This window comes from Actinia tenebrosa, unplaced genomic scaffold, assembly GCF_029948245.1.
Source record: "Actinia tenebrosa isolate PJP-AT-01 unplaced genomic scaffold, QUT_ActTen_1.0 PGA_scaffold4__44_contigs__length_22323623, whole genome shotgun sequence".
Lineage (NCBI taxonomy): Eukaryota > Metazoa > Cnidaria > Anthozoa > Actiniaria > Actiniidae > Actinia > Actinia tenebrosa.
Window position 1 is genome coordinate 15583820 of NW_028292581.1, and position 64002 is coordinate 15647821.

General features: G+C 37.0%; 6 protein-coding genes and 1 pseudogene across 6 annotated transcripts; all 7 read right to left on the bottom strand.

The window, feature by feature from the left end:
* Positions 1-7885: 7885 nt before the first annotated feature.
* Positions 7886-18499, bottom strand: LOC148907233 (uncharacterized). Its single transcript, XM_089036826.1, has 3 exons — positions 16330-18499; positions 13957-14281; positions 7886-11743 (listed from the first exon to the last, which is right to left on the bottom strand). Exons 1-3 carry the CDS (start codon positions 18468-18470, stop codon positions 9563-9565), a joined length of 4647 nt encoding a protein of 1548 aa, XP_088892952.1. The 5' UTR covers positions 18471-18499; the 3' UTR covers positions 7886-9562.
* Positions 18500-21745: 3246 nt separating this feature from the next.
* LOC116289024 (E3 ubiquitin-protein ligase TRIM45-like) lies at positions 21746-25034 on the bottom strand. Its single transcript, XM_089037074.1, has one exon. The coding sequence runs from the start codon at positions 24967-24969 to the stop codon at positions 22825-22827; it is 2145 nt and encodes a 714-aa protein (XP_088893200.1). The 5' UTR covers positions 24970-25034; the 3' UTR covers positions 21746-22824.
* A 3299-nt stretch (positions 25035-28333) lies between these two features.
* Positions 28334-31101, bottom strand: LOC148907234 (E3 ubiquitin-protein ligase TRIM45-like; annotated as a pseudogene).
* A 3507-nt stretch (positions 31102-34608) lies between these two features.
* LOC116298180 (tripartite motif-containing protein 3-like) lies at positions 34609-38795 on the bottom strand. The gene has a single exon (XM_031706559.2). The coding sequence runs from the start codon at positions 38731-38733 to the stop codon at positions 36589-36591; it is 2145 nt and encodes a 714-aa protein (XP_031562419.2). The 5' UTR covers positions 38734-38795; the 3' UTR covers positions 34609-36588.
* Positions 38796-42936: 4141 nt separating this feature from the next.
* On the bottom strand, positions 42937-46482 carry LOC148907235 (E3 ubiquitin-protein ligase TRIM45-like). Its single transcript, XM_089037076.1, has one exon. The coding sequence runs from the start codon at positions 46418-46420 to the stop codon at positions 44279-44281; it is 2142 nt and encodes a 713-aa protein (XP_088893202.1). The 5' UTR covers positions 46421-46482; the 3' UTR covers positions 42937-44278.
* Positions 46483-49991: 3509 nt separating this feature from the next.
* LOC148907236 (E3 ubiquitin-protein ligase TRIM45-like) lies at positions 49992-53259 on the bottom strand. Its single transcript, XM_089037075.1, has one exon. It carries the CDS (start codon positions 53196-53198, stop codon positions 51057-51059), a length of 2142 nt encoding a protein of 713 aa, XP_088893201.1. The 5' UTR covers positions 53199-53259; the 3' UTR covers positions 49992-51056.
* Positions 53260-56732: 3473 nt separating this feature from the next.
* LOC116296309 (E3 ubiquitin-protein ligase TRIM45-like) lies at positions 56733-60389 on the bottom strand. The gene has a single exon (XM_031704334.2). It carries the CDS (start codon positions 60329-60331, stop codon positions 58193-58195), a length of 2139 nt encoding a protein of 712 aa, XP_031560194.2. The 5' UTR covers positions 60332-60389; the 3' UTR covers positions 56733-58192.
* Between the last annotated feature and the right edge of the window lie 3613 nt (positions 60390-64002).

A 64002-nucleotide genomic window follows, 5' to 3' on the forward strand; every position in this document is an offset into this window, starting at 1 on the left:
TTCATCGGGAAACGGACCACTGAGCAGAAACACTCAGGAAAATACTAAATATTCTATTCACGTCGCAATCTTGTACCCAGAGCCTTTATGCATGCGCAGTAAGAGATAAAGGCTCTGGGTACCAGATTGTCCACGTCGCTGGAGCACATGTATTGAGCATGCATTACTCCCGGTCTGCGGTTTCACGTAAAACTCATTCTCAGTCTCCATTGATATACTATTAATAGTAATATTACCAAATTTATTATTTAGTAACATTATCAAATGTATTATAAATGAATGAAGAAATAGAGAACGCGCATGCGTGCTGTGTGTAGTTATAAAGAACGCGGGGGTTGGCAGAACACGAGAGAAGTGTTAGGAGAAGCACGACGCGTAGCGGACTACTTAACGACACTTCTCGAGTGTTCTGTCAATACCCAAGTCCTTTATAACTCCACACAGCACAGCAAGTTTATTATTTCTTTCATAAAATACAAATTACAATAACTGTTATTTAAGATAGGAGTGACGCAAATGAAAGTACGTGCACGTGCTGTGTGCTCTCATAAAGCATGAGCTCCCAACCAATCACAACACAAAATTTAGAGCAGTTATTTTCAAGTATGTTATAAGTCTTTACTAAACTTCAATAGCTATTCGTAAACTGGCTATCTATACACCTATCGATAAAAATTCGAAGCTCGACTCTTCTCTACGATAAAGCCGCTATTTCTTGTTTTTAAAATCTTTCAGAAAAAAAGATTAGGGAATAGAAATGGAAGATCTGATTATATATAATCTTTTGTATCCTTTCATTCTACCCTTTTTTGTTATTTATTTATTTATTTAGTTTCCTTTTCTTTTTTCTTTTCGTATTCGATATATGAATACAGTAAAAACCCGCGTATAAGAACCTGGGTTTTAAGAACCTGTTAGGCTAAAATGTTCATGTTAAGCCCCTTCCACATAAGAACCTATTACAGCTATTATAGTACACTCAACAAAATTACTCGACTCTGATTGGTCGAAAGGAGTACAATTATAGCGTTAATTGTACTACGTAGGAGAACCGAATTAAGTCGCTATGGCAACACGGCCAAAACAATTTCAAAACAATTATTTTCTATCATTTTGTACTTAAAAAACTTATAAACACAATTTTAAAGCCGTAAGAACTAATCTTTTTTATGCATTTCAGTTGCGCGATGGACTGAAAATCGGCCGCCAAATAGACAAAGATGAACGGCCTCGCTACGTATTTTTACTGAAATTTTGTTGAGTGAACTATTAACAAAAAGTCGCACGATCTTCTCGTACAATTTGGAATTAATAGACACTCGTAATGTTTTGAAATTTGTTTAATTGCACTCGCCTAAAGGCTCTTGCAATTACAAGAACTTTCAAAACATTACTCGTGTCTATTGATTTCCAAATTGTACTCAAGATTGTACGATTTCCTATACAAATTTCAAGTTAGGTTCTTATCAGTGGAGTGACTGGAAAAGTGTATGTGACATTGGTAGAGAAACTGAATTAAGATCATCATCTGATTATATTTAAACTAACTGTAACTATAACTTTACATGACATTTTTTTTTGCTTTCAAGCCAAAATACTGTGTTGATGTCTATTGTGTTAGCCATTCAAATAATGTACTACTAAGAGTACAGAGTACAAATATGAATATAAATTATTTATATTGTATTATGAGATTATACTTATAAAATATTTCAATGAAATTCATATGGAAATACGAAAACCTATTTTAAGAACCTTGTTAGCCTAAATTTGATTTAAGTACCATTTCTATAACAACGTTTTTACTGTATTCGATTAAGAAGCTAAACTGAAGAAAAGGAAAAAAAAAAAAAAAAAAAAAAAACCAAAGAAAACGAAAAGGACAAAACAGCAATAACAGAAAAGTGAAGCAGTGAAAGGAGACAAAAGAAACCAAACGGAAACAAAAGTAAAAAAGAATAAAAACCGATATCAAATGTATAAACTGTGAATGGTCATATTTTAGCACATGTCAAACTCAGGGATATCACTCAATATGTCATATCGATCAAATATTGAAAATTATTAGCCAATTCTACTTTATATACCAGACACCAGAACCCCACGTACTAACTAATAACTGACCATCCTTTAAAACAGTTATATATGTAGGGTTCTTGATTACATTACAAGTACTTCCTATAAAACGTCCATCTAATGTGAATTTTTGTACGCGGTTACTACCATTATCACACACCAGTAGATGATGGTCATTATCAATAGCCAGACCCCATGGTCTATTTAGCTGACCATCAGCACTGCCTTCAAAGCCAATCGTCGATATTCTAGTCGGTATGTTACCTTTCTTCTCAAATACGTAAATAACGTGATTATAATAATCACTGACGTAAAACAGTCCATCATGTTTTATCACATCAATTGGATCAAACTTGTCCTGTGTTGTCAAACCAAACTGATATTGATAGTCACCGTCTCTTGTAAAGACTTGAACACGATGATTATCACGATCACACACAATGATGTTACCATCGTCATCAACGTGTACTCCCCAAGGATGATAAAACTGTCCATCCCCGTTACCATGGTTACCAAAGGTTTTTACCAATGTCCCTGTTGTAGTGTTCACTATACATATTCTATTATTAACACAGTCTGCTATGACTAAATCTGTATCATTCAGAAATGCTAAACCTTGAGGACCATACAACTGTCCCTGTGCACTACCTTGACTACCATACGTGAATAAGAGATCTCCATCAGTGGTGAACACATGGACACAGTCAGAAGAATCATTTGAAACAGCGATCCTGCTGTTGTCTCTGTTTATTGCTATACCACTTAAATGACTAGATGCTATATTTACACCTTTCACATTAAACTGTCCTGTTGTTCTCATCTCTTGTGGCTTGACATTCACCACTAGTGGACTGTTAGATACATGATTCCCATTCAATTGAACCTCTGCTGTCAACTGACCAACTACTTTAGCCATGAATTCAACTTCTACTTTACCATCAGTTCTCACATATTTCTTTTCTATTTTCACATTTTCTTCAGGCTTGATTTGAACGTCCATAACATCCCTTGGATCATGATTGAGTTCTCCTGCCAAGGTTTTAGTCGTCACTATCAGCTTTTCTTTCTTTAAAGCTTCCATCCCAGATTTCACCTGAATAGTGCTCTTCGTGTGGTCTGTTTCTAAAGTGTGTATTTCTCCCAACCCTGAATTCACTTGTCGCATCAGCTATTTATTAGCAACGTATTTTATTCTAGAGTATGGTGGAATATGGTTGAAGATGAATTTCTGAGAGCATTGTGTCTGTTGGATGTTCATCATTTCACTTGCCAGTCCTCTTTCCATCACATTCGTGATGTATTCCTTGACGGCTGGAATATGATGAATTATATTCAAGTTGGTTGTGGCTGTGTTCAACTTCTCATCGATTTGTCGCAGCAATTCTCGTTCGTTGTCTTGCAGTATTTGAATGATCTTCTTGGTTGTGTCTTTGACTTCTTTTTTTGCCTTTTCACCTTGTTGTTTGATTGTGTCAGCAATCTTTTCTTGTTGTTGCTTTTCCTTGTCATCTAATCTCAACTGCTCTAGTACCTGCAGATGCTGTGACAATTCAGCTTTCTTGATCGAAGCAAACTTATCTAATAACATTGTCTTGTGATCCTTGTGATCTATCAAGCATGTTCTGCAAATCATTGCATCACAATCGTCGCAGAAGAACTCTAGCCTGTGATGAGGGTGACTCGTACAAGGATTTTCTCTTGATATTACGAACTCAATATCTTCTTTCTTCAAATCAGCCAAACGAACGACCTTGTGATCTTTAATGAAGAACGAATGGCTCTTCTCGCATTCTTGACACAGTGAATGATCACATTCAAAACAATACCAAGAAGCTGAAGAATGACTCTCAGAAGCAGAACAAGCCTTTTCTCCTTCTACCAAAGCCAGACCTTTCAACATTGTGGAATGTATTAGATTTGGCTGTAGATCTTCGACGCTGCTTAGTTCTGATAGAGAAGTCTGTGATTTGCATCGAGGGCAATTGAAGATGTTGATTTGGTGGACTTGCTCGGCGTGTCGTTTGACGCAAGGCTTACAAAACGTGTGGAAACAAGACAAGATCTTTGGTTCAGTGAAAGTATCATTACACAAGGAACATCGGAGTTCCTTCTTAAGATCTTCAACAAACGATTCCATGTCTTCAGGAGTTGAGACGAGATGAGGTAGTTGTCTGAATAATGTTGTTTGTCAGTCTTTGGTCAGGCGATTCTTGGAAATGAGCGTAACCTTACTTCCTTGAAATGATGTCACGCCATGAATGCATATTTTTTTCGGTTTCTTAATAGTTGAGCTATTGAGCGATTCTTGGAAATGAGCGTGACCTTAAGCTGATGTTACACGGGACGATTTTTTTTATACACAAGTCAACTACTCGCGCAACGTACGTATTAGAGCATTGAACTGCAATTTAGGGGTTGTGTGAAAAATTGTTGATGAAGCTCTTACACGAATCAACTTTCAAAGTGTTCGCTATTCTCTATGTGTTGCGATTTTTCGGAGCTGAACCAAGAACTTCCAACATGTTGCCGAATCTTTTGCGAGCATTCATAGAGATATTCGCTTGTTTAAGGTAGTACCGGATCTTCAAAATTCTTCTATGAATATTTTTTTTTAATTCTGTCATTCGAAGTTTATTGTTAGGGCATTCAAATAATAATAATAATAAAAAAGAAGGGGGTCCCCGTATTGGTTATCGAGATATAAGGCGTCAAAAAGGTGTGATTTTTCAGTTTTCCGCGCGTTTTTGCCGAAAATCTGTCCCCGCCAATGAATTCGAATTGCTCGATTGCATTTAATAAAGAAAAACAGAAAACTGTTTTAAACGATAGTTGTTGAATCTAGGAAACATACCTTGATAAAAAATCGATCAAATCTTTTGAAAGTGGCGTGAAAATTAAATTCTAAAAGCGAAATTGCTTGCAATTCGGCGCAGTCATATGCGTCTGTGGTTGTAAAAATGTTGAAAATTCATGACAATTTTAACTATTAATTTTTTTCTTTCTGCACTAAATCCAAAGAAAATAATACCTAGCTTTAAATAAAAAGAAAAAAATTGGAGGTCACCGTACTAATAGACGAGCTATGAGCGACTAAATCCAAGGTTTTTGATCAAAAAAACACAAATCCTGTCCGCGCGGGACTGGGTTCTAGTACATTAACCTGCTGAAACTTGTCAAATCCTCTTTGTAATCTCCAGAGAATCTAAGACGTATTTCGAATTGATTTTGAGAATAACATGTCAAATTCATTTTTTGTTACTTCATTTTTATAAAGTTATGAATTTGTTGTTTTGAATCAAGAGTGATCAAAGTCAGGCAATGAAAATCTAAGCATGTTTTGAAAACATTTCATTTTTGCCTCAAAAGTTCCATGAATTAGCAAAATAGTTTGATAAGTTATAGAAAAGGATTCAACTTCTGACATTATTTAAATCAATTTTCAAAACAGCGCAAATAAAGGGTAAAAAACGAGATGCGCGAAATGGATGCGCAGTAGCAAGGGTCCGGAACTACCTTGATAGCAAAGGAAAATTTTCTAGGATATAGAAATCTTTGTGGCGACATAACGAGCTCAGAGAATTTTCTAATTATCGAATTTCGAAAGTTTTCCGAAAGATTTCGTGTGCAAACGGTGGATGACAATGCAATCTACCATAAGTTGTCTCATCCATAAAACGGTCGTTTTTGTGCCATTGGGGTATTTTCTAAACCGGTGTTAGAAGATAAAGAAAGGAAAGCAAAGGGGCAGATAGTAAGCAAGAAAGGAAAAGAGACGAAAGGAAGGGAGACGAAGGGAAAAGAGAAAGAGGAAAACTTTGATCTTATGAAAATGTTTATTCTAAAAGTACCACAATACAAAAGAAAATACTGAAACACCAACATAACATGATATATATACAAGATGTACTGTATCTTTAGATTTTGTAAGGTAAGGAATTGTTTGTAAAGAAATCCTGGTTCGCTTAGACACAAGTGACTGAATTACTTTGGACTATAAAGGAGCCCTCTGGATAGCTTTTAATATCTTTAATTAGACTAATGTGACATATGGGTCAATTGTTTACAATCAATATTCTTACATTTGTTTGTGATATATCGCACAAACATGCATTAGGTATTTTATACATTATGACATCTCCTAGCTTCTAAGTTCTCAGTTAGAGCTGGGTATTAGATGTTAATCTTATATGACGGTGGGGATTTCCACGTGCCTAGAGAAAGAGATCAAACACGAGCCACGAAAAAATGTATTAAATAACTGAGACCTTGCTGATCATGCGCCAAAAGAACCCGATCGCACACTCCTGATATGACATCATAGTCGACATGTTGGATCGGAGGTAGCTTCCAACATGGCTGCCACGTCTCATTTCCTACTGTTTTGCAACCCAAGAACTTAACCAACACAAACCCTGCTATATTTTAAGAAATTATAGATCTTTGTATAGGGTCGCTAAGATGTAGATCTAGGAAGACGTTAAAGAGTGAGTGGTGGTCAGCTTTTGTGGCGTCGTATCTATCTTGACTCTCTTAGATCTATCTTGACCCTTCTTGGCTGTGGTTTTACCCGTTGTATGGTCACCTCCACGGCTAGATGGATTCTGCGCATAGCGAGTCACTGTGGAGACGCCATCAACGAACTTGGTCTTGAAGAGAACATTGGCATTGTTGAACATGCCGTCTTTGAGTGAGACTACGATGAACTGGGAATGTTTGAAGTGGGATTTCACCATTTGACCGATGTTTTGGGGGTGTGAGAGATCGAGGGCTGCTTCTACCTCGTCTAGGATGTACAGTGGTGCGGGTTCGTAAAGTAGAAGGGAGAGAATGAGAGAAAGAGCGACCAGTGATCTGAAAGAAAATGGAATTAAAAGAGTGAATAGTGGGAAGGTTATTCAGATTCAATAGACCCATTCATATTTGGGTTAATGTTTTTCCATTTCAGACCACTTGTCATTCTCTAGAGTATCATTTCTTTGTTTAACGATTGTAAAAATTCTATTCTGAAGAGAATGGCACGTGGTCTAAAATGGTAAAACCTTAGAACCGAAGCTTAAAAGGTTTATTGCTTAAAGCTTTTGCCATGCTCTGTTCAGTAATACCGCACGCAAAAGGTGATAAAAACGCGAAAGAATATACCTTTTTTTTACTGATACGGCGGCCATTTTGAATTATGGGATGCCGAGGGGCAAACACGTAGAAATTTATAAAATATAGAGTGACGTGTTTGTGTTTCCAAATAATTTGAAGTCTTAGCGTTTCGCATATTGTTGCAACTACCAGTAAATTCAATTGGTTTTTAGATGTTCTTCTCATTGAAAAGCGTAAAGTTATATGAAGACATCCTGACAGCTGTGCAGTCAAAACATTTTACAATAGTTGCCCCCTAAGGCATCCCATGTCTTAATCAAAACATTAGGATTCAAGATGGCCTGAGTACCGGTAAAAAGGTCTGTTGCAAAGAGATAAACGCCAGAACGCCCGACTTCGTGCGCAGGAATCATGTCAGCAACATGCACTGCCTTTAAAGGGTTGAGCACTTGGATGGAACTGCCCCAATTTTCGAAATTCCAAATGATTGAAGTATTTAAGGATAATATGACACAATTATGATCATGAAAACCATATTAGTGAAAATTTTAGCCTGGGCGCCACTTGCTGTTGAGAAATTTTGTTTTAAAAGCGAAAAGAACAATAGGGTTGAGTAAATGACGTCATTCACTTAGGTGTTGAATAAAATTGATAATTTTTATGCGTCACTCTCACTCTCAAAACTCATTTTCAGTCTTCATTGATATACAATTAATAGTAATATTATCAAATTTATTATTTAGTAACATTATCAAATGTATTATAAATGAATGAAGAAATAGAGAACGCGCATGCGTGTTGTGTGTAGTTATAAAGTACGCGGGGGTTGGCAGAACACGAGAGAAGTGTTAGGAGAAGCATGACACGTACCGGAGTGTTTCTCGACACTTCTCGAGTGTTCTGCCAATCACCAATTGCTTTGTAACTCCACACAGCGCAGCAAGTTTATTATTTCTTTCATAAAATACAAATTACAATAACTGTTATTTCAGATAGGAGTGACGCAAATGAAAGTGCGCGCACGTGCTGTGCTGTGTGCTCTAATGAAGCACGAGCTCCCAACCAATCAGAAAGCAACATTTAGAGCAGTTATTTTTATAATGTGTTATAACTATGAAAGTCTTTACTAAACTTCAATAGCTATTCGTAAAAAGGCTATTTATACATCTATCGATAAAAATTCGAAGCTCGACTCTTCTCTACGATAAAGCTGCCATTTCTTGATTTTAAAATCTTTCCAAAACAACATTAGCGGATAGAAATGGAAGATCTGAAATAATACGAGCCGCTTTATTGTGAAAGGTTATATATAATCTTTTTTCTCCTTTCACTCTACACTTTTTTGTTATTTATTTTTCCTTTTCTTTTTTCTTTTCGCATTCGACATATGAATACTTATTTCAATAAAGTTAGTCACCAAAAACCTAGAAAGCTGAGATCACTGAGCATCATGGGAAACTTTTCATATCAAAAAAACATATATATATAAAGCTTTTCTAATACAAACTGCAGCTCGATCATGCTAAGAAAAGGTGAGACTGTAACCGGTAAAAGTCCATGAACAGTTATCAAGCGGTTGAACGTGTAAAATGAATCTACCCATAATCCTTGTCGGCCTCAGCTTTATAGCTTTTCAGGTGACTAACTTTATTGAGATAAGTATATGTATACAGTAAAAACCCGCGCATAAGAACCTGGGTTTTAAGAACCTGTTAGGCTGAAATTTTCATTTTAATCTCCCTCCACATAAGAATCTATTACAGCTAAAATTTCAAGTTAGGTTCTTATCAGTGGAGTTACTGTAAAAGTGTATATGACATTGGTAGAGAAACTGAATTAAGATCATCATCTGATTATATTTAAACTAACTGTAACTAAAACTTTACATGACATTTTTTTTTTTTTGCTTTCAAGCCAAAATACTTTGTTGATGTCTATTGTGTTAGCCATTCAAATAATGTACTACTAAGAGTACAGAGTACAAATATGAATATAAATTACTTATATTGTATTATGAGATTGTATTTATAAAATATTTCAATGAAATTCATATGGAAATACGAAAACCTATTTTAAGAACCTTGTTAGCCTAAATTTGATTTAAGTACCATTTCTATAAGAACGTTTTTACTGTATTCGATAAGAAACTAAACTGAAGAAAAGGAAAAACAAAAACAAAAAAAAAACAAAGAAAACGAAAAGGACAAAACAGCAATAACAGAAAAGTGAAGCAGTGAAAGGAGACAAAAGAAACCAAACGGAAACAAAAGTAAAAAAGAATAAAAACCGATATCAAATGTATAAACTGTGAATGGTCATATTTTAGCACATGTCAAACTCAGGGATATCACTCAATATGTCATATCGATCAAATATTGAAAATTATTAGCCAATTCTACTTTATATACCAGACACCAGAACCCCACGTACTAACTAATAACTGACCATCCTTTAAAACAGTTATATATGTAGGGTTCTTGATTACGTCACAAGTCCTTCCTATAAAACAACCATCTAATGTGAATTTTTGTACGCGGTTTTTACCAAAATCACACACCAGTAAATGATGGTCATTATCAATAGCCAGGCCCCACGGTCCATTCAGCTGAACAGCAATACCTTTATCATCAATCGTCGATATTCTAGTCGGTACGTTACCTTTCTTCTCAAATACATGAATAACGCGATTATTAGTATCACTGACGTAAAACAGTCCATCATGCGTTATTACATCATATGGATCAAACTTGTCCTGTGTTGTCAAACCAAACTGATATTGATATTCACCGTCTCTTGTGAAGACTTGAAAACGACGATTATCACCATCACACACAATGATGTTACCATCGTCATCAACGTGTACCCCCCATGGATGACAAAACAGTCCATTACCGTTACCTTGGTTACCAAAGGTTTTTACCAATGTCCCTGTTGTAGTGTTCACTATACATATTCTATGATTACCACCGTCTGCTATGGCTAAATCTGTATCATTCAGAAATGCTAAACCTTGAGGACCATCCAATTGTCCTTGTGCTCTACCTCGAGTACCATACGTCAGTAAGAGATCTCCATCAGTGGTGAATACATGGACACAGTGAGAAGAAACATTTGAAACAGCGATCCTGCTATTCTCTCTGTTTACTGCCATACCTCCCACATAGCTAGAATATATATTTACACCTTTCATCTTAAACTGTCCTGTTGTTCTCATCTTTTGTGGCTTGACATTCACCACTAGTGGACTGTTAGATACATGATTCCCATTCACTTGAACCTCTGCTGTCAACAGACCAGCTACTTTAGCCACGAATTCAACTTCTACTTTACCATCAGTTCTCACATATTTCTTTTCTATTTTCACATTTTCTTCAGGCTTGATTTGAACGTCTATAACATCCCTTGGATCATGATTGAGTTCTCCTGCCAAGGTTTTAGTCGTCACTATCAGCTTTTCTTTCTTTAAAGCTTCCATCCCAGATTTCACCTGAATAGTGCTCTTCGTGTGGTCTGTTTCTAAAGTGTGTATTTCTCCCAGCCCTGAATTCACTTGTCGCATCAGCTCTTTATTAGCAACATATTTAATTCTAGAGTATGGTGAAATATGGTTGAAGATAAAGTTCTGAGAGCATTGTGTCTGTTGGATGTTCATCATTTCACTTGCCAGTCCTCTTTCCATCACATTCGTGATGTATTCCTTGACGGCTGGAATATGATGAATTATATTCAAGTTGGTTGTGGCTGTGTTCAACTTCTCATCGATTTGTCGCAGCAATTCTCGTTCGTTGTCTTGCAGTATTTGAATGATCTTCTTGGTTGTGTCTTTGACTTCTTTTTTTGCCTTTTCACCTTGTTGTTTGATTGTGTCAGCAATCTTTTCTTGTTGTTGCTTTTCCTTGTCATCTAATCTCAACTGCTCTAGTACCTGCAGATGCTGTGACAATTCAGCTTTCTTGATCGAAGCAAACTTATCTAATAACATTGTCTTGTGATCCTTGTGATCTATCAAGCATGTTCTGCAAATCATTGCATCACAATCGTCGCAGAAGAACTCTAGCCTGTGATGAGGGTGACTCGTACAAGGATTTTCTCTTGATATTACGAACTCAATATCTTCTTTCTTCAAATCAGCCAAACGAACGACCTTGTGATCTTTAATGAAGAACGAATGACTCTTCTCGCATTCTTGACACAGTGAATGATCACAATCAAAACAATACCAAGAAGCCGAGGAATGACTCTCAGAAAAAGAACAAGCCTTTTGTCCTTCTACCAACGCCAGACCCTTCACGATTCTTGAATGTAGTAGACTTGGCTGTAGATCTTCAACGCTGTTTAGTTCTGGTAGAGAAGTTTGTGATTTGCATCGAGGACATTTGAAGATGTTGATTTGGTGGACTTGCTCGGCGTGTCGTTTGACGCAAGGCTTACAAAATGTGTGGAAACAAGACAAGATCTTTGGTTCAGTGAAGGTATCATCACACAGGGAACATTGGAGTTCCTTCTTAAGATCTTCAACAAACGATTCCATGTCTTCGGTAGTTGCGACGGGTTGAGGTATTTGTCTGAATAATGTTGTTTGTCAGTCTATTGTTTCGCGATTCTTGGAAATGAGCGTGACTAAATTACTTCCTTGAAATGTTGTCACGCCATGAATGCATAATTTAGGAGGAGCATTTTTTATCAGTTTCTTTTGAGTTATTGTGCGATTCTTGGAAATGAGCGTGACCTTAAGCTGACGTTACACGGGACGATTCGCAGCGGTGATTTTTCACGATACGACTCGTCGATTTTTAATATGTGTTACATGAGTCAACTTTTCGCGCAACGTACGTTCGAAAATCAACATGTTACTGTGTAGGATTTTTAGCGATTTTAAAAGTAACAACATCGTCCTCAGTCCTCGCGTAGTCTCCTTCAAAGCCGCCATCTTATTTGTTGACATCGCCTCGCTTGTATTAGAGTATTGAACTGCAATTTGGGTATGTGTTGTGCGAATAATCGTTGATGAAGCTGTTACATGAATCAACTTGCAAAAAAATCGCCATTCTGCGTCGTGAGTTTTTGAGGCTGAATTAAAATCTTGCAACGTGTTGCCGAATCCTTTGTGGGCATATAATATCCCGTGTACAGACTGATATATTGTCTTGTGACAGTTGTTAATCAATGTCACTACTAAATTATCAAAGTGATTGGTTATATTAGGGGTGTGGCTGGGTATCACTTGTCGAAAATTAATGCTGTCTATGCATGCTCTTTCACCGTTAGTTGCTGACATTCAAGGCTCAACGCGGGATTAGGAATTAATCGGGTGGTATTAACAAGAAAGTTCAAGATGCCGCGAAAGATGTTTCTTTTATTAACGAGTTCGCCAAAAGCAGTTTGATTATTGACGAGTTTCCATATCACATCGCGAACGATCGCCCTAAAAATGTGTAATAAAATAATAGGGAGTTTTAGATAGGGGTTTTTTTACGAATGCCTCAAACTGCAAACCTCTAGAGACCACGTGACCAGACCTCAAGCTCGGGACACCCACATTTAATTTCTTTTCCCCCGGAAAAAATCCTGAAAATGGGTTAAATTCAACCACACAGAACGAAAGAAGTGCTAGTTCTCAATAATCAGGTAAAATTTCGAGGCTTTATTTCACTTTTCAATGATTTTATTGAATCTTTCGAAGAATCTTATACTTTTCCTTATAACATGACACCCCAGAAACCAAGCTTGAGCTACCTGTGATCTCAGTATCCCAAACGTCAATAAATCTAGGAAATATAGCAATCTTTGTAGAGACATAACGAGCTCAGAGAGTTTTATATTTATCGAATTTCGATACTGTTTATGTTTCGTGTGCAAATGGTGAATGACAATGCCATTCACCATCGTTGTCTTTATTCATAAAACGATCGTTTTTTGTGCCCTTTGATTTGGATTTTTTTTAAATCGTGTTAGAAGATAAAGAAAGGAAAGCAAAGGGGCAGAAAGTAAGCAAGAAAGGAAAAGAGACGAAAGGAAGGGAAACGAGGGGAAAAGAGAAAGAGGAAAACTTTGATCTTATGAAAATGTTTATTCTAAAAGTACCACAATACAAAAGAAAATACTGAAACACCAACATAACATGATATATATACAAGATGTACTGTATCTTTAGATTTTGTAAGGTAAGGAATTGTTTATAAAGAAATCCGGTTACGTTTAGACACAAGTGACTGAATTACTTTGGATTATCAAGGAGCCTATCTCTGGGTGGCTTTTAATATCTTTATCAGGCTAATATGACTTATCGGACAATTGTTTACAATCAATATTCTTACATATGTTTGTGATATATCGCACAAACATGCATTAGGTATTTTATACACTATGACATCTCCTAGCATCTAAGTTCTCAGTTACAGCAGTGTATTAGATGTTACTTTTATATGACGGTGAGGATTTCCACGTGCCTAGAGAAAGAGATTAAACACGAGCCACGAAAAAAATGTATTAAATAACTCAGACACTGCTAATCACGCGCCAAAAGAACTCGATCGCACACTCCTGATATGACATCATAGTCGCCATGTTGGATCTGAGGTATCTTCCAACATGGCTGCAACGTCTCATTTCCACCGGAAGCGTTTTACAACCCAAGAACTTAACCAACTCAAACCATGCTTAGCGGATTTGTTTACAATATATTTTAAGAAATTATAGATCTTTGTATACGGTCGCTAAGAAGTAGATCTAGGAAGACGTTAAAGACTGAGTGGTGGTCAGTGGTTGTGGCGTCGTATCTATCCTGACTCTCTTAGATCTATCTTGACCCTTCTTAGCTGTGGTTTTGCCCGTTGTATGGTCACCTCCACGACTTGATGGATTCTGCGCGTAGCGAGTCACTGTGGAGACGCCATCGACGAACTTGGTCTTGAAGAGAACATTGGCATTGTTGAACATGCCGTCTTTGAGGGAGACTACGATGAACTGGGAATGTTTGAAGTGGGATTTCACCATTTGACCGATGTTCTGGGTGTGTGAGAGATCGAGGGCTGCGTCTACCTCGTCTAGGATGTACAGTGGTGCGGGTTTGAAAAGTAGAAGAGAGAGAATGAGAGAAAGAGCGACCAGTGATCTGAAAGAAAATGGAATTGAAAGAGTGAATAGTGGGAAGGTTTTTCCGATCCAATACAACCATTTATATTTGGCTTAATGTTTTCCCATTTCACACCACTTCTCATTCCCTAGATTATCATTTCTTCGTTGAACGGTTGTATATGCGAAGACACATGAATATGGTTACGACTCAAACAAATAAACTTATTTTGAAGAGAATGGCACGTGGTCTAAAATGGTAAAACATTAAACCGAAGCTTTAGAGGTCTATTACCTACAGCTTTTGTCATGCTCTGTTCAGTAATACCGCACGCAAAAGGTGATGAAAGTGCGAAAGAATGTACCTTTTTACTGATACGGCGGCCATCTTGAATTATGGAATGCCGAGGGGACAAACACGTAGAACATTTATAAAATATAGAGTGACGTGGTTATGTTTTCAAATAATTTGAAGTCTTGGTGTTTCACAATATTGTTCCAACTACCACTAAATTTAATTGCTTTTTAGATGTGCTTATCATTGAAAACCTTACAGTTATATGAAGGCATAATGACAGCTGTGCAGTCTATACATTTCCCAAAGGTTGACCCCTCGGCATCCCATGTCTTAATTAAAACAATAGAATTCAAGATCGAACGGATGAAATAGTGATATCTAAAATATAGTTTAAATAAATTGATTAAAAAATTAGTAGCATTGTAAATTAGACGACCCTCTGTAAAGAAAAAAAAAGTGTATTGTTTTCAAGTAAGAATTATAAATGTTCTAAAACAAAAACAAAACAAAAACGATAAAACTTAAAAAAAAAAGGATTCAAGATGGCCGCCGTATCAATATAATGGTGTATTGCAAAGAGACAAACGCCAGAATGTCCGGCGGCATGGCCGAGAAAGATGTCAGCACCATACACCGTCTTTTAGGGACTGAGGGAGATCGTAGCAAGTGGTTAATTAATGAGGATTCGAGCCAGTCTAATTCAGAAAATTTTGCTTCAACCAAATAATTCACTACTCTCAAACTGTAGCCTTTCTCATGAGTTTATTGAAAAATTATTAATAATGGACAAGCAAGTTTCTTTCCATCACCAAAGGATCGGTCATTATTTATTGGCTGGAGGGTTGGAGGATATAAAGGGATCACATGTTTCTTAGCCAGGCAACTGGAGGGGGGATTATATGACAGGTATTAGCAGCCACTAGAAATGATAGATCACAAGAAAACTGAGATAACTAGTGCGTCTTGCTGGGGGTTAACATGCAGTTAATCTTCAAGATGTCGCAACGAACGAAAGTTCTCCGACACCTTCCCCACTCTCCTTCCCTCAGACCAAAAATAATGACCGGTCCCCAAACCTTTAGATTTTTAAAAATCCTTAATTTGTCTATTGTATCCTAGTGATGAAAATGCAATGAACAATTGAACGACTAAACCATATTTTGGCTTTAGACTTCGAAGTCCTTCTGATGGTAAATTTTCTATAACAAATATAGTATTTGGTAAAAGTTATTTTAACTGAGTAAAAGAGGATGCATTCCTTATGTAAACATCAAACTTATCCCAATCATTAGATACAAAATTATTTGTTGTTCAGAGACCCAAATTCAGTTTTTTTACTTTTCTTTCAAATATTGTCCTAGAACTATGAAAATCTTTACAAAACGTCAGTACCTATTCGTAAAAAGACTATCTATACAAAATAGCAGAAAGCTCGATTCTTCTCTAATTTCTTATTTGATCTTTTCAAAACATCTGTAGCGAATAACAATGCATAATATAGTAAAATAGTATATATAACCTTTTTGTCTCCTTTCACTGCTTCACTATTTTGTTATTTATTGATTTCTTCCTTTTCTTGTTTAGTTTGGTACTCGATACATGAATATTTGACTAAAAGTGAAGCTTTAAAAGGAGACCAAAAAAAACCAAACGGAAAGAAAAGTAAAAAAGAATAAAAACAAAAGTATAAACTGCGAATGGTCATATGTTAGCACATGTCAAACCCAAGGATATCACCAAAATGACATACCGATCAAATACGTTACAATAAAATAATAGCCAATTTCTACTTTACACACCAGACACCAGAACCATAAGTACTAACTAATAACTGACCATCCTTTAAAACAGTTATATATGTAGGGTTCTTGATTTCATCCCAAGTACTTCCTACAAAACGACCATCCAATGTGAATTTTTGTACGCGGTTATTACCAAAATCACACACCAGTAGATGATGGTCATTATCAATAGCCAGGCCCCATGGTCCATTCAGCTGACCATCAGCACCGCCTTCACCACCAATCGTCGATATTCTAGTCGGTACGTTACCTTTCTTCTCAAATACATGAATAACGTGATTATTAATATCACTGACGTAAAACAGTCCATGATGTATTATCACATCAGTAAAAGTGAACCTGTCCTGTGTTGCCAAACCAACCTGATATTGATAGTCACCGTCTCTTGTGAAGACTTGAACACGACGATTATCACGATCACACACAATGATGTTACCATCGTCATCAACGTGTACTCCCATTGGGTGTACAAACTCTCCATATCCGTCACCATAGTTATCAAAGGTTTTTACCAATGTCCCTGTTGTAGTGTTCACTATACATATTCTATGATTACCACCGTCTGCTATGACTAAATCTGTATCATTCAGAAATGCTAAACCTTGAGGATAAGAAAGTTGTCCCTGTGCACTACCTTTACTACCATACGTCAGAAAGAGATCTCCATCAGTGGTGAACACATGGACACAGTCAGAAGAATCATTTGAAACAGCGATCCTGCTGTTGTCTCTGTTTACTGCTATACCACTTAAATTACGAGATCCTATATTTACACCTTTCACATTAAACTGTCCTGTTATTCTCATCTCTTGTGGCTTGACATTCACCACTAGTGGACTGTTAGATACATGAATCTCATTCACTTGAACCTCTGCTGTCAACTGACCAGCTACTTTAGCCATGAATTCAACTTCTACTTTACCATCAGTTCTCACATATTTCTTTTCTACTTTCACATTTTCTTCAGGCTTGATTTGAACGTCTAAAACATCCCTTGGATCATGATTGAGTTCTCCTGCAGAGCTTTTAGTCGTTACTATCAGCTTTTCTTTATTCAAAGCTTCTGTCTCAGATTTCACCTGAATAGTGCTCTTAGTAGGGTCTGTTTTCAAACAAGTTTGAATTTCTCCCAGCCCTGAATTCACTTGTCGCATCAGCTCTTCATTAGCAACATATTGTATTCTATAGTCTGGTGGAATATGGTTGAAGATGAAGTTCTGAAAGCATTGTGTCCCTTGAATGTTCATCATTTCGCTTGCAAGTCCCCTTTCCATCACATTCTTGATGTTATATTTGACGGCTGGAATATAATGAATTATATTCAAGTTTGTTGTGGCTGTGTTCAACTTCTCATCGATTTGTCTCAGCAGTTCTCGTTCGTTGTCTTGTAGTATTTGGATGATTTTGTTGGTTTTGTCTTTGACTTCTTTTTTTGCCTTTTCTGCTTGCTGTTTAATTGTGTTAGCAATCTTTTCTTGTTGCTGATTTTCCTTGTCATCTAATCTCAACTGCTCTAATACCTGCAGATGCTTTGACAATTCAGCTTTCTTGATCGAAGCAAACTTATCTAATGACATTGTCTTATGATTCCTGTGATCATGTATCAAGCATGTCCTGCAAATCATTGCATCACAATCTTCACAGAAGAACTCTAGCCTGTGATGAGGGTGACTTGAACAAGGATTTTCTCTTGTTATTACGAACTCAATATCTTCTTTCTTCAAATCAGCCAAACGAACGACCTTGTGATCTTTAATGAAGAACGAATGGCTCTTCTCGCATTCTTGAAACAGTGAATGATCACAATCAAAACAATACCAAGAAGCTGACGAATGACTCTCAGAAGCAGAACAAGCCTTTTCTCCTTCTACCAACGCCAGACCCTTCAAGATTCTAGAATGTATTAGACTTGGCTTTAGATCTTCGACGCTGCTTAGTTCTGATAGAGAAGTCTGTGATTTGCATCGAGGACACTTGAAGATGTTGATTTGGTGGACTTGCTCGGCGTGTCGTTTGACGCAAGGCTTACAAAATGTGTGGAAACAAGACAAGATCTTTGGTTCAGTGAAAGTATCATTACACAGGGAACATTGTAATTCTTTCTTAAGATCTTCAATAAACGATTCCATGTCTTCGGGAGTTGAGACGAGACGAGATGAGGGAGTTGTCTGTATAATGTTGTTTGTCAGTCTAGTGTCAGGCGATTCTTGGAAACAAAATGAGCGTGACCTAATTACTTCCTTGAAATGTTGTGACGCCATGAATGAATAATTTAGTGGGAGCATTTTTTATCAGTTTCTTTTGAGTTGTTGTGCGATTCTTAGAAATGAGCGTGACCTTAAGCTGACGTTACACGGGACGATTCGCAACGGCGATTTTTCCGCGATGACTTGTCAATTTTTAATACACAGTCCTCGCATAGTCTCTTTCAAAGCCTCCAACTTATTTGTTGACATCGCCTCGCTTGTATTAGAGTATCGAACTGCAATTTGGGTATGCGTTGTGCGAATAATCGTTGATGAAGCTGTTGCATATATCAACTTGCAAAAAAATCGCCATTCTGCGTCGTGAGTTTTTGAACCTGAATGAAAATCCTGCAACATGTTGCCGAATCCTTTGTGAGCATATAATATCCCGTGTACAGTGTGATCTATTGCCTTGTGACAGTTGTCAATCAGTGTCACTACTAAATTATTAAAGTGATTGATTAGGGGCGTGGCACATTTCTTTTCTTTTCCCCCGGAAAAAATCCTGAAAATGGGTTAAATTCAACCACACAGAACGAAAGAAGTGCTAGTTCTCAATAATCAGGTAAAATTTCGAGGCTTTATTTCACTTTTCAATGATTTTATTGATCTTTTGAAGAATCTTATACTTTTCCTTATAACATGACACCCCAGAAACCAAGCTTGAGCTACCTGTGATCTCAGTATCCCAAACGTCAATAAATCTAGGAAATATAGCAATCTTTGTAGAGACATAACGAGCTCAGAGAGTTTTATATTTATCGAATTTCGATACTGTTTATGTTTCGTGTGCAAATGGTGAATGACAATGCAATTCACCATCGTTGTCTTTATTCATAAAACGATCGTTTTTTGTGCCCTTTGATTTGGATTTTTTTTAAAATAGTGTCAGAAGATAAAGAAAGGAAAGCAAAGGGGCAAAAAGTAAGCAAGAAAGGAAAAGAGACGAAACGAAGGGAAAAGAGAAAAAGGAAAAGTTTGAACTTATGAAAATGTTTATTCTAAAAGTACCACAATACAAAAGAAAATACTGAAACACCAACATAACATGATATATATACAAGTTGTACTGTATCTTTAGATTTTGTAAGGTAAGGAATTGTTTATAAAGAAATCCTAGCTCGTTCGGATACAAGTGACTGAATTAGTTTAGATTATCAAGGAGCCCATCTCTGGATAGCTTTTAATATCTTTATCAGACTAATATGACTTAACGGACAATTGTTTACAATCAATATTCTTACATTTGTTTGTGATATATCGCACAAACATGCATTAGGTATTTTATATATTATGACATCTCCTAGCCTCTAAGTTCTCAGTTACAGCAGGTTATTAGATGTTACTTTTATATGACGGTGAGGATTTCCACGTGCCTAGAGAAAGAGATCAAACACGAGCCACGAACAAAATGTATTAAATAACTGAGCCATTGTTGATCACGCGCCAAAAGAACTCGATCGCACACTCCTGATATGACATCATAGTCGACATATTCTTGATTGGAGGTATCTTCCAACATGGCTGTCACGTCTCATTTTGCAACCCAAGAACTTAACCAACTCAAACCATGCTTAGCGGATATTTTTACAATATATTTTAAGAAATTATAGATCTTTGTATAAGGTCGCAAAGAAGTAGGTCTAGGAAGACGTTAAAGACTGAGTGGTAGTCAGCGGTTGTGGCGTCGTATCTATCCTGACTCTCTTTGATCTATCTTGACCCTTCTTGGCTGTGGTTTTGCCCGTTGTATGGTCACCTCCACGGCTAGATGGATTCTGCGCAAAGCGAGTCACTGTGGAGATGCCATCAGCGAACTTGGTCTTGAAGAGAACGTTGGCATTGTTGAACATGCCGTCTTTGAGTGAGACTACGATGAACTGTGAATGTTTGAAGTGGGATTTCACCATTTGACCGATGTTCTGAGTGTGTGAGAGATCGAGGGCTGCGTCTACCTCGTCTAGGATTTACAGCGGTGCGGGTTTGAAAAGTAGAAGGGAGAGAATGAGAGAAAGGGCGACCAGTGATCTGAAAGAAAATAGAAATGAATGAGTGAAAAGCGGGAAGGTTTCTTCTATTCAATAGACATTCGGCTTGCGCGTAATTATTTTTTCAGACCACGTGTCATTCCTTAAAGTATCATTTCTTTTTTGACGGTTGTGCACGAGAAGACACGTGAATATGGTTACGACTGAAACAAAGAAACTTATTCTGAAGGGAATGGCATGTCGTCGGAAATTGGAAAACATTAAACCGAAGCTTTAAGAGTCTATTTCCTACAGCTTTTGCCATGCTCTGTGCAGTAATACCGCACGCAAAAGTTGATGAAAGTGCGAAAGAATGTACCTTTTTACTGATACGGCGGTCATCTTGAATTATGGAATGCCGAGGTGGCAAACACGTAGAACATTTATAAAATATAGAGTGACGTGGTTATGTTTTCAGATAATTTGAAGTCTTGGTGTTTCGCATATTGTTCCAACTACCAGTAAATTCAATTGGTTCTTAGATGTAACTTCTCATTGAAAAGCGTGAAGTCATATGAAGACACCTTGACAGCTGTGCACTCTATACATTACCCAATAGAAACCCCTTTTGTCTTAATTGCCCTATTTCACTATGGCGTCACTGCTTGTTTATGTGGGGATAGAATCGCCAAATCCAATAGAAAATTCAACAAAATTTGCTCCTAGTGAAAGAGTTTAATCTAAAATGGCCTGGTTGTCGGATCTAATATGTGTTAATATGTACTAAAAAATATTCTGAGCGTTTGCTGGCTATTCTACTTCTCTTCGTGGATTGATACGGGTTTTAGAATAATTTTAGGTGCATTTGCGTTGATTTGACCCCCTCCGACGACCATGATTCTTTGCGTTCGAACTATAGATTGTTTTGATGTGACGTCATAGTGAAATATAGGGCAATTAAAACAATAGAATTCAAGATGGCCGCCGTATTATTATAAAGTTGTATTGCAAAGAGACAAACGCTAGAATGTCCGGCGTCGTGTGCGAGAAAGATGTCAGCACCTTACATTGTCTTTTAGGGACTGCAGGAGATCGTATCAATGTCGTTAAATTGATGAATAATTAATGAGGATTCGAGCCAGTCCAATTTCAGAAAATATTGCTTCAACCCAATGATTCACTTATCTCAAACTGCCTTTCTCACTAGTTTATTGAAAAGTTATTAATAATCCACAAGGTCGACAAGCAAGTTTCTTTCCATTACCAAAAGATCGGTCATTCTTTATTTGCTGGAGGGTTGGAGGATATAAAGGGATCACATGTCTCTTAGCCAGGCAACTGGAGGGGGGATTATATGACAGGTATTAGCAGCCACTATAAATGAGAGATCACAAGAAAACTGAGATAACTAGTGCCTCTTGCTGGGGTTAACATGCAGTTAATCTTCAAGATGTCGCAACGAACGAAAGTTCTCCGACGCCTCCCCCACTCTCCTTCCCTCAGACCAAAAATAATGACCGGTCCCAAAACCTCTAGATTTTAAAAATCCTTCATTTGTCTATTGTATCCTAGTGATCAAATCCAATGAACAATTGAACGACTAAACCATATTTTGGCTTTAGACTTCAAAGTCCTTCTGATGGCAAATTTTCTATAACAAATATAGTATTTGGTAAAAGTATTTGATAAAAAAAAATTAACGATAAAAGTTATATTAACTGAGTAAAAGAGGATGCATTCCTTATGTAAACATCAAACTTATGCCAATCATCAGATACAAAACTATTTGTTGTTCAGAGACCCAAATTCAGTTTTTTTACTTTCTTTCAAATATTGTCATAGAACTATGAAAGTCTTTACCAAACGTCAATACCTATTCGTAAAAAGACTATCTGTACACCTATCAATAAAAATAGCAGAAAGCTCGATTCTTCTCTACGAAAAAGCTCTCATTTCTTATTTGATCTTTTCAAAACATCTGTAGCGAATAACAATGGATAATAAAGTAAAAGAGTATATATAACCTTTTGTCTCCTTTCACTGCTTCACTATTTTGTTATTTATTTATTTCTTCCTTTTCTTGTTTAGTTTCGTACTCGATATATGAATATTTGAATAAAAAGTGAAGCTTTGAAATGAGACCAAAGGAAACCAAACGAAAACAAGAGTATAAACTGCGAATGGTCATATTTTAGCACATTTCAAACTCAGGGATATCACCAAAATGACATACCGATGAAAATATGTTATTGTAAAATAATAGCCAAATTCTATTTTACACACCAGACACCAGAACCATACGTACTAACTAATAATTGACCATCCTTTAAAACAGTTATATATCTAGGATCCTCGATTACAACAGAGGTCTTTCCTACAAAACGACCATCCAATGTAAATTTTTGTACGCGGTTATTACCATAATCACACACCAGTAGATGATGGTCATTATCAATAGCCAGGCCACAAGGTGCATTTAGCTCACCATCAGCACTGCCTTCACCACCAATCGTCGATATTCTAGTCGGTACGTTACCTTTCTTCTCAAATACATGAATAACGTGATTATCATAATCACTGACGTAAAACAGTCCATCATGTTTTATCACATCAGTAGGAGTAAACCTGTCCTGTATTGTCAAACCAAACTGATATTGATAGTCACCGTCTCTTGTGAAGACTTGAACACGATGATTATAATGATCACACACAATGATGTTACCATCGTCATCGACGTGTACACCGCAAGGATATTGAAACTCTCCATCCCCGTTACCTTGGTTACCAAAGGTTTTTACCAGTGTCCCTGTTGTAGTGTTCACTATACATATTCTATCATTACCGCATTCTACTATGACTAAATCTGTATCATTCAGAAATGCTAAGCCTTCAGGACCATACAACAGTCCCTGTGCACTACCTCGACTACCATATGTCAGTAAGAGATCTCCATTTGTGGTGAATACATGGACACAGTCAGAAGAATCACTTGAAACAGCGATCCTGCTATTGTCTCTGTTTACTGCTATACCTCTTATTTCACTAGTTCCTATATTTACACCTTCCATGTTAAACTGTCCTGTTGTTCTCATCTCTTGTGGCTTGACATTCACCACTAGTGGACTGTTAGATACATGAATCTCATTCACTTGAACCTCTGCTGTCAACTGACCAGCTACTTTAGCCATGAATTCAACTTCTACTTTACCATCAGTTCTCACATATTTCTTTTCTATTTTCACATTTTCTTCAGGCTTGATTTGAACGTCTATAACATCCCTTGGATCATGATTGAGTTCTCCTACAGAGCTTTTAGTCGTTACTATCAGCTTTTCTTTCTTCAAAGCGTCTGTCTCAGATTTCACCTGAATAGTGCTCTTCGTGTGGTCTGTATTCAAGCAAGTTTGTATTTCTCCCAACCCTGAATTCACTTGTCGCATCAGCTCTGCATTAGCAACATATTGTATTCTAGAGTATGGTGGAATATGGTTGAAGATGAAGTTCTGAGAGCATTGTGTCTCTTGAATGTTCATCATTTCACTTGCCAGCCCTCTCTCCATCACATTCTTGATGTATTCCTTGACGGCTGGAATATAATGAATTATGTTCAAGTTTGTTGTGGCTGTGTTCAACTTCTCATCGATTTGTCTCAGCAATTCTCGTTCGTTGTCTTGTAGTATTTGAATGATCTTCTTGGTTTTGTCTTTGACTTCTTTTTTTGCCTTTTCTCCTTGTTGTTTGATAGTGTTAGCAATCTTTTCTTGTTGTTGCTTTTCCTTGTCATCTAATCTCAACTGCTCTAATACCTGTAGATGCTTTGACAATACTGCTTTCTTGATCGAAGCAAACTTATGTAATGACATTGTGTTATGATTCCTGTGATCATGTATCAAACACGTCCTGCAAATCATTGCATCACAATCTTCACAGAAGAACTCTAGCCTATGATGAGGGTGACTTGTACAAGGATTTTCTCTTGTTATTACGAACTCAATATCTTCTTTCTTCAAATCAGCCAGACGAACGACCTTGTGATCTTTAATGAAGAACGAATGGCTCTTCTCGCATTCTTGACACAGTGAATGATCACAATCAAAACAATACCAAGAAGCTGACGAATGACTCTCAGAAGCAGAACAAGCCTTTTCTCCTTCTATCAACGCCAGACCCTTCAACATTGTGGAATGTATTAGACTTGGCTGTAGATCTTCGACGCTGCTTAGTTCTGATAGAGAAGTCTGTGATTTGCATCGAGGGCAATTGAAGATGTTGATTTGGTGGACTTGCTCGGCGTGTCGTTTGACGCAAGGCTTACAAAACGTGTGGAAACAAGACAAGATCTTTGGTTCAGTGAAAGTATCATTACACAGGGAACATTGGAGTTCCTTCTTAAGATCTTCAACAAACGATTTCATGTCTTCAGGAGTTGAGACGAGATGAGGGAGTTGTCTGAATAATGTTGTTTGTCAGTCTTTGGTCAGGCGATTCTTGGAAATGAGCGTGACCTTACTTCCTTGAAATGATGTCACGCCATGAATGCATATTTTTTTCGGTTTCTTAATAGTTGAGCTATTGAGCGATTCTTGGAAATGAGCGTGACCTTAAGCTGATGTTACACGGGACGATTTTTTTTATACACAAGTCAACTACTCGCGCAACGTACGTATTAGAGCATTGAACTGCAATTTAGGGGTTGTGTGAAAAATTGTTGATGAAGCTCTTACACGAATCAACTTTCAAAGTGTTCGCTATTCTCTATGCGTTGCGATTTTTCGGAGCTGAACCAAGAACTTCCAACATGTTGCCGAATCTTTTGCGAGCATTCATAGAGATATTCGCTTGTTTAAGGTAGTACCGGATCTTCAAAATTCTTCTATGAATATTTTTTTTTAATTCTGTCATTCGAAGTTTATTGTTAGGGCATTCAAATAATAATAATAATAAAAAAGAAGGGGGTCCCCGTATTGGTTATCGAGATATAAGGCGTCAAAAAGGTGTGATTTTTCAGTTTTCCGCGCGTTTTTGCCGAAAATCTGTCCCCGCCAATGAATTCGAATTGCTCGATTGCATTTAATAAAGAAAAACAGAAAACTGTTTTAAACGATAGTTGTTGAATCTAGGAAACATGCCTTGATAAAAAAAACCATGCAATCTTTTGAAAGTGGCGTGAAAATTAAATTCTAGAAGCGAAATTGCTTGCAATTCGGCGCAGTTATATGCGTCTGTGGTTAAAAATGTTGAAGCTTTAAATTAAAAGAAAAAATTGGAGGTCACCGTACTAATAGACGAGCTATGAGCGACTAAATCCAAGGTTTTTGATCAAAAAACGCAAATCCTGTCCGCGCGGGACTGGGTTCTAGTACATTAACCTCCGTCTGAAGCATGTCAAATCGTCTTTGTAATCTCCAGAGAATCTAAGACGTATTTCGAATTGATTTTGAGAATAACATGTCAAATTCATTTTTTACTTCATTTTCATAAAGTTATGAATTTGTTGTTTTGAAACAAGAGTGACCAAGTCAGGCAATGAAAATCTAAGCATGTTTTGAAAACATTTCATTTTTGCCTCAAAAGTTCCATGAATTAGCAAAATAGTTTGATAAGTTATAGAAAAGGATTCAACTTCTGACATTATTTAAATCAATTTTCAAAACAGCGCAAATAAAGGGTAAAAAACGAGATGCGCGAAATGGATGCGCAGTAGCAAGGGTCCGGAACTACCTTGATAGCAAAGGAAAATTTTCTAGGATATAGAAATCTTTGTGGCGACATAACGAGCTCAGAGAATTTTCTAATTATCGAATTTCGAAAGTTTTCCGAAAGATTTCGTGTGCAAATGGTGGATGACAATGCAACTATATACCATCGTTGTCTCATCCATAAAACGGTCGTTTTTGTGCCATTGGGGTATTTTCTAAACCGGTGTTAGAAGATAAAGAAAGGAAAGCAAAGGGGCAAAAAGTGAGCAAGAAAGGAAAAGAGACGAAAGGAAGGGAAATGAAGGGAAAAGAGAAAGAGGAAAACTTTGATCTTATGAAAATGTTTATTCTAAAAGGTCCACAATACAAAAGTTGTATTGCATCTTTAGATTTCGTAAGGTAATGAACTGTTTATAAAGAAGTCCTGGCTCGTTTAGACACAAGTGACTGAATTACTTTGGATTGTAAAGGAGCCCATCTCTGGAAAGCGTTTTTAAAAAAAATATCTTTATCAGGCTAATATGACTTATCGAAAAATTGTTTACAGTCAATATTCTTACTTATCATATGACCCGTACGGCCCTGCTCGCGCGCTCTAATAAAACCATTGGAAAAAGTCACGTGATGGGGGCCGGACGGGTTGACGTAAGCGGGCCGGAAAAACCCGTCCGGCCCTGCTCGAATCCGCGCGCTTTCTTTTTCTTAATTATTTTTATTTTCGTGAGGGTCATATGATAAAATGCTTATTGACTGAGTTAGGTCGGGCCGTACGGGAAAATATTTGGCTCTCGGTCATTTGTACGGACCTCGCTGCGCTCGGTCCGTACGGCATCACCTCGAGCCAAATATTTTCCCGTACGGCCCTCCCACTCAGTCAATAAGTACATAATATGTTTGTGATATATCCCAAGAAAATGGTATTTTTTATATTATGACATCTTCTAGCCTCTAAGTTCTCTGTTTAGATCAGGGTATTATATGTTACTCGTATGATGGTGGGGATTTCCACGTGCCTAGAGAAACAGATTAATGTCAAGTCACGACAAAATGTATTAAATAACTGAGACATTGTTGATCACGCGCCAAAAGAACCCGATCGCACACTCCTGATATGACATCATAGTCGACATATTGGATCGGATTGGATCACATGTTTCTTAGCCAGGCAACTGGAGGGGGGATTATATGACAGGTATTAGCAGCCACTAGAAATGAGAGATCAAAAGAAAACTGAGATAACTAGTTCCTCTTGCTGGGGTTAACATGCAGTTAATCTTCAAGATGTCGCAACGAACGAAAGTCCTCCGACACCTCCCCCACTCTCCTTCCCTCAGACCAAAACTAATGACCGGTCCCCAAACCTCTAGATTTTAAAAATCCTTAATTTGTCTATTGTATCCTAGTGATGTAATCCAATGAATAATTGAACGACTAAACCATATTTTGGCTTTAAACTTCGAAGTCCTTCTGATGGTACATTTTCTATATAAAATGTTTATAATAGATATATAATACTATTTAGCTATTCTAACTATAAAGTTATTCTAACTGAGTAAAAGAGAATGCATTCCTTATGCAAACTTAACCAAAATCATTAATAATTCATGAATAAAACACAATAGAAATCATGACCATGAAGGAGATTTATGAAATAACTGTTATGAATCTCGCGTTATGATTGGTTTGGAGCGCGTGCTTTATGAGAGCACATTGCACGCGCGCGCACTTTACGTTGCGTCATTCCTATCTATTATTGTAATTTGTATTTTATAAAAGAAATAAAAAACTTGCTTGCTGTGCTGTGTGCAGTCATAAAGCACTTGGGCCGTTTGGCAGAACACTCGAGAAGTGTCCAGAAGCACTCCGCTACGCGTCGTGCTTCTCCTAACACTTCTCTCGTGTTCTGCCAACCCCCGCGTGCTTTATGACAGCACACAGAACACGCGCGCGTTTTCTATTTCTTCATTTATATCTGATTTAGATTCGTCTTCATTCGCATAAAATCTAACTTTGATTTTCTCTATCAAACTTGGTTCATTTCGTAAAGAATTAGGTACAATATCAGAACATACATCGTGAGTGTTTTTAAGTAGTTTAATAAACTCGTAGATCGTGTTTTATCGGGTATCTATACACCTATCAATAAAAATTGCACGAAGGACGCCTTTTTTTGATGATAAAGCTGTCATAAAATCTTTCCAAAACATCAGTAGCGGATCACAATGGAAGGAGATCTGAAATAATACGAACCGCTTTATGGTGGAAGATTATATCGAATCTTTTGTCTCCTTTCACTACTTCACTTTTTGGTAATTTTTTATTTTCCTTTTCTTTTTCAGTTTCGTATTCGATATATCAATATTTGATAAAAAACTAAAAAAGAAAAAAGAAAAAAGAAAAAAGAAAAAAAAGAAAAAAAGGAAAAAGAAAAAAAGAAAAAAAGGGAAGCAAAAAACAGTGAAAGAAGACAAAAGAAAGCAAACGCAAACAAAAGTAAAAAAGAATAAACATATATTAAATGTATAAACTGCGAATAGTGATATTTTAGCACATGTCAAGCCCCGGAACATCATTCAATTTGACATACCGATCAAACATGGTGACTGAAAATATTACTCAATTCTACTTTACACACCAGACACCAGAATCCCACGTACTAAACAACAACTGACCATCCTTTAAAACAGTTATAAATAGAGGGGAATGGATTACATCACAAGTCTTTCCTACAAAACGACCATCCAATGTGAATTTTTGTACACGGTTATTATTATAATCACACACCAGTAGATGATGGTCATTATCAATAGACAGTCCCCATGCTTCATACAGCTGACCATCAGCACTGCCTTTACAACCAATCGTCGATATTCTAGTCGGTACGTTACCTTTCTTCTCAAATACATGAATAACATGATTATTCTTATCACTGACGTAAAACAGTCCATCATGTGTTATCACATCAGTAGGAGTAAACCTGTCCTGTATTGTCAAACCAAACTGATATTGATAGTCACCGTCTCTTGTGAAGACTTGAACACGATGATTATAATGATCACACACAATGATGTTACCATCGTCATCGACGTGTACACCGCAAGGATATTGAAACTCTCCATCCCCGTTACCTTGGTTACCAAAGGTTTTTACCAGTGTCCCTGTTGTAGTGTTCACTATACATATTCTATCATTACCGCATTCTACTATGACTAAATCTGTATCATTCAGAAATGCTAAGCCTTCAGGACCATACAACAGTCCCTGTGCACTACCTCGACTACCATATGTCAGTAAGAGATCTCCATTTGTGGTGAATACATGGACACAGTCAGAAGAATCACTTGAAACAGCGATCCTGCTATTGTCTCTGTTTACTGCTATACCTCTTATTTCACTAGTTCCTATATTTACACCTTCCATGTTAAACTGTCCTGTTGTTCTCATCTCTTGTGGCTTGACATTCACCACTAGTGGACTGTTAGATACATGATTCCCATTCACTTGAACCGCTGCTGTCAACTGGCCAGCTACTTTAGCCATGAATTCAACTTCTACTTTACCATCAGTTCTCACATATTTCTTTTCTATTTTCACATTTTCTTCAGGCTTGATTTGAACGTCTATAACATCGCTTGGATCATGATTGACTTCTCCTGTTAAGGTTTTAGTCGTCACTATCAGCTTTTCTTTCTTTAAAGGCTCCGTCCCAGATTTCACCTGAATAGTGCTCTTCGTGTGGTCTGTTTCTAAAGTGCGTATTTTTCCTAGCCCTGAATTCACTTGTTTCGTCAGCCCTTGATTATGAATAAATTCAATTCTCCAGATTGAAATGTGGTTGAAGATGAAGTTCTGAGAGCTTTGTGTCTCTTGAATGTTCATCATTTCACTTGCCAGTCCTCTTTCCATCACATTCTTAATGTATTCCTTGACGGCTGGAATATGATGAATTATATTCAAGTTTGTTGTGGCTGTCTCCAATTTCTCATCGATTTGTCTCAGCAATTCTCGTTCGTTGTCTTGTAGTATTTGGATGATTTTCTTGGTTTTGTCTTTGACTTCTTTTTTTTGCTTTTTCTCCTTGTTGTTTGATTGTGTTAGCAATCTTTTCTTGTTGTTGCTTTTCCTTGTCATCTAATCTCAACAGCTCTAATACCTGCAGATGCTTTGACAATACAGCTTTCTTGATAGAAGCAAACTTATCTAATGACATTGTCTTATGATCCTTGTGATCTATCAAGCATGTCCTGCAAATCATTGCATCACAATCTTCACAGAAGAACCCTAGCCTGTGATGAGGGTGACTTGAACAAGGATTTTCTCTTGTTATTAGGAACTGAATATCTTTTTTCTTCAAATCAGCCAAACGAACGACCTTGTGCGGATCTTTAATGAAGAACGAATGGCTCTTCTCGCATTCTTGACACAGTGAATGATCACAATCAAAACAATACCAAGAAGCTGAGGAATGACTCTCAGAAGCAGAACAAGCCTTTTGTCCTTCTACCAACGCCAGACCCTTCAAGATTCTTGAATGTATTAGACTTGGCTGTAGATCTTCGACGCTGCTTAGTTCTGATAGAGAAGTCTGTGATTTGCATCGAGGACACTTGAAGATGTTGATTTGGTGGACTTGCTCGGCGTGTCGTTTGACGCAAGGCTTACAAAATGTGTGGAAACAAGACAAGATCTTTGGTTCAGTGAAAGTATCATTACACAGGGAACATCGGAGTTCCTTTTTAAGATCTTCAACAAACGATTCCATGTCTTCGGGAGTTGAGACGAGATGAGGGAGTTGTCTGAATAATGTTGTTTGTCAGTCTTTGGTCAGGCGATTCTTGGAAATGAGTGTGACCTAATTACTTCCTTGAAATGTTGTGACGACATGAATGCATAATTTAGGAGGAGCATTTTTTATCAGTTTGTTTTGAGTTATTGTGCGATTCTTAGAAATGAGCGTGACCTTAAGCTGATGCTACACGGGACTATTCGCAACGGCGATTATTCGCGAGACGACTCGTCGATTTTTAATACAAGTTACACGAGTTATAACTTCTCGCGCAACGTTCGTTCGAAAATCAACATGCAACTGTGCAGGATTTTTAGCGATTTTTAAAAGAAACAACATCATCCTCAGACCTCGTGGGGGGGGGGGGGGGAGGAGAAAAAGGGAGAGCCCTCTTTTCTTTACCCTCTCCCCTCCTCCCATTTCCCCTCCCCTAGGGCAGAGTGTCGCCAAACAAAGCAATTTCAATTTTGGAATTTACTTATTATCATCTGAAATCTGAAGTTTCAACTCTGAAGTCTGAAGTTTAAGCTTCAACTCTGAAGTCTGACGATCAGGCATCAACTCTGAAGTCTGAAATTATAAATCAGTGAATGTCAGTGAAGTCATTAGAACCTGGATGTAACTATCAAGCCGGATGATTGATATTCGACCACAATTTGAAACTCGAAAAGAAAAAAGCTTGAGTTTTGCAAAATGCAAACATAAGGCTGGGCAGCGCTGGCTGAAGTCTGAAGTCTGAAATGTCCCTCCAGGTTTTCCGTAGTATTGTATGCTGAAAGTGACTGACGGTCGCAAAGAAGTAGATCTAGAAAAACGTTAAAGACTGAGTGGTGGTCAGTGGCTGTGGCGTCGTATCTATCCTGACTCTCTTTGATCTATCTTGACCCTGATGGATTCTGCGCATAGCGAGTCACTGTGGAGACGCCATCGACGAACTTGGTCTTGAAGAGAACATTGGCATTGTTGAACATGCCGTCTTTGAGTGAGACTACGATGAACTGGGAATGTTTGAAGTGGGATTTCACCATTTGACCGATGTTCTGGGTGTGTGAGAGATCGAGGGCTGCATCTACCTCGTCTAGGATGTACAGTGGTGCGGGTTTGAAAAGTAGAAGAGAGAGAATGAGAGAAAGAGCGACCAGTGATCTGAAAGAAAATGGAAATGAATGAGTGAATAGTGGGAAGGTTTTTCCGATCCAATAGAATCATTCATATTTGGCTTAATGTTTTCCCATTTTAGACCACATCTCATTCCCTAGATTATCATTTCTTCGTTGAAAGGTTGTATATGCGAAGACACATGAATATGGATACGACTCAAACAAAGAAACTTATTTTGAAGAGAATGGCACGTGGTCCGAAATGGGAAAGCACATTAAATCGAAGCTTTAAAGATCTATTACCACAGATTTTGCCATGCTCTGTTCAGTAATACCGCACGCAAAAGGTGATGAAAGAGTAGACCTTTTTACTGATACGGCGGCCATCTTGGATTATGGAATATCGAGGTGGCAAACACGTAGAACATTTATAAAGCATAGAGGCAGGGTTACGTTTTCAAATAATTTGAAGTCTTGGTGTTTCGCATATTTTTCCAACTACCAGTAAATTCAATTGCTTTTTAGATGTGCTTCTCATTGAAAAGCGTAAAGTCATGGAAAAGACATCCTGTCAGCTGTGCAGTCTATACATTTCCTAATAGTTGTCCCCTTTTGACATCCCATGTCTTAAATAAAACAGTAGAATTCATTATTGCCGCCGTATCGGTAAAAAGGTATAATGTAAATAGACAAACGCCAGGACGCCCGGCAATATGCGCGGGAATAATATCAGCACCGTGCACTACCTTTAAGGGGTTGAGAATATACGCGAACCAATCGTAGCAATGTAACCATATGATACATAAATATTATCACATGTTAAGCCAGAGCACGACATCGTTGTGAACGTCGTGGATACCCGCGAAGCATAGAAACGAGATATCGTAAGGCGTCTGAATATGTAAATGTGCCACTTACTCGCTCACTTACTCTCTAGCTCAAGGCGTTGGTTAATTTAACGTTTATTAATCGTCTTAAGGTGACTGCCTACTTTTGAACGTTCGATTTGAGCCCACGAGGTGCGCGCGCTCAAAAACCGCTGAAAAATCTACAAGATTTTATTGAAGAACCATACGCGTTTTGAGCTTCAACAGTGCAAAACCCTCAAATTTTGCACGGGACTCTATTTTTTACAAGGTCATTCGAAAAAACTCCTAAAAATCTAGGTTATATCAACATTTATATTAGAAAAAGTTTATATTTCTAACACATGAAAAAATAGATTTTTGTAGGGATTTTTGTTCGACTTTATGAGATTTTTTAAGAGCACCGCAACTACAAAATATGACAAATCAATGTATCTCTTCGTCTTTTTATCGAAAATATCCATGTATTATTGTAGAATGATTGACTAGCCTTCATTCGCGCAATCATAAAGTTTGCAAATAACTATTATCTTGTGAATCTTAATTTTTTTCTAATCACCTCCGATGCCGCAAGTTTTGCTCCAAAAGCTCGCGCGTAGGCTTCCATTAAATGCTGATTATCTCGAAAACAAGCCCGGGACACCCAATTTTTCTTTCCAGATTTGGAATCAGCATTACATTTCAATTCGGAAAATCGAAGTTTTAAAAAAAGTTTCGATTGTTTTCCAAACAGAGTAGGCAGTCACCTTAAGTCATGGGCTTACGAATGTTACGCGAAACTTACTTTCGGACTTCATACAAACACTTACAAACTTCTTTTCCAATAAAGGGTGGAATTAGCTAATTATATCGGGACATGGAATCTCACTGTTCGATATGGGATGATGTCTATCACTGAGCATGCTCACATTTGCACCAGATAAAACCAAAAAAAAACAACAAAAAAAAAACAAAAACAAAACAAAACAAAAAAACTGAAATTAAAAAACAAAGAAACAGAATTAAGATCATCATCTGATTATATTTAAACTAACTGTAACTAAAACTTTACATGACATTTTTTTTCTTTCTTTCAAGCCAAAATACTGTGTTGATGTCTATTGTGTTAGCCATTCAAATAATGTACTACTAAGAGTACAGAGTACAAATATGAATATAAATTATTTATATTGTATTATGAGATTATACTTATAAAATATTTCAATGAAATTCATATGGAAATTCGAAAACCTATTTTAAGAACCTTGTTAGCCTAAATTTGATTTAAGTACCATTTCTATAACAACGTTTTTACTGTATTCGATTAAGAAGCTAAACTGAAGAAAAGGCAAAAAAACAAAAAAAACAAAAAACAAAACAAAACAAAACAAAAAACAACAACAACAACAAAAAAAAAAAAAAAAAAAAAAAAAAAAAGAATAGACTCGTAAACTAGAGAAGAATACTATAAATCTATAAATGAACATATGAAGCATAACTAAGAGTAATTCAGTAAATGCGGTATTAGGAAATGATGATGATGAGCTACAAGACGTTTAGTTTAGGGTTCCCGAAAATTGTAGGTTTCTTTTTGCTTCAACCAAATAATTCACTACTCTCAAACTGTAGCCTTTTTCATGAGTTTATTGAAAAATTGTTAATAATCGACAAGCAAGTTTCTTTCCATTACTAAAGGATCGGCCATTATTTATTGGCTGGAGGGTTGGAGGATATTAACGATAGCCTCCCTGACTCCCTTTCCCTCAGACGAAAAAGAATGACCGGTCCCCAAACCTCTAGATTTTAAAAATCCTTAAATTTGTCTATTGTATCCTAGTGATATAATCCAATGAATAATTCAACGACCTCACAATATTTTGGCTTTAGACTTGGAAGCCTACCTGATATAAAAAATAAAATAAAAATTTAACCTTATTTAACATGGAGGGTACACTTAGCTAACTGCTAGTTTACAGTGTAGTCCACAAATTAATAAACTGAAATGAAGAAATAATCAAAGGAACATAAAGTACGTTAAGAATCCCAACTGGCAAGGAGGCAAACCAGTTGGCTATTTACAAGCATGGTCGAGAAACTGAATTTGAACTAATCAGAAATCAGGACAAATACAGTCTCAGCTAGTCGCCACGGCCGCGGGATAACGCGCTTGCTTTATAGTATAACACAAACAAAGTATACATTTTCTGCTAAACATAGTTTATGAACAAATCTTCAAAATACGATTTTTTAAATTGTTGTTCACGTTATTGTCCTCGAAGCGAAATTTGACCATGCCTCAGTAAAAACGTTAACGGACACGTACATTTTAAGCTATGTTTGCGAAAAATGTCTTAACATACTCAGGAGATAATAAGCTCATAAAGGGTGTCCCAGATTTTTGATATCTGTTTTATATCTCTCGCTATTTTTTACCAAAGTTCGGCGATTGCTTTTGGAGTGTTGTTTAGAGTAAAAAGCGTCATAACTTTGGAAAGAAATTAGATTTCCAAAATCGGAGACAGTCTTTTTTAGATCATGAGTTTCTTTTTAAACTCTCCAAATTTTAGAAAAATCGAATGAAATCGAAGGGACTTTTAGCTTTTCGAAGATGAGGTTTTAGCGGCAAAAAAAGTTCGAGAAAAATACATATCTTTGTTTGGAGCCGGAAGCTGCAGGGAGCCACGATGGTGTTGGTTAAAACACCTTCAGCCTTCCATTTTGTCATCACTTGTCATATATTATCTGTTGTTCTGGACGATCAAAATGTAGAATCTTTTTACAAGGACAAAGGAGCATTTGGACTCCACGTTATTGCAAGCGACGGGACATTTCTGGTCTTGATAAAGTCACGATTTCGATTTGTCTCAAAATTTTGGTTTTTCAAATCAAAAATTGCAAGAAGTTTCACTAACATATGAAAGACAAAAGTTTAAAGTTACGAAATTTCAAAAAAAAAAATTTTTCGAGCAAATTGTCATTTTTCGTATCCTAATACCTTAAAGAGGATGCATTCCTTATATATACATCAAACTTATGCCAATCATCAGATACAAAATTATTTGTTGTTCAGAGACCCAAATTCAGTTCTATTTTTACCTTTCTTACAAATATTGTCATAGAACTATAAAAGTCTTTACTAAACATTAATACCTATCGATAAAAAAAGCACGACGCTTTATTCTTCTCTACGATAAAGCTGACATTCCCCATTTAATCTTTCCGAAACATCAGTAGCGTTAGAAATGGAAGGAGATCTGAAATAATACGTGCCGCTTTATTGTGAAAGAATATATATGATCTTTTGACTCCTTTCACTGCTTCACTTTTTTGTTCTTTTTTCTTTTTTCTTTTCTTTCCCTTTTTTAGTTTCGTATTCGATATATGAATAATCGATTAAAAGACTAAAACAGAAAACAATAAAAAGGAACAAAAAAGTGAAGCTGTGAAATGAGTCAAAAGAAACCAAAAGGAAACAAAAGTAAAGAAGAATAAAAACAGATATCAAATGTATAAACTGCGAATGGTCATATTTTAGCACATGTCAAACCCTGGGATATCATTCAATATGTCATATCGATCAAATATTGAAAATTATTAGCCAATTCTACTTTATATACCAGACACCAGAACCCCACGTACTAACTAATAACTGACCATCCTTTAAAACAGTTATATATCTAGGGTTCTTGATTACATTACAAGTACTTCCTATAAAACGTCCATCTAATGTGAATTTTTGTACGCGGTTACTACCATTATCACACACCAGTAGATGATGGTCATTATCAATAGCCAGACCACATGGTCTATTTAGCTGACCATCAGCACTGCCTTCAAAGCCAATCGTCGATATTCTAGTCGGTATGTTACCTTTCTTCTCAAATACGTAAATAACGTGATTATAATAATCACTGACGTAAAACAGTCCATCATGTTTTATCACATCAATTGGATCAAACTTGTCCTGTGTTGTCAAACCAAACTGATATTGATAGTCACCGTCTCTTGTAAAGACTTGAACACGATGATTATCACGATCACACACAATGATGTTACCATCGTCATCAACGTGTACTCCCCAAGGATGATAAAACTGTCCATCCCCGTTACCATGGTTACCAAAGGTTTTTACCAATGTCCCTGTTGTAGTGTTCACTATACATATTCTATCATTAACACAGTCTGCTATGACTAAATCTGTATCATTCAGAAATGCTAAACCTTGAGGACCATACAACTGTCCCTGTGCACTACCTTGACTACCATACGTGAATAAGAGATCTCCATCAGTGGTGAACACATGGACACAGTCAGAAGAATCATTTGAAACAGCGATCCTGCTGTTGTCTCTGTTTACTGCTATACCACTTAAATGACTAGATGCTATATTTATACCTTTCACATTAAACTGTCCTGTTGTTCTCATCTCTTGTGGCTTGACATTCACCACTAGTGGACTGTTAGATACATGATTCCCATTCACTTGAACCTCTGCTGTCAACTGACCAGCTACTTTAGCCATGAATTCAACTTCTACTTTACCATCAGTTCTCACATGTTTTTTTTGTATTTTCACATTTTCTTCAGGCTTGATTTGAACGTCTATAACATCCCTTGGATCATGATTGAGTTCTCCTACAGAGCTTTTAGTCGTTACTATCAGCTTTTCTTTCTTCAAAGCGTCCGTCTCAGATTTCACCTGAATAGTGCTCTTCGTGTGGTCTGTTTTCAAGCAAGTTTGTATTTCTCCCAACCCTGAATTCACTTGTCGCATCAGCTCTGCATTAGCAACATATTTAATTCTAGAGTATGGTGGAATATGGTTGAAGATGAAGTTCTGAGAGCATTGTGTCTGTTGGATGTTCATCATTTCACTTGCCAGTCCTCTTTCCATCACATTCTTGATGTATTCCTTGACGGTTGGAATATGATGAATTATATTCAAGTTTGTTGTGGCTGTGTTCAACTTCTCATCGATTTGTCTCAGCAATTCTCGTTCGTTGTCTTGTAGTATTTGGATGATCTTCTTGGTTTTGTCTTTGACTTCTTTTATTGCCTTTTCTCCTTGTTGTTTGATAGTGTTAGCAATCTTTTCTTGTTGCTGCTTTTTCTTGTCATCTAATCTCAACTGCTCTAGTACCTGCAGATGCTGTGACAATTCAGCTTTCTTGATCGAAGCAAACTTATCTAATAACATTGTCTTGTGATCCTTGTGATCTATCAAGCATGTTCTGCAAATCATTGCATCACAATCGTCGCAGAAGAACTCTAGCCTGTGATGAGGGTGACTTGTACAAGGATTTTCTCTTGATATTACGAACTCAATATCTTCTTTCTTCAAATCAGCCAAACGAACGACCTTGTGCGGATCTTTAATGAAGAACGAATGGCTCTTCTCGCATTCTTGACACAGTGAATGATCACAATCAAAACAATACCAAGAAGCTGACGAATGACTCTCAGAAGCAGAACAAGCCTTTTCTCCTTCTACCAACGTCAGACCATTCACGATTCTTGAATGTAGTAGACTTGGCTGTAGATCTTCAACGCTGCTTAGTTCTGGTAGAGAAGTCTGTGATTTGCATCGAGGACACTTGAAGATGTTGATTTGGTGGACTTGCTCGGCGTGTCGTTTGACGCAAGGCTTACAAAATGTGTGGAAACAAGACAAGATCTTTGGTTCAGTGAAAGTATCATTACACAGGAAACATTGGAGTTCCTTCTTAAGATCTTCAACAAACGATTCCATGTCTTCGGGAGTTGAGACGAGATGAGGTAGTTGTCTGAATAATGTTGTTTGTCAGTCTTTGGTCAGGCGATTCTTGGAAATGAGCGTGACCTTACTTCCTTGAAATGATGTCACGCCATGAATGCATATTTTTTTCGGTTTCTTAATAGTTGAGCTATTGAGCGATTCTTGGAAATGAGCGTGACCTTAAGCTGATGTTACACGGGACGATTTTTTTTATACACAAGTCAACTACTCGCGCAAAGTACGTATTAGAGCATTGAACTGCAATTTAGGGGTTGTGTGAAAAATTGTTGATGAAGCTCTTACACGAATCAACTTTCAAAGTGTTCGCTATTCTCTATGCGTTGCGATTTTTTGGAGCTGAACCAAGAACTTCCAACATGTTGCCGAATCTTTTGCGAGCATTCATAGAGATATTCGCTTGTTTAAGGTAGTACCGGATCTTCAAAATTCTTCTATGAATATTTTTTTTTAATTCTGTCATTCGAAGTTTATTGTTAGGGCATTCAAATAATAATAATAATAAAAAAGAAGGGGGTCCCCGTATTGGTTATCGAGATATAAGGCGTCAAAAAGGTGTGATTTTTCAGTTTTCCGCGCGTTTTTGCCGAAAATCTGTCCCCGCCAATGAATTCGAATTGCTCGATTGCATTTAATAAAGAAAAACAGAAAACTGTTTTAAACGATAGTTGTTGAATCTAGGAAACATACCTTGATAAAAAATCGATCAAATCTTTTGAAAGTGGCGTGAAAATTAAATTCTAAAAGCGAAATTGCTTGCAATTCGGCGCAGTCATATGCGTCTGTGGTTGTAAAAATGTTGAAAATTCATGACAATTTTAACTATTAATTTTTTTCTTTCTGCACTAAATCCAAAGAAAATAATACCTAGCTTTAAATAAAAAGAAAAAAATTGGAGGTCACCGTACTAATAGACGAGCTATGAGCGACTAAATCCAAGGTTTTTGATCTAAAAAACACAAATCCTGTCCGCGCGGGACTGGGTTCTAGTACATTAACCTGCTGAAACTTGTCAAATCCTCTTTGTAACCTCCAGAGAATCTAAGACGTATTTCGAATTGATTTTGAGAATAACATGTCAAATTCATTTTTTGTTACTTCATTTTTATAAAGTTATGAATTTGTTGTTTTGAATCAAGAGTGATCAAAGTCAGGCAATGAAAATCTAAGCATGTTTTGAAAACATTTCATTTTTGCCTCAAAAGGTCCATGAATTAGCAAAATAGTTTGATAAGTTATAGAAAAGGATTCAACTTCTGACATTATTTGAATCAATTTTCAAAACAGCGCAAATAAAGGGTAAAAAACGAGATGCGCGAAATGGATGCGCAGTAGCAAGGGTCCGGAACTACCTTGATAGCAAAGGAAAATTTTCTAGGATATAGAAATCTTTGTGGCGACATAACGAGCTCAGAGAATTTTCTAATTATCGAATTTCGAAAGTTTTCCGAAAGATTTCGTGTGCAAACGGTGGATGACAATGCAATCTACCATAAGTTGTCTCATCCATAAAACGGTCGTTTTTGTGCCATTGGGGTATTTTCTAAACCGGTGTTAGAAGATAAAGAAAGGAAAGCAAAGGGGCAGATAGTAAGCAAGAAAAGAAAAGCGACGAAAGGAAGGGAGACGAAGGGAAAAGAGAAAGAGGAAAACTTTGATCTTATGAAAATGTTTATTCTAAAAGTACCACAATACAAAAGAAAATACTGAAACACCAACATAACATGATATATATAGAAGATGTACTGTATCTTTAGATTTTGTAAGGTAAGGAATTGTTTGTAAAGAAATCCTGGTTCGCTTAGACACAAGTGACTGAATTACTTTGGACTATGAAGGAGCCCTCTGGATAGCTTTTAATATCTTTAATTAGACTAATGTGACATATGGGTCAATTGTTTACAATCAATATTCTTACATTTGTTTGTGATATATCGCACAAACATGCATTAGGTATTTTATACATTATGACATCTCCTAGCCTCTAAGTTCTCAGTTAGAGCAGGGTATTAGATGTTAATCTTATATGACGGTGGGGATTTCCACGTGCCTAGAGAAAGAGATCAAACACGAGCCACGAAAAAATGTATTAAATAACTGAGACATTGCTGATCATGCGCCAAAAGAACCCGATCGCACACTCCTGATATGACATCATAGTCGACATGTTGGATCGGAGGTATCTTCCAACATGGCTGCCACGTCTCATTTCCTACTGTTTTGCAACCCAAGAACTTAACCAACACAAACCCTGCTATATCTTAAGAAATTATAGATCTTTGTATAGGGTCGCTAAGATGTAGATCTAGGAAGACGTTAAAGAGTGAGTGGTGGTCAGCTTTTGTGGCGTCGTATCTATCTTGACTCTCTTAGATCTATCTTGACCCTTCTTAGCTGTGGTTTTACCCGTTGTATGGTCACCTCCACGGCTAGATGGATTCTGCGCATAGCGAGTCACTGTGGAGACGCCATCGACGAACTTGGTCTTGAAGAGAACATTGGCATTGTTGAACATGCCGTCTTTGAGTGAGACTACGATGAACTGGGAATGTTTGAAGTGGGATTTCACCATTTGACCGATGTTTTGGGGGTGTGAGAGATCGAGGGCTGCTTCTACCTCGTCTAGGATGTACAGTGGTGCGGGTTCGTAAAGTAGAAGGGAGAGAATGAGAGAAAGAGCGACCAGTGATCTGAAAGAAAATGGAATTAAAAGAGTGAATAGTGGGAAGGTTATTCAGATTCAATAGACCCATTGCACTGCCTTTAAAGGGTTGAGCACTTGGATGGAACTGCCCCAATTTTCGAAATTCCAAATAATTGAAGTATTTAAGGATAATATGACACAATTATGATCATGAAAACCATATCAGTGAAAATTTTATCCTGGGCGCCACTTGCTGTTGAGAAATTTTGTTTTAAAAGCGAAAAGAACAATAGGGTTGAGTAAATGACGTCATTCACTTAGGTGTTGAATAAAATTGATAATTTTTATCCGTCACTCTTCACCGTTAAGACGATATGTTGAGCCAAACGTAAAAAGGTGACCATATGATACATATATGTTATTTACCGGCCAGGAGGTCCGGATAGGGAAAAACTGTGCCCGAGGTGAGAATATACGTTTTCAAGACCGAGGGCACAGTTTTTCCCTATCCGGACCGACTATAGGACGGTAAATAACTTATTTATTTTTTTCCCGTATTTTGTTTACTTGTTTTTGTAATCGTTTTGTGTTCACGTTTAGCGGCAAAGGATACCGGACCGCGCGCGCGGGCAGATACTGACAAAATACCGCCCGCTCAAACAGCCAATCAGAACGCACGATTTTTTAGGATACCGGACCGGAAAAAAATAAATAGAAATTATCACATGTTAAGAGCTAGATGTGGTTTTGAACTCGTGGATACGAGAAGCGTAGAAACAAGTTATCGTGAGGGGTCTGAATATGCAAATGTGTCACTCACTCACTCACTAACTAAGATGTTAGCAAATCGATAATTAAACGTTTATCAATCGTCTTACGTCATCTGCTTAACAACGTTACGTGAAAATTGCTTTCGGACTTTATTTAAACACTTACAAACTTCTCATCCAATAAAGAGTGAAATCAGCTATTTATATCGGGGCATGGAATCTCATCACAGTTGGATCTGGGATAACGTCTAGCACTGAGCATGCTCACAATTACACATAGCTTTACCTTCGGATTATTTATATCAAATTAATCAAGGAAAGATAGATGCAGGTTGCATCACATAAAGTAATATAATTGGCTCCTAAACGACTAGAAAAGGAATATTATAAATAAGCATAAGAAAAGGTACGTTTAAATTTCTTGAGAATGAACTAAGAGTAATTCAGTAAATGCGGTATTAGGAAATGATAATGGTTAGGGTTAGGGTCCTGAGCAGAAACACTCAGGAAAATACTAAAATATTCTATTCGCGTCGCAATCTCGTACCCAGAGCCTTCATGTATGCGCAGTAAGAAATAAAGGCTCTGGGTACCAGATTGTTCACGTCGCTGTAGCACACGTATTGAGCATGCATTACTCCAGGTCTGCGGAGCAAATTTCACATAAAACTCATTTTCAGTCTCCATTGATATACTAATAATAGTAATATTGTCAAATTTATTATTTAGTAACATTATCAAATGTATTATAAATGAATGAAAAAATAGAGAACGCGCATGCGTGCTGTGTGTAGTTATAAAGTACGCGGGGGTTGGCAGAACACGAGAGAAGTGTTAGGAGAAGCATGACACGTACCGGAGTGTTTCTCGACACTTCTCGAGTGTTCTGTCAATCACCAATTGCTTTGTAACTCCACACGTACACAGCGCAGCAAGTTTATTATTTCTTTCATAAAATACAAATTACAATAAGTGTTATTTTAGATAGGAGTGACGCAAATGAAAGTGCATGCACGTGCTGTGTGCTCTAATGAAGCACGAGCTCCCAACCAATCAGAAAGCAAGATTTAGAGCAGTTATTTTATAATGTGTTATAACTATGAAAGTCTTCACTAAACTTCAATAGCTATTCGTAAAAAGGCTATTTATACATCTATCGATAAAAATTCGAAGCTCGACTCTTCTCTACAACCAAGCTGCAATTTTTTGGTTTTAATATCTTTCCAAAACAACATTAGCGGATAGAAATGGAAGATCTGAAATAATACGAGCCACTATATTGTGAAAGATTATATATAATCTTTCGTCTCCTTTCACTCTACACTTTTTTGTCATTTATTTGTTCCTTTTCTTTTCTATTTTCGTATTAGACATATGAATACAATAAAAACCCGCGTATAAGAACTTGGTTTTTAAGAACCTGTTAGGCTAAAATTTTCATTTTAAGCCCCCTCCACATAAGAATCTATTACAGCTAAAATTTCAAGTTAGGTTTTTATCAGTGGAGTTACTGTAAAAGTGTATATGACATTGGTAGAGAAACTGAATCAAGATCATCATCTGATTATATTTAAACTAACTGTAACTAAAACTTTATATGACATTTTTTTTTTTGCTTTCAAGCCAAAATAGTGTTGATGTCTATTGTGTTAGCCATTCAAATAATGTACTACTAAGAGTACAGAGTACAAATATGAATATAAATTATTTATATTGTATTATGAGATTATACTTATAAAATATTTCAATGAAATTCATATGGAAATACGAAAACCTATTTTAAGAACCTTGTTAGCCTAAATTTGACTTAAGTACCATTTCTATAAGAACGTTTTTACTGTATTCGATTAAGAAGCTTAACTGTAGAAAAGAAAAAAAAAACAAAGAAAAAAACAAAGAAAACGAAAAGGACAAAACAGCAATAACAGAAAAGTGGAGCAGTGAAAAGAGACAAAAGAAACCAAACGAAAACAAAAGTAAAAAAGAATAAAAACAGATATTAAATGTATAAACTGTGAATGGTAATATTTTAGCACATGTCAAACTCAGGGATATCACTCAATTTGTCATACGGGTCAAATGTGTTACAGCATAATATTAGCCAATTCTACTTTACACACCAGACACCAGAACCATACGTACTAACTAATAACTGACCATCCTTTAAAACAGTTATATATCTAGGGTTATTGATTACATCAAAAGTCCTTCCTACAAAACGACCATCCAATGTGAATTTTTGTACGCAGTTATTACCACAGTCACACACCAGTAGATGATGGTCATTATCAATAGCCAGGCCCCATGGTCCATTCAGCTGACCACCAGCACTGCCTTTACCACCAATCGTCGATATTCTAGTCGGTACGTTACCTTTCTTCTCAAATACATGAATGACGTGATTATTATAATCACTAACGTAAAACAGTCCATCATGTGTTATCACATCAAATGGATCAAACGCGTCCTGTGTTGTCAAACCAAACTGATATTGATAGTCACCGTCTCTTGTGAAGACTTGAACACGATGATTATCACGATCACACACAATGATGTTACCATCGTCATCAACGTGTACACCCCATGGAACATAAAACTGTCCATTACCGTTACCTTTGTTACCAAAGGTTTTTACCAATGTCCCTGTTGTAGTGTTCACTATACATATTCTATGATTACCCCAGTCTGCTATGACTAAATCTGTATCATTCAGAAATGCTAAACCTTCAGGACAATGCAACTGTCCCTGTGCACTACCTCGTCTACCATACGTCAGTAAGAGATTTCCATCAGTGGTAAATACATGGACACAGTCAGAAGAAACAATTGAAACAGCGATCCTGCTATTCTCTCTGTTTACTGCTATACCTGTTAACCAACTAGAATCTATATTTACACCTTTCATGTTAAACCGTCCTGTTGTTTTCATCTCTTGTGGCTTGACATTCACCACTAGTGGACTGTTAGATACATGATTCCCATTCACTTGAATCTCTGCTGTCAACTGACCAGCTACTTTAGCCATGAATTCAACTTCTACTTTACCATCAGTTCTCACATGTTTCTTTTCTATTTTCACATTTTCTTCAGGCTTGATTTGAACGTCTATAACATCCTTTGGATCATGATTGACTTCTCCTGTAGAGCTTTTAGTCGTCACTATCAGCTTTTCTTTCGTTAAAGCTTCTGTCTCAGATTTCACCTGAATAGTGCTCTTAGCATGGTCTGTTTTCGAACAAGTTTGTATTTCTCCCAGCCCTGAATTCACTTGTCGCATCAGGTCTTGATTAGCAACATATTGTATTCTAGGGTATGGTGGAATATGGTCGAAGATGAATTTGTGAGAGCATTGTGTCTCTTGAATGTTCATCATTTCACTTGCCAGTCCTCTTTCCATCACATTCTTGATGTATTCCTTGACGGCTGGAATATGATGAACTATATTCAAGTTGGTTGTGGCTGTGTCCAACTCCTCATCGATTTGTCTCAGCAATTCTCGTTCGTTATCTTGTAGTATTTGGATGATTTTCTTGGTTTTGTCTTTGACTTCTTTTTTTGCTTTTTCTCCTTGTTGTTTGATTGTGTTAGCAATCTTTTCTTGTTGCATCTTTTTCTTGCCATCTAATCTCAACTGCTCTAGTACCTGTAGATGCTTTGACAATAAAGCTTTCTTGATAGAAGCAAACTTATCTAATGACATATTCTTATGATCCCTGTGATCTATCAAGCATGTTCTGCAAATCATTGCATCACAATCTTCACAGAAAAACTCTAGCCTGTGATTAGGGTGACTTGTACAGGGATTTTCTCTTGATATTACGAACTGAATATCTTCTTTCTTCAAGTCAGCCAAACGAATGACCTTGTGATCTTTAATGAAGAACGAATGGCTCTTCTCGCATTCTTGACACAGTGAATGATCACAATCAAAACAATACCAAGAAGCTGACGAATGACTCTCAGAAGCAGAACAAGCCTTTTGTCCTTCTACCAACGCCAGACACTTCAAGATTCTTGAATGTATTAGACTTGGCTGTAGATCTTCGACGCTGCTTAGTTCTGGTAGAGAAGTTTGTGATTTGCATCGAGGACATTTGAAGATGTTGATTTGGTGGACTTGCTCGGCGTGTCGTTTGACGCAAGGCTTACAAAATGTGTGGAAACAAGACAAGATCTTTGGTTCAGTGAAAGTATCATTACACAGGGAACATTGGAGTTCCTTCTTAAGATCTTCAACAAACGATTCCATGTCTTCGGGAGTTGAGACGAGATGAGGGAGTTGTCTGAATAATGTTGTCTGTCTGTGTTCGGTCAGGCCATTCTTGGAAATGAGCGTGACCTAATTACTTCCTTGAAATGCTTTGACGCAATGAATGCATAATTTAGGAGGAGCATTTTTTATTGTTTTCTTTTGAGTTATTGTGCGATTCTTGGAAATGATCGTGACCTTAAGCTGATGTTATACGGGACGATTCGCAAGGGTGATTTTTCGCGATACGACTCGTCGGTACACGAGTCAACTTTTCGCGCAACGTACGTTCGAAAATCAACATGTTACTGTGTAGGATTTTTAGCGATTTTTAAAAGTAACAACATCATCCTCAGTCCTCGCGTAGTCTCTTTCAAAGCCGCCATCTTATTTGTTGACATCGCCTCGCTTGTATTAGAGTATCGAACTGCAATTTGGGTATGCGTTGTGCGAATAATCGTTGATGAAGCTGTTGCATAAATCAACTTGCAAAAAAATCGCCACTCTGCTTTGAGTTTTTGAAGCTGAATCAAAATCCTGCAACATGTTGCCGAATCCTTTGTGAGCATATAATATCCCGTGTACAGTGTGATCTATTGCCTTGTGACAGTTGTCAATCAGTGTCACTACTAAATTATTAAAGTGATTGATTAGGGGCGTGGCTGGGTATCACTTGTCGAAAATTAATGTTTACGCATCCTCTTTCGCCGTTAGTTGCTGACATTCAAGGCTCAGCGCGGGATTAGGAATTAATCGGGTGGTATTAACAAGAAAGTTCAAGATGCCGCGAAAGATGTTTCTTTTATTAACGAGTTCGCCAAAGGCAGTTTGATTATTGACGAGTTCCCAAATCATATCGCGAACGAGCGAGTCCACGAGAGTTGATCGCCCTAAAAATGTGTAATAAAATAATAGGGAGTTTTAGATTGAGATTTTTTTTACGAATACCTCAAACCGCAAACCTCTAGAGACCACGTGACCAGACCTCAAGCTCGGGACACCCACATTTCTTTTCTTTTCCCCCGGAAAAAATCCTGAAAATGGGTTAAATTCAATCACACAGAACGAAAGAAGTGCTAGTTCTCAATAATCAGGTAAAATTTCGAGGCTTTATTTCACTTTTCAATGATTTTATTGATCTTTTGAAGAATCTTATACTTTTCCTTATAACATGACACCCCAGAAATCAAGCTTGAGCTACCTGTGATCTCAGTATTCCAAACGTCAATAAATCTAGGAAATATAGCAATCTTTGTAGAGACATAACGAGCTCAGAGAGTTTTATATTTATCGAATTTCGATACTGTTTATGTTTCGTGTGCAAATGGTGAATGACAATGCAATTCACCATCGTTGTCTTTATTCATAAAACGATCGTTTTTTGTGCCCTTTGATTTGGATTTTTTTTTAAATCGTGTCAGAAGATAAAGAAAGGAAAGCAAAGGGGCAAAAAGTAAGCAAGAAAGGAAAAGAGACGAAACGAAGGGAAAAGAGAAAAAGGAAAAGTTTGAACTTATGAAAATGTTTATTCTAAAAGTACCACAATACAAAAGAAAATACTGAAACACCAACATAACATGATATATATACAAGTTGTACTGTATCTTTAGATTTTGTAAGGTAAGGAATTGTTTATAAAGAAATCCGGTTACGTTTAGACACAAGTGACTGAATTACTTTGGATTATCAAGGAGCCTATCTTTGGGTAGCTTTTAATATCTTTATCAGGCTAATATGACTTATCGGACAATTGTTTACAATCAATATTCTTACATATGTTTGTGATATATCGCACAAACATGCATTAGGTATTTTATACATTATGACATCTCCTAGCATCTAACGTCTCAGTTACAGCAGTGTATTAGATGTTACTTTTATATGACGGTGAGGATTTCCACGTGCCTAGAGAAAGAGATTAAACACGAGCCACGAAAAAAATGTATTAAATAACTCAGACACTGCTAATCACGCGCCAAAAGAACTCGATCGCACACTCCTGATATGACATCATAGTCGCCATGTTGGATCTGAGGTATCTTCCAACATGGCTGCCACGTCTCATTTCTACCGGAAGTGTTTTACAACCCAAGAACTTAACCAACTCAAACCATGCTTAGCGGATTTGTTTACAATATATTTTAAGAAATTATAGATCTTTGTATACGGTCGCTAAGAAGTAGATCTAGGAAGACGTTAAAGACTGAGTGGTGGTCAGTGGTTGTGGCGTCGTATCTATCCTGACTCTCTTAGATCTATCTTGACCCTTCTTAGCTGTGGTTTTGCCCGTTGTATGGTCACCTCCACGACTTGATGGATTCTGCGCGTAGCGAGTCACTGTGGAGACGCCATCGACGAACTTGGTCTTGAAGAGAACATTGGCATTGTTGAACATGCCGTCTTTGAGTGAGACTACGATGAACTGGGAATGTTTGAAGTGGGATTTCACCATTTGACCGATGTTCTGGGTGTGTGAGAGATCGAGGGCTGCGTCTACCTCGTCTAGGATGTACAGTGGTGCGGGTTTGAAAAGTAGAAGAGAGAGAATGAGAGAAAGAGCGACCAGCGATCTGAAAGAAAATGGAATTGAAAGAGTGAATAGTGGGAAGGTTTTTCCGATCCAATACAACCATTCATATTTGGCTTAATGTTTTCCCATTTCAGACCACTTCTCATTCCCTAGATTATCATTTCTTCGTTGAACGGTTGTATATGCGAAGACACATGAATATGGTTACGACTCAAACAAATAAACTTATTTTGAAGAGAATGGCACGTGGTCTAAAATGGTAAAACATTAAACCGAAGCTTTAGAGGTCTATTACCTACAGCTTTTGTCATGCTCTGTTCAGTAATACCGCACGCAAAAGGTGATGAAAGTGCGAAAGAATGTACCTTTTTACTGATACGGCGGCCATCTTGAATTATGGAATGCCGAGGGGACAAACACGTAGAACATTTATAAAATATAGAGTGACGTGGTTATGTTTTCAAATAATTTGAAGTCTTGGTGTTTCACAATATTGTTCCAACTACCACTAAATTTAATTGCTTTTTAGATGTGCTTATCATTGAAAACCTTACAGTTATATGAAGGCATAATGACAGCTGTGCAGTCTATACATTTCCCAAAGGTTGACCCCTCGGCATCCCATGTCTTAATTAAAACAATAGAATTCAAGATCGAACGGATGAAATAGTGATATCTAAAATATAGTTTAAATAAATTGATTAAAAAATTAGTAGCATTGTAAATTAGACGACCCTCTGTAAAGAAAAAAAAAGTGTATTGTTTTCAAGTAAGAATTATAAATGTTCTAAAACAAAAACAAAACAAAAACGATAAAACTTAAAAAAAAAAGGATTCAAGGTGTCCGCCGTATCAATATAATGGTGTATTGCAAAGAGACAAACGCCAGAATGCCCGGCGGCATGGCCGAGAAAGATGTCAGCACCATACACCGTCTTTCAGGGACTGAGGGAGATCGTAGCAAGTGGTTAATTAATGAGGATTCGAGACAGTCTAATTTCAGAAAATTTTGCTTCAACCAAATAATTCACTACTCTCAAATTGTAGCCTTTCTCATGACTTTATTGAAAAATTATTAATAATTGACAAGCAAGTTTCTTTCCATTACCAAAGGATCGGTCATTATTTATTGCCTGGAGGGTTGGAGGATATAAAGGGATCACATGTTTCTTAGCCAGGCAACTGGAGGGGAGATTATATGACAGGTATTAGCAGCCACTAGAAATGATAGATCAAAAGAAAACTGAGATAACTAGTGCCTCTTGCTGGGGATTAACATGCAGTTAATCTTCAAGATGTCGCAACGAACGAAAGTTCTCCGACACCTTCCCCACTCTCCTTCCGTCAGACCAAAAATAATGACCGGTCCCCAAACCTCTAGATTTTAAAAAATCCTTAATTTGTCTATTGTATCCTAGTGATGAAATCCAATGAAAAATTGAACGACTAAACCATATTTTGGCTTTAGACTTCGAAGTCCTTCTGATGGCAAATTTTCTATAACAAATATAGTATTTGGTAAAAGTATTTGGTAAAAAACTAACGATAAAAGTTATTTTAACTGAGTAAAAGAGGATGCATTCCTTATGTAAACATCAACTTTATCCCAATCATCAGATACAAAATTATTTGTTGTTCAGAGATCCATATTCAGTTCTACTTTTACATTTCTTACGAATATTGTCATAGAATGAAAGCCTTTACTAATCGTCAATACGTATTCGTAAAAAGGCTATTAATATATCTATCGATAAAAATAGCAAGGACCTCGATTCTTCTCTACGAAAAAGCTCTCATTTCCTATTTGATCTTTTCAAAACAGCTGTAGCGAATAACAATGGATAATATAGTAAACGATTATATATAACCTTTTGTCTCCTTTCACTCCTTCACTATTTTGTTATTTATTTATTTCTTCCTTTTCTTGTTTTCATGTACTCGATACATGAATATTTGACTAAAAAGTGAAGCTTTGAAATGAGACCAAAGGAAACCAAACGAAAACAAGAGTATAAACTGCGAATGGTCATATTTGAGCACATTTCAAACCCAGGGATATCACCAAAATGACATACCGATGAAAATATGTTACTGTAAAATAATTAGTCAATTCTGCTTTACACGCCAGAAACCAGAACCACACGTACTAACTAATAACTGACCATCCTTTAAAACAGTTATATATCTAGGGTTCTTGATTACATCAAAAGTCTTTCCTACAAAACGACCATCCAATGTGAATTTTTGTACGCGGTTATTACAACTATCACAAACCAGTAGATGATGGTCATTATCAATAGACAGGCCCCATGGTCTATTCAGCTGACCATCAGCACTGCCTTGACAACCAATCGTCGATATTCTAGTCGGTACGTTACCTTTTTTCTCAAATACATGAATAACGTGATTATCATAATCACTGACGTAAAACAGTCCATCATGTTTTATCACATCAATTGGATCAAACGCGTCCTGTGTTGTCAAACCAAACTGATATTGATATTCACCGTCTCTTGTGAAGACTTGAACACGATGATTATCACGATCATACACAATGATGTTACCATCGTCATCAACGTGTACTCCCCAAGGATGATAAAACTGTCCATCACCGTTACCATGGTTACCAAAGGTTTTTACCAATGTCCCTGTTGTAGTGTTCACTATACATATTCTATGATTACCCCAGTCTGCTATGACTAAATCTGTATCATTCAGAAATGCTAAACCTTCAGGACAATCCAACTGTCCCTGTGCACTACCGTGACTACCATATGTCAGTAAGAGATCTCCATCAGTGGTGAATACATGGACACAGTGAGAAGAAACATTTGAAACAGCGATCCTGCTATTGTCTCTGTTTACTGCCATACCTCCCACATAGCTAGAATATATATTTACACCTTTCACATTAAACTGTCCTGTTGTTCTCATCTGTTGTGCCTTGACATTCACCACTAGTGGACTGTTAGATACATGATTCTCATTCACTTGAACCTCTGCTGTCAACTGACCAGCTACTTTAGCCATGAATTCAACTTCTACTTTACCATCAGTTCTCACATGTTTTTTTTGTATTTTCACATTTTCTTCAGGCTTGATTTGAACGTCTATAACATCCCTTGGATCATGATTGACTTCTCCTGCCAAGGTTTTAGTCGTCACTATCAGCTTTTCTTTCTTTAAAGCTTCCGTCCCAGATTTCACCTGAATAGTGCTCTTCGTGTGGTCTGTTTCTAAAGTGCGTATTTTTCCCAGCCCTGAATTCACTTGTTTCGTCAGCCCTTGATTAGGAATGAATTCAATTCTCCAGATTGGAATGTGGTTGAAGATGAAGTTCTGAGAGCATTGTGTCTCTTGAATGTTCATCATTTCACTTGGCAGTCCTCTTTCCATCACATTCTTGATGTATTCCTTGACGGCTGGAATATGATGAATTATATTCAAGTTTGTTGTGGCTGTGTTCAACTTCTCATCGATTTGTCTTAGCAATTCTCGTTCGTTGTCTTGTAGTATTTGGATGATTTTCTTGGTTTTGTCTTTGACTTCTTTTTTTGCTTTTTCTCCTTGTTGTTTGATTGTGTTAGCAATCTTTTCTTGTTGTTGCTTTTCCTTGTCATCTAATCTCAACTGCTCTAATGCCTGCAGATGCCTTGACAATTCATCTTTCTTGATCGAAGAAAATTTATCTAATGACATTGTCTTATGATCCCTGTGATCTATCAAGCATGTCCTGCAAATCATTGCATCACAATCTTCACAGAAAAACTCTAGCCTGTGATGAGGGTGAGTTGTACAAGGATTTTCCCTTGTTATTAGGAACTGAATATCTTCTTTCTTCAAATCAGCCAGACGAACGACCTTGTGATCTTTAATGAAGAACGAATGGCTCTTTTCGCATTCTTGACACAGTGAATGATCACAATCAAAACAATACCAAGAAGCTGAGGAATGACTCTCAGAAGCAGAACAAGCCTTTTCTCCAACTACCAACGCCAGGCCCTTCACGATTCTTGAAAGCATTATACTTGGCTGTAGATCTTCAACGCTGCTTAGTTCTCGTAGACAAGTTTGTGATTTGCATCGAGGACACTTGAAGATGTTGATTTGGTGGACTTGCTCGGCGTGTCGTTTGACGCAGGGCTTACAAAACGTGTGGAAACAAGACAAGATCTTTGGTTCAGTGAAAGTATCATTACACAGGAAACATTGGAGTTCCTTCTTAAGATCTTCAACAAACGATTCCATGTCTTCTGTAGTTGAGGCGAGATGAGGGAGTTGTCTGAATAATGTTGTTTGTCAGTCTATGGTCAGGCGATTCTTGGAAACAAAATGAGCGTGACCTAATTACTTCCTTGAAAATGTTGTGACGCCATGAATGCATAATTTAGGAGGAGCATTTTTTATCGGTTTCTTTTGAGTTATTGTGCGATTCTTAGAAATGAGCGTGACCTTGAGCTGATGTTACACGGGACGATTTGCAACGGTGATTTTTTGTGATACGACTCGTGGATTTTTAATACATGTTAGACGAGTCAACTTCTCGCGCAAAGTTCGTTCGTAAATCAACATGTTACTTTGTAGGGTTTCTAGCGATTTTTAAAAGTAACAACATCGTCCTCAGTCCTCGCATAGTCTCCTTCAAAGCCGCCATCTTATTTGTTGACATCGCCTCGCTTGTATTAGAGTATTGAACTGCAATTTGGGTATGCCTTGTGCGAAAAATCGTTGATGAAGCTGTTACATAAATCAAAATCGCCATTTTGCGTCGTGAGTTTTTGAAGCTGAATCAAAATCTTGCAACGTGTTGCCGAATCCTTTGTGGGCATATAATATCCCGTGTACAGACTGATCTGTTGCCTTGTGACAGTTGTCAATCAATGTCACTACTAAATTATCAAAGTGATTGATTAGGGGCGTGGCTAGGTATCACTTGTCGAAAATTAATGCCGTCTACGCATGCTTTTTTGCGTTAGTTGCTGACATTAAAGGTTCAGCGCGAGATTAGGAATTAATCTTCAGAAACAGAACAAGCCAAAAGAGAAAGAGGAAAACTTTGATCTTATGAAAATGTTTATTCTAAAAGTACCACAAGACAAAAGAAAATACTGAAACACCAACATAACATGATATATATACAAGTTGTACTGTATATTTAGATTTTGTAAGGTAAGGAATTGTTTATAAAGAAATCCTAGCTCGTTTGGACACAAGTGACTGAATTACTTTGGATTCGGAAGGAGCCCTCTGGATAGCTTTTAATCATCTTTAATTAGACTAATGTGACATATGGGTCAATTGTTTAAAAATCAATATTTTTACATTTGTTTGTGATATATCGCACAAACATACATTAGGTATTTTATATATTATGACATCTCCTAGCCTCTAAGTTCTAAGTTAGAGCAGGGTATTAGATGTTACTCTTATATGAAGTTGGGGATTTCCACGTGCCTAGAGAAAGAGATCAAACACGAGCCACGAAAAAATGTATTAAATAACTGAGACATTGCTGATCATGCGCCAAAAGAACTCGATCGTACACTCCTGATATGACATCATAGTCGACATATTGGATCGGAGGTATCTTCCAACATGGCTGCCACGTCTCATTTCCTACTGTTTTGTAACCCAAGAACTTAACCAACACAAACCCTGCTATATTTTAAGAAATTATAGATTTTTGTATAGGGTCGCTAAGATGTAGATCTAGGAAGACGTTAAAGACTGAGTGGTGGTCAGCTTTTGTGGCGTCGTAACTATCTTGACTTTTGCCAACGGTTTTGCCCGTTGTATGGTCGCCTCCACGGCTAGATGGATTCTGCGCATAGCGAGTTATTGTGGAGACGCCATCAACGAACTTGGTCTTGAAGAGAACATTGGCATTGTTGAACATGCCGTCTTTGAGTGAGACTACGATGAACTGGGAATGTTTGAAGTGGGATTTCACCATTTGACCGATGTTCTGGGTGTGTGAGAGATCGAGGGCTGCATCTACCTCGTCTAGGATGTACAGTGGTGCGGGTTTGAAAAGTAGAAGGGAGAGAATGAGAGAAAGAGCGACCAGTGATTTGAAAGAAAATGGAAATGAATGAGTGAAAAGCGGGAAGGTTTCTTCTATTCAATAGACATTCGGCTTGCGCGTAATTATTTTTTCACACACGTGTCATTCCTTAAAGTATCATTTCTTTTTTGACGGCTGTGCACGAGAAGACACGTGAATATGGTTACGACTGAAACAAAGAAACTTATTCTGAAGGGAATGGCATGTCGTCGGAAATTGAAAAACATTAAACCGAAGCTTTAAGAGTTTATTACCTACAATGTGTGCCATGCTCTGTTCAGTTATACCGCACTCAAAATGTGATAAAAGCGCGAAAGAATAGACCGTTTTACCGATACGGTGGTCATCTTGGATTATGGAATGCCGAGGGGACAAACACGTAGAATATCTATAAAATATAGAGTGGCGGAGTTAGGTTTTGAAAGTCTTGGTGTTTGGCATATTGTTCCAACTACCAGTAAATTCAATTGGTTTTTAGATGTGCTTATCATTGAAAAGCGTAAAGTTATATGAAGACATAATGACAGCTGTGCAGTCAAAACATTTTACAATAGTTGCCCCCTACGCCATCCCATGTCTTAATTAAAACATTAGGATTCAAGTTGGCCTGAGTACCGGTAAAAAGTTCTATTGCCAAGAGATAAACGCCAGAACGCCGGCTTCGTGTGCGGGAATGATATCAGCAACATGCACCGCCTTTAAAGGGTTGAGCACTTGGATGGAAGTGCCTCAATTTTAGAAATTCCAAATGATTGAAGTATTTAAGGATAATATGACTCAATTATGATCATGAAAACCAGATAAGTGAAAATTTTAGCCTGGGTTTGGTTTAAAAGCGAAAAGAACAACAGGTTTGAGTAAATGACGTCATTTACTTAGATGTTGAATAAAATTGATAATTTTTATCCGTCACTTTTTACCGTTAAGATAATATGTTGAACCAAACGTAGCAATGTGACCGTATGATACATAGAAATTATCTCATGTTAAGAGCTCGATATGGTTTTGAACTCGTGGATACGCGAAGCGTAGAAACAAGTTATCGTGAGGGGTCTGAATATGCAAATGTGTCACTCGCTCACTAAGATGTTAGCAGATCGATAATTAAACGTTTATCAATCCTCTTACGTCATCTGCTTAAGAACGTTACGCGAAAATTGTTTTTGGACTTTATACAAACACTTCCAAACTTCTTATCCAATAGAGAGTGAAATCAGCTATTTATATCGGGGCATGGAATCTCACAGTTCGATGTGGATTGATGTCTAGCACTGAGCATGCTCACAATTACACATAGCTTTACCTTCGGATTATTTATATCAAATGAATCAAGGAAAGATAGATGCAGGTTGCATCACATAAAATAATAAAATTGGCTCCTAAACGACTAGAAAAGGAATATTATAAATAAGCATAAGAAAAGGTACGTTTAAATTTCTTGAGAATGAACTAAGAGTAATTCAGTAAATGCGGTATTAGGAAATGATAATGGTTAGGGTTATGGTCCTGAGCAGAAACACTCAGGAAAATACTAAAATATTCTATTCACGTCGCAATCTCGTACCCAGAGCCTTTATGTATGCGCAGTAAGAAATAAAGGCTCTGAGTACCAGATTGTTCACGTCGCTGTAGCACACGTATTGAGCATGCATTACTCCAGGTCTGCGGAGCAAATTTCACATAAAACTCATTTTCAGTCTCCATTGATATACAATTGATAGTAATATTATCAAATTTATTATTTAGTAACATTATCAAATGTATTATAAATGAATGAAGAAATAGAGAACGCGCATGCGTGCTGTGTGTAGTTATAAAGTACGCGGGTGTTGGCAGAACACGAGAGAAGTGTTAGGAGAAGCATGACACGTACCGGAGTGTTTCTCGACACTTCTCGAGTGTTCTGTCAATCACCAATTGCTTTGTAACTCCACACAGCACAACAAGTTTATTATTTCTTTTATAAAATACAAATTACAATAACTGTTATTTTAGATAGGAGTGACGCAAATGAAAGTGCGCGAATGTGCTGTGCTGTGTGCTCTAATGAAGCACGAGCTTCCAACCAATCAGAAAGCAAGATTTAGAGCAGTTATTTTATAATGTGTTATAACTATGAAAGTCTTTACTAAACTTCAATAGCTATTCGTAAAAAGGCTATTTATACATCTATCGATAAAAATTCGAAGCTCGACTCTTCTCTACCATAAAGCTGCCATTTCTTGTTTTTAAAATCTTCCCAAAACAACATTAGCGGATAGAAATGGAAGATCTGAAATAATACGAGCTGCTTTATTGTGAAAGGTTATATATAATCTTTTGTCTCCTTTCACTCTACACTTTTTTGTCATTTATTTGTTCCTTTTCTTTTCTATTTTCGTATTAGACATATGAATACAATAAAAACCCGCGTATAAGAACTTGGTTTTTAAGAACCTGTTAGGCTGAAATTTTCATTTTAATCTCCCTCCACATAAGAATCTATTACAGCTAAAATTTCAAGTTAGGTTCTTATCAGTGGAGTTACTGTAAAAGTGTATATGATATTGGTAGAGAAACTGAATCAAGATCATCATCTGATTATATTTAAACTAACTGTAATTTAACCTTTACATCACTATTTTTTATTTATTTATTTATTTTTGCTTTCAAGCCAAAGTACTGTATTGTATGTCTATTGTATTAGCCATTCAAATAATGTACTACTAAGAGTATAGAGTACAAATATAAATATAAATGAGTATTATGAGATTATATTTATAAAATATTTCGATGAAATTCATATGGAACTATGAGAACCTATTTTGAGAACCTTGTTATCCTAAATTTGATTTAAGTACCATTTCTATAAGAACCTGTTTAGGCTAACTTGAAAAATTCTGGTTCTTACACGCGGGTTTTAACTGTATTCGATTAAAAAACTTAACTAAAGAAAAGAAAGAAAAAAACTGGAAAAAAAACCCCCAAAAAAACGAAAAAAACAAAACAGCGATAGCAGAAAAATGAAGCAGCGAAAGAAGACAAAATAAAGCAAACGCAAACAAAAGTAAAAAAGAATAAAAACAGATATCAAATGTATAAACTGCGAATAGTCTTATTTTAGCACATGTCAAACCCAGGGATATCATTGCATATGTCATATCGATCAAATATGGTGACTGAAAATCATTAGTCAATTCTACTTTACACACCAGACACCAGAACCATACGTACTAACTAATAACTGACCATCCTTTAAAACAGTTATATATCTAGGGTTTTCGATTACATCACAAGTCTTTCCTACAAAACGACCATCCAATGTGAATTTTTGTACGCGGTTATTACCAAAATCACACACCAGCAGATGATGGTCATTGTCAATAGCCAGACCACATGGTCTATTTAGCTGACCATCAGCACTGCCTTCAAAGCCAATCGTCGATATTCTAGTCGGTATGTTACCTTTCTTCTCAAATACGTAAATAACGTGATTATAATAATCACTGACGTAAAACAGTCCATCATGTTTTATCACATCAATTGGATCAAACTTGTCCTGTGTTGTCAAACCAAACTGATATTGATAGTCACCGTCTCTTGTGAAGACTTGGACACGATGATTACCATTATCACACACAATGATGATACCATCGTCATCAACGTGTACACCCCAAGGATAAAAAAACTGTCCATCCCCGTCACCTTGGTTACCAAAGGTTTTTACCAATGTCCCTGTTGTAGTGTTCACTATACATATTCTATGATAACTCCAGTCTGCTATGACTAAATCTGTATCATTCAGAAATGCTAAGCCGTGAGGATAAGAAAGTTTTCGCTTTATTCTACCTCGAGTACCATACGTCAGAAAGAGATCTCCATCAGTGGTGAATACATGGACACATTCAGCAGAACCATTTGAAACAGCGATCCTGCTGTTGTCTCTGTTTACTGCTATACCTCTTAACTTACAAGATTCTCTATTTACACCTTTCATCTTAAACTGTCCTGTTGTTCTCATCTCTTGTGGCTTGACATTCACCGCTAGTGGACTGTTAGATACATGATTCCCATTCACTTGAACCTCTGCTGTCAACTGACCAGCTACTTTAGCCATAAATTCAACTTCTACTTTACCATCAGTTCTCACATTTTTCTTTTCTATTTTCACATTTTCTTCAGGCTTGATTTGAACGTCTATAACATCCCTTGGATCATGATTGAGTTTTCCTGCCAAGGTTTTAGTCGTCACTATCAGCTTTTCTTTTTTTAAAGCCTCTGTCCCAGATTTCACCTGAATAGTGCTCTTAGTATGGTCTGTTTCTAAAGTGCGTATTTTTCCTAGCCCTGAATTCACTTGTTTCGTCAGCCCTTGATTAGGAATAAATTCAATTCTCCAGATTGGAATGTGGTTGAAGATGAAGTTCTGAGAGCATTGTGTCTCTTGAATGTTCATCATTTCACTTGGCAGTCCTCTTTCCATCACATTCTTGATGTATTCCTTGACGGCTGGAATATGATGAATTATATTCAAGTTTGTTGTGGCTGTCTCTAACTTCTCGTCGATTTGTCTCAGCAATTCTCGTTCGTTGTCTTGTAGTATTTGGATGATCTTCTTGGTTTTGTCTTTGACTTCTTTTTTTGCCTTTTCTCCTTGTTGTTTGATTGTGTTAGCAATCTTTTCTTGTTGTTGCTTTTCCTTGTCATCTAATCTCAACTGCTCTAGTACCTGCAAATGCTTTGACAATACAGTTTTCTTGATAGAAGCAAACTTATCTAATGACATTGTCTTATGATCCCTGTGATCTATCAAGCATGTCCTGCAAATCATTGCATCACAATCTTCACAGAAGATCTCTAGCCTGTGATGAGGGTGACTTGTACAAGGATTTTCTCTTGATATTACGAACTGAATATCTTCTTTCTTCAAATCAGCCAGACGAACGACCTTGTGCGGATCTTTAATGAAGAACGAATGGCTCTTCTCGCATGCTTGACACAGTGAATGATCACAATCAAAACAATACCAAGAAGCTGAAGAATGACTCTCAGAAGCAGAACAAGCCTTTTGTCCTTCTACCAACGCCAGACCCTTCAAGATTCTTGAATGTAGTAGACTTGGCTGTAGATCATCGACGCTGCTTAGTTCTGGTAGAGAAGTTTGTGATTTGCATCGCGGACACTTGAAGATGTTGATTTGGTGGACTTGCTCGGCGTGTCGTTTGACGCAAGGTTTACAAAATGTGTGGAAACAAGACAAGATCTTTGGTTCAGTGAAAGTATCATTACACAGGGAACACTGGAGTTCCTTCTTAAGATCTTCAACAAACGATTCCATGTCTTCGGGAGTTGAGACGAGATGAGGGAGTTGTCTGAATAATGTTGTTTGTCAGTATTTGGTCAGGTGATTCTTGGAAATGAGCGTGACCTTACTTCCTTGAAATGATGTCAAGCCATGAATGCATATTTTTTTCGGTTTCTTAATAGTCGAGCTATTGAGCGATCGAGCGGGACGATTCGCATCGACGATTTTTCGCAATACGACTTGTCGATTTTTTTTATACACAAGTCAACTACTCGCGCAAAGTACGTATTAGAGCATTGAACTGCAATTTAGGGGTTGTGTGAAAAATCGTTAATGAAGCTCTTACACGAATCAACTTTCAAAGTGTTCGCTGTTCTCTATGCGTTGCGAGTTTTTGAAGCTGAACCAAGAACTTCCAACATGTTGGCGAATCTTTTGCGAGGATATAATATAGAGATATTCGCTTCTTTAAGGTAGTACCGGATCTTCAAAATTCTTCTATGAAATTTTTTTTTTTAATTCTGTCATTCGAAGTTTATTGCTAGGGCATTCAAATAATAATAATAATAAAAAAGAAGGGGGTCCCTGTATTGGTTATCGAGATATAAGGCGTCAAAAAGGTGTGATTTTTCAGTTTTCCGCCGAAAATCTGTCCCCGCCAATGAATTCGAATTGCTCGATTGGACTTAATAAAGAAAAACAGAAAAGTGTTTTAAACGATAGTTGTTGAATCTAGGAAACATACCTTGATTAAAAAAAACATGCAATCTTTTGAAAGTGGCGTGAAAATTAAATTCTAAAAGGGAAATTGATTGCAATTCGGCGCAGTTATATGAGTGTGTGGTTGTAAAAATGTTGAAAATTCATGACAATTTTAACTATGAATTTTTTCTTCCCGCACTAAATCCAAAGAAAATGATATCTAGGTTTAAATAAAAGGAAAAAAATTGGGGGTCAACGTACTAATAGACGAGCTATGAGCGACTAAATCCAAGGTTTTTGGTCAAAACAACACAAATCCTGTCCGCGCGGGACTGGGTTCTAGTACATTAACCTGTCCGAAACGTGTTAAATCGTCTTTGTAGTCTCCAGAGAATCTAAGACGTATTTCGAATTGATTTTGAGAATAACATGTCAAATTCATTTTGTGTTACTTCATTTTCATAAAGTTATGAATTTGTTGTTTTGAATCAAGAGTGATCAAGTCAGGCAATGAAAATCTAAGCATGTTTTGAAAACATTTCATTTTTGCCTCAAAAGGTCCATGAATTAGCAAAATACTTGGATAAGTTATAGAAAAGGATTCAACTCTGACATTATTTAAATCAATTTTCAAAACAGCGCAAATATAAAGGGTAAAAAACGAGATGCGCGAAATGGATGCGCAGTAGCAAGGGTCCGGAACTACCTTGATAGCAAAGGAAAATTTTCTAGGATATAGAAATCTTTGTGGCGACATAACGAGCTCAGAGAATTTTCTAATTATCGAATTTCGAAAGTTTTCCGAAAGATTTCGTGTGCAAATGGTGGATGACAATGCAATATACCATCGTTGTCTCATCCATTAAACGGTCGTTTTTTGTGCACTTTACTTTTGGATTTTTTAAAAACCCGTGTTAGAAGATAAAGAAAGGAAAGCAAAGGGGCAAAATGTAGGAAAGGAAAAGAGACGAAAGGAAAAGAAACGAAGGGAAAATAGAAAGAGGAAAACTTTGATCTTATGAAATTTTTTTTTCTCAAAGTACCACAATAGAAACAAGTTTTGACACGGGAAAACGTGTCAAATGTGCTGTGCACATTTGATACTTTGAATAGAGTACAAGACTATTTGGGATTTAGTCATTGTAAGACAGAAGAAAGTCCGTGGATTCGGTTTGAATATTTTTTTACGGTCAAATTGAACCAGCATAAATGAGTCTTGTTCGCAAACCCCAAAGCAAGCCTCCGTCTCTCTGAAAACCAGTGTTATGGTGGCTCCATCGGCTCAAAAACATACATTCACAACATACCAAATTGTCACTATGACATCATATCACATACTGCATCAACGGTCAGATGATTTATGGCTTTGAAAATGGGGTCACAGGCACCCCTGAGCCCCCTAGATACGCCAACGTTAAGTTAAACAAATTTACACGTTAAAGTAAATAAATGTTCAAATTGTAATCATAGCTAGGGACAGTTGATGACAGCTAGGGATAGTTGAAAATAGCTAGGGACAGTTGATGACAGCTAGGAGCAGTTGAAAATAGCAAGAGATAGTTGAAAATAGATAGGGATAGTTGATCATAGCTAAGGGATAGTTGATCATAGCTAGTGACAGTTGATCATAGCTAGGAACAGTTGATCATAGGTAGGGACGGTTGATCATAGCTAGGAACAGGTAATCATAGCAAGGGAAAAGTGAGGTATAAGTGTGGAATACTTCTATGGGAGACTATACGTATGAGCGACTATATGACATTCTACAATGAAGTACATCCCTTCCAAGGAAAACAAACACTCGATCGATCGATAACAGTCAATAAAATACACAAACTGGACGACAAACTCGATGGAGATTCAATGTTTTGGCTGGTTTCAGGTGGTTTCAAGATGGTTTCAGGTCGTTTCAGGTCGTTTCAGGTCGTTTCAGGTGGTCTTAGGTCGTTCCTTGTTTTAGTAAATACCAATAGTACTATTTTAGATCAATGACGCAGTAGAAATTCCTTGCCCGCCCCCATTCAAGCTTACGGCATGAAATACGTTTTTGTCATGAAAATATTCGACTAGAAATAAATATGTTAGTTTTGCTAATCAAACCTAATATCATTTTTTTTGCTAATAAAATAATATAAAACTCGTGCGAGTACTATTTTACATCAATGACGCAGTATAAATTCCTGGCCTGTCCATTTACAATCTTTTGTTTACGTAACTAATTCGAGTTGTATCAAAAAACAAAAATCGCACTTAAAGTTTCTAATTTAGCTCCAGTTTCTAATTATCTGCTTAGAACTACCAAATTAAGTTTAAAATAAGTTGAATTAAGGCACTCTTACCACGAAAACCACATATGTTCAACCTCTTTCACCTCCTCCGTGTCCCGATCTTACAGATCTCAACATGCATTTTCACCTCGTGTTTCACCAATGTCAATCATGACGAGGTCCACCAATGGCATTCGTAACACTAAATTCCGATCATACCTAACTCAACAAAAACAAATGTAATGTGCCCATAGGCACAGCACAAAAAAAATACTGAAACACCAACATAGCATGATATATATACAAGTTGTACTGTATCTTTAGATTTTGTAAGGTAAGGAATTGTTTATAAAGAAATCCTGGTTCGTTTAGACACAAGTGACTGAATTACTTTGAATTGTAAAGGAGCCCATCTCTGAAAAGCGTTTTTAAAAAAATATCTTTATCAGGCTAATATGACTTATCGGACAATTGTTTACAGTCAATATTTTTACATATGTTTGTGATATATCCCAAGAAAAGGGTATTTTTTATATTATGACATCTCCTAGCCTCTAAGTTCTCAGTTAGAGTAGGGTATTAGATGTTACTCATATGATGGTGGGGATCTCCACGTGCCTGGAGAAACAATTAATCACGAGTCACGAAAAAAAAATGTATTAAATAACTGAGACATTGCTGATCATGCGCCAAAAGAACTCGATCGTACACTCCTGATATGACATCATAGTCGAC

What these genes read in the sequence shown, in the direction of transcription:
- LOC148907233 (XM_089036826.1), bottom strand. Translation starts at nt 18,470, where the DNA reads ATGGAATCGTTTATTGAAGATCTTAAGAAAGAATTACAATGTTCCCTG. An exon ending in TCTGGTGTCTGGTGTGTAAA is followed by an intron (nt 14,282 to 16,329) that starts GTAGAAATTGGC and finishes ATTTTCTTTCAG; the next exon opens with ATCACTGGTCGCTCTTTCTC. An exon ending in GTCAAGATAGATCTAAGAGA is followed by an intron (nt 11,744 to 13,956) that starts GTCAGGATAGAT and finishes GACTGACAAACA; the next exon opens with ACATTATTCAGACAAATACC.
- LOC116289024 (XM_089037074.1), bottom strand. Translation starts at nt 24,969, where the DNA reads ATGAAATCGTTTGTTGAAGATCTTAAGAAGGAACTCCAATGTTCCCTG.
- LOC116298180 (XM_031706559.2), bottom strand. Translation starts at nt 38,733, where the DNA reads ATGGAATCGTTTGTTGAAGATCTTAAGAAGGAACTCCAATGTTTCCTG.
- LOC148907235 (XM_089037076.1), bottom strand. Translation starts at nt 46,420, where the DNA reads ATGGAATCGTTTGTTGAAGATCTTAAGAAGGAACTCCAATGTTCCCTG.
- LOC148907236 (XM_089037075.1), bottom strand. Translation starts at nt 53,198, where the DNA reads ATGGAATCGTTTGTTGAAGATCTTAAGAAGGAACTCCAATGTTTCCTG.
- LOC116296309 (XM_031704334.2), bottom strand. Translation starts at nt 60,331, where the DNA reads ATGGAATCGTTTGTTGAAGATCTTAAGAAGGAACTCCAGTGTTCCCTG.